The following is a 62948-nucleotide window of genomic DNA, read 5'->3' on the forward strand; positions in this document are numbered from 1 at the left end:
AAAAGTTTTGTACAGATGAAACAAGTTTTGAGTACACCACACTACAAAAATATAAGTATATATATACGTATGCACACGCCTTTAATAATAATGTATTTTTTTATGCATGAATAAAATTAAAAAAAAGTGATGTCAAACGAGACTGCAATCTAGCACAAAAACCAATAAATATATCCAGTGGCAAACACGAAGTCATAATTATAATTTAACAATAGACACGAGGAATATAATATATAGGTCCAAACCGCTTCAAGTTTTTACACACGTTGTGATTGAATCTAACAGAGAATGTCAAATATCTACCATGCAAATCAAATTCTCCGCTTGACAAAAACATTAAAATATGAAAAGCACAGACGAGGTTAATAAAAAAAAAGGTCAGACACATGCATACATGGCCGTCTTGAGCTCACCCTACCCCTTTTTGTCTCTTCATTTGACTATCAAAAGGTATACGAAAGAAAATAATAAATGCATTCTTTTGTTATAAAACATATATTGGTTCATATTTGAGTTTCTATGGTATGACACATTCCAATTGAAACCTTTTATTTACAGTAATCTTTATTTCAGCTTATCGATATATGTACATTGAAAGATTATAAAAATAGATAATACACTGCACAATTTTACATAATACAAATATGTATATATCATGGGTTATCAGAATATTGTTATATGTTTAAAATCGAATACGATGTCAGCAGATAATATTTGAAAAGAAAAATTTGGTAAGTTATTATAATATTATATATATATATATAAAGTAACGTATACCATAAACTATCGGCAAACATGCAGTAGGTGACTACACGCGGCATATGTAAAAATATGTGACAAGCTACATTAATCATTATCAAGCTGCAGACCAAATTTAAAATCATTTCCTTCCACAAAAACCCAGAAAAGTTTGACAACATTTCAAACTATCAGCAAACAGGAAGTGCCTGCATCATGTTACAACTGAACATGATCAAGCTGCAGACCAGATATATAAGCATTACGTTCCATAGAAAAATAAATGAAAAATTTCCTTGAAAATGAATGGTTTGAAATTTCAAAGTATCGGCAAACAGGAAGTGGTTCACGGCAGAAATATAAATTGCTAAAGCAGTACGACTCAATATTATCAAGCCGTTAAGCAAATATAGAATTATTCCCTTCCATAGACTCCAATAAAAAGTATGACAAAAATTTTCCTTAAACAATAAGTAGTGTAAAATATCAATCTATCGGCAAACAGGAAGTGGCTGCACGGCAGATGTAAAAATTGCTAACACGCTACAAATCATCACTATTCAGCTACAAACCAAAAATAAAATCATTCCCTTTCATAAAAGCCAAGAAAACATTGACGAACGTTTATTCTACCCAATGTTTTCCGGACGGACAGACTTACTGACAAATAGCCAATTAGACAGGCGGACAGACAGACAGACACAATATATCCATTGTTGACACCACAATGACATATCCAGACATCTGACGCCATGTCAAACGAAGCATTTTTAACAAGTGTGTCAATGTAGTCGGTTGGAAGTCTGTTAAAATGATATATATAGACAATCGGAAGAAGGTTAATAAACGTCCATTCCTTAAATACTAAGTCTAGTAAATAATATGATCGACACCATCTTTTATATAATTAAAGCTAGAACGCTTAATATATTTGTTAGAAATACATTTAAACATATTCGTTGTGCATACTGAATTAGTTGTTTACATCAACGTCAATTGGTCTTTGGTGTATAGTTGTCTCTTTGGCAATTATACTAAATCTACTTATTTTTTATTTAGGGGGGAGTATTTCTATCAAAAAGGCAGAAATCTTTTGATCATTCTACAGAAGCAGCTAGAAAGTGGGTAGATCTAGACATTTTCAGATTTAGATAATGTTCTCCATTTAACAGATGCTAAAATTTTCTTAGGACTTTTATCGATAAATAAATATTTGCTGCTTCCAGGTCATGTATTCTTTATAACCATATGATAACAGAAAAATTAATTAAGTAAACATTATTGTTTTTTTATTACTTTCACATGTAAGTATCTAATCTCAATTTTTATCTTATATTCAATACAGATATAATATTAGGAAGGTATATATACAAGGCTTACATATATTATATATATATAATTCGTCTCACATATTTAGCCCAACAATGTTAGATCTGTAAATTTATTTTCTTCCCTCAGCAGTATTTGAACCCTTGCTTCTGTGACATCGTGGCAACTCAGCCTGCACTGTGTTCAGCACCCAAGACCACTTAACCAAATAGGCTATATAAAATATAGTTTTCGTTAGTCGAGTAATGCCTTTCCTCGTCGGCTTCGTCTAGGGCTGTAATTAACACAGTACCTGATGTATAACGTATTACTATAATGGCTAGTAGGATGGTATGTCTTTCAGATCAGCTATGTTTTGTCCGTCGTAAAGGATTATAATGTAATTACCTTGCCGTCACATCAAATAATATATATTACCTGACCTCAGTTTACTGTATATTTATGACTATGGTTAGCATAATTATGATTTGTTGCATGTGGATATGCAATGATTTTTGTTCAGTCGAATAAAACTAGAGTTATTCCTCTTTATACAACTGGCTCACTCTTCCAACTAATGGTTTTATATTTAATGTTTTTTTTTCCAGTAATTAAAAATCATAACTATTTACTTGTTAATAGTTACAAAAAAAAGACAACTACATCAGAGACATATATATATAGTATATATGTCTCTGACTACATGTATTTGCATTTTATCATTATGTTCCTTCTTACACGTATAGCGTCCATCTTGGTTGGTCGGCTTTATAAACAAACTTCCAAATCAAACTCCCTTAAGTGTATATTTGCGTCCATTCACTTTTCGTTTTAAATTATCAAAAACAAAAAACGGAAAATGAAAGTGTTTTCTCCAAAACCAAAATGAAAAACAATGTTTTTCGTTTTTTATTTCTCAAAAACCAAAACGGAAAACGAAAGTGTTTTCATTTTTCGTTTTTGATTTCAAAAAAACCAAAATGAAAAACAAAAGTGTTTTCGTTTTTCGTTTTTAATTTCACTAAATAAGAAAAAAAATCGACATTTGGATTCAATTTATGTATTTTGTTCTATCTAATTCTCCTTTTACGTTGTACAATGTATATAATATATATATTATCAGAAGTCCATTACTGTTTAGTAATGGAGATCTGATATTATAATTTGCCAACGTAATTCGTTTTCATCCCTGTAATTACCGCCGGTGTATTTACTACTTAATGTAGACAGAACAGACCGCCTGGCTTATGAATTGAACTAAGGTGATTAATAAATCAAAGACTTTCAAATTTCCTTGTTTTTATCAATAATAAAAAAATAAAATTATTATATCTAAATAACAAATGAATCACAAATTTAAATAATACAATGAAATAGTATATAAAGATGATAAAAATAAAAAGATTGATTACAACATCAAATTAACAAGGGAGGTTACTACTTATCTGATAAGAAAACTAGCCTTGTCGCTAAAGTATGCACAGCGGTTATGAGGGGGTGGACAGTTTTTGAGGGAGGTGAGAGGGGCGGGAGATGGGAGGAAGTGGGGGGGGGGGCGGCGGGAGGTGGGAGAAAAGGGGGGCGGGGGAGGGAGAAGGGCACACCCCTGCCCATCCCCTCGGTTATCAGATCAGTAGTATTTAAATCGGAGATAATGTCGACGAATGGAAAGACTTTATCAATCTGAACAATAAGGATGCATGATCTTTACTTTTAAGTTTGAAAGGTTGGTTATCTAAGATTATTAGACTGATTGCATGATGACTGAGGCCAATCAGCCAATATTACACGAACATTCAAGACGGTAATATGTATACGCTATTTAGATAATTTAAAAAAAAAACACTTCACACTCCAAGTCAAGGATTAGTAGGCCATCTTATGAGTCACCAGGAAGCAGTCCAAAAGAAGATGTATATCACGATGCTCGGCACATTATTGTACTTTCCGCCTTACTTGATTTATACCAAAATATAAAATATGTGATAAGATTGCTACGACATTTTTTATTAAGTAGCAAATCACAAAACATAAGGTTGTGAGACTAATTGAGTTTGATCAGTTTCTTATTATTTTGCCTCAAAAATTGGTGGTTTATTTTGTTGGTTTCGACTTTGCGTGATGGCAATAAAGATATTTTGATAATCATTCATAACCGTGAACTTGTTGGACCATTTTTTTATTCAAGCAGTAAAGCATCGAAACTTAATTGTTGGCAGCATGTTGGGTCAACCAAAGAAATAGCCAAAAGCACAGGCACTTGAGAAACATGTGGCTTTCTTCCATTTTTTAGGAAAAAGGGGGGGGGGGGTCCTTTGAAAGCGACGAGGACAATTTTCCCTGGACTAATTTCCCTCATAGGGTCAAAATCTAAAATTGGTCAGCACATTGAAAATTGCTATACGTTTCTGTTGAAGGCATTGTAATACAAAATTGCAAAGGGTTAGAGCCTAATTCTCAATAACTTTTTTGTTTCACTCACAGGGTCCATAATGTGTTTTTCATATCTTTATCATTCTTGAAATGTAATATTAAAAAAGTTTGAATTATATGTTTGAAATATTTTTTTTGTAATTTTAGTTCATTGATATGTTTCGGAGTGTAGTGTGACGTCCATTTTTACTGAACTAGTACACATTTTTGTTTAGGTGCCAGTTGAAGCCCTCCTCCGGGTGCGGGATTTTCTCGCTGTGTTGAAGACCAATTGGTGGCCTTTGGGCTGTTTTCTGCTCTTTGATCGGGTTGTTGTCTCTTTGACACATTCCCAATTTCAATTCTTAATTTTATTTTAACAATTTTACACATAAATTTCCATAAACTCATAATGATATTCAGCGTTACATTTTGCATGCTGTTGAAGATACAAATTTGCTGTTACATGTTTTTGTCAAATTTTGCATCGAATGACGTCGATAGCGAAAATGAATTGGTGTCCGAAAGACAACACCTAGCTTTACTTCTAACACAATTTTGGTTTTGGTTAATGATGACCTTCTTATACGTGTTAGGAATAAATACTAAAAAGCCAAAATTTGCAAAAATCACGATTTTGAGCTATCTTTAGGCGTTTATAAGTTGGTGATACGTTTAAAATTAAGCGATTATATTGTAAAACCCTTAGAGTGTACACTTTGGGATGTGGTACTATGAATCTAAGTAAACTTTAAGATTGGTAGACTTTTTGTAAATGGCCCTGGCGTGAAATAAATCAAGGGGTAATCGGCTCTACCGTTTTTAAATGTTTTTGACTTTTACATCGGAAGGCGACGCTAACCAAAATGAATTAATTTGTATCCGAGAGACAATACTTATAATAGCTTCACTATGTTTATATTTATTTTAAAGAGTCTTGGTTTGGTTAACTATTTTTTTTTTATTCATTTTGACGATAAATACTTAAACGTTGCCAAAATCTTTCAAAATTTTTCCGGTTTGGACTATCTGCAGACTCTTTAGGCATTTATAGTTTTAGCATCTTATAATTACCCATTATATTGGTAGAACCTTAGAGAACATACATTGGGTTGCGATACAAGTACTAAGAATTTAGTTAAATATTGATATACTTTTTAACTAGAGGCTCTAAAGAGCCTGTGTTGCTCACCTCAGCCTACTACCTATAACAGTGAAATGTGACTTGTTAGTAGATCTTGCCTTATTGATCATTTTTGTGATTTAAAGTGTCTATTTATCTATTTTGATTTTTATCATGTAAGGCAAATCCCCCCCCCCCCCCCCCCCCACACCAAATGATAAAAATCGTCATTAAAGGGTAATAATTCCAAGGAGACGTCGGACGATTTCTTCAATATTGTCTTATTGTCTTAATTGTAGATCTTGTCTTGCTGATCATTTTTGCTTATTAAAGTTTTTATCTACATGTACCTATTATAATTATAAGATATAAGGCAAAAACGCAAACAAATGGTAAAAATCATCACCAAACGGCAACAACTCTAATAAGGAGTCGGCTGACGATGTCGACAATTGAACTTATCTGTAGAACTTGTCTTGCTGATATTTTTTGCGTTTTTATGTTTCTCTGTATCTATTATAGTTTTCAAGATAATAGGCAAAAATGAAAAAAACCAAATGGTGAAATTTGTCATTTAAGGGCAATAACTCCTATTAGAAGTCGTCTGACAATTTTGACATATATGGACAATTGGTAGAGCTCAACATTCTGAACAGTTTTGCTCATGTCAGATTTTCTCTATTCATAACGGTTTTCGAAATAATAGACAAAACTTGCATTTTTACCATATGTTCTATTTTTAGCCATGGCGGCCATGTTGGTTGGCAGGGCGGGTCATCGGACACAGTTTTTAAACTAGATACCCCAATAATGATTGTGGCCAAGTTAGTTTAAATTTGGCCAAGTAGTTTCAGAGGAGAAGATTTTTGTAAAAGTTAACGGACGACGACGGACGACAAGTGATGGGAAAAGCTCACTTGACCCATTGGGCCAGGTGAGCTAAAAATGGCCATGGTGTGAATAAAATTCAGGGGGAAATTGGCCATTAGTCTTCCTTTTTAAATTATTTAAAATTGTTTAATGCGTTCTTTTTGTACAGTAGATACGTGTTAAGAACATAGCGACAGCAAGTATATACGGAAGCGTATACGGACCTCGTCTTAGCTTACCATGTATCTCGGACAAGTTAAAAAATCAGTGCAGATCAACTAAGATTGAGTTGATGAGAGTAAATGCAAATTATATAAGTTAATTTAAAATGGAGGAAAAGAACGACAATAAAAATAGTAAAACTGTTGTGTTTAAACTAATTTAGCTAAAGTTAAGAATTAGAATTGTGTTTTTTCCTGTCCATGTTCTGATTTGTGACATGGATGAATACCCTATATTGTGAGAAAAAACGTCATTTACAATGAACGTAACGTTAAATGATGCATATGCTTTATTGGAGTTCATTTCTGTACTAGATTTAGAGTTTAAGTGTGCATTACAGATGAAATATTATTTAAAGTCTTTTGAATTAACGTAAAATTAATCATATTCAGCTACTTGACGGTGTGACATTCTGCACGTATTAGCTTTTTTAAAGCACCTTTTCTTCAGTGTTCTTTTCAAAAGTAAATTGTGCATGACATGTTCCCTTGGTGCCGCCTGGAGTCAAATTACAATGTATATTAACCCCTCTTCATCAGGTACGAGGTATGTTAATCAAAATATAAATACTAGTACGTATACAATGTGCGTCTAACTCCCACTTTCCCATGCAACACCGTCCCTTGGTGGCTTTACATTGTCATTTCGGGGCCTTTTATAGCTGACCATGCGGTATATGCTTTGCTCATTGTTGAAGGCCGTATGGTGACCTATAGTTGTTAATTTCGGTGTCATTTGGTCTCTTGTGGAGAGTTGTCTCATTGGCAATCGTACCACATCTTTTTTATATTTGCAGTAAAGTTACATATCCAATGAATTGCCAATATAAATAAAATGCTCAGCGGGGTACAGAATGATACGACCGCAGATGTCGAACCATGAACAGTTGGGACAAGTATGGACAATAAACTCAAGCTTGATACAGCTCTGAATTTGAATTTTGATTAAATACTAAAAGTTAACACAGCATAGGTTTCTGACACAGAAAAATGTGGTTAAAGACCTGATAATTTTGAAATTGGACTTTTATAAAATAAGGAGTTGAGGTATGATTGCCAATGAGACAACTATCCACCAAGGTTCAAATAAAGTGGATGTAAGCAATTAAAGGTAACCTTGATGCCTTCAACAATGAAAAAAACCATACCATATAGTTGGCTTTAAAAGGCCCCGACTTGAAAAATATGAAACAATTCGGTTGAGAAAACTAACGGCCTAATTTTTAACAAAACAATTAACAAAAAACAAATATGACAGACATGAACCAACGACAACCACTGGACTACAGGCACCTGACTTGGGACAGGCACAGAATGTGGTCCAATATCCAAGATCTAAATACATTTGTACAAGGTTAGATTCGACCAGTACCAAGAATTTAATCTAATAGTAATAAATTTTATCAATGGACAATAACAGCTAAGTTTATCGAGGGGTTAGCTTCATAAAAAAATTATATATATAGCATTCTGAAAATTAATGTATACAGAATAAAAACAAACCTACCACCAAGATTTTGGTCCGTAATTCTTGAACGTTTTGGACCATAACCCCCAAAATCAATCACAACATTCCTTATGAAGTATGAAACCTTGTGGTACAATTTCATAAAGATCCATATACTGACATGCATACTCAAGTTATTGTTTGGAAACCAAATGTCTTCGGACGACGACGACAAACGTCATACCATTATACGACCGCAAAAAGCACTCTTTTATGCAAGGTTGTGCCTGAGATGGTAATGATGGATGGCTTTTTAATGTCCAGTGGCAAATTAAATGCATATGCAGGACGAGAACATGTTATTGTAATATGAATTATTAACTCTGCTTTGTATTAGACCGACACACTGAGCCGGACGTGCTAGTTCGCGATGTTATAGTTCGCAGGAAGACATGTCATCCTACGCGAATTCATTATTTTGACTCCGAGCCCACCAGTCTCTGTTTCTACTTATTAATGCCGCGTGCTTGCAGAGAAGCAGCAAACACCAATTTTAAAATCTTTGGTTTAACCAGACCGAAGTTCCATCCCATAACCTCCGTAATTTCATGCACATCTTCACATTACAGGTTGCAACACTATGCAATGTCATTTGGTTCCAAAAACGTTTAGAAAATTATGCCAATGTGCTTTCCCATAGGGTTTAATGCAGAACAATAATTGGAAATCTATGGTGATTTGCAAAATAATTGTCAAAATCGAACTCTCAACTGAACAAAGTGGATACCCACATTAAAAGAGTTGAGGCATTGAAGGCCAAATCAATTTTCATATTTCACATTCTTGCGGGTCCAATTGTAATCAGACGGCCATTGTAGAGTTCCAAGAAGATTATAATTTAATTTAATATAATTACATTAGATGTATGTTTCATTATAATACGTTATTCTGATTGGCTACACTGCAATCTCGCGTTATTCCTTAATCAACTTCATTACACAATAAAATTTAGCATTCATGATGACACGAGGTCCCGAAATAAAGTGCACAGTTAAATTAAATAAAAACTTGATAAAAATCGTGTTTTCATGATCCTAGCTAAAAAATGTAATTATAAGTATTGAATGCTTCTTTTTGTAACTTCATAGGGTTGTAAAAGCGTTGACCGTGCGCACATTTTTAGAATGAAGCGCGGAAAAATGTACTTCGGTCCACGCTTTTACACCCCAATGAAGTTACAAAAAGAAGCATTCAATTCTTAAATAAAGATAACATTTAATGTAAAGTTTCATTGTTGAAATTAAGATGGCAATACAAATTATTATTATAATAATAACAACAAAAAAAGGATTCTCAAATGGTCATGACTTTCGTTCGGAGTTACATGAGCAAATTCCTTTTCAATCAATCAATCAATCAATCAACCAATCCAAGTTGTAGTTATGTAATTCTACATAAGAAAATGCCTTTACCAAGTCAGGAATATGACAGTCGTTATACATTCGTTTGATGTGTTTGAGCTTTTGATTTTGCCATTTGATTATGGACTTTCCGTTTTGAATCTTCCTCGGAGTTCGGTATTTTTGTGATTTTACTTTTTATTGCATGAATACTGTCTAAATTTTAATGATTGTTTTGATTTTTACCTTCTTAATTTCTCGATCATTTATACCGAAGAAAACTATTTACCAATGTTTTACGTTGTTCTTATGAACTGATTTTACACCACCCAGGTGTGAGTTGGGGGAGTATCACTGGAATATATTGGCCTGTTTGGAGTCAGGGGCCTTTAATTCTGTTGTTGTCATCGGTAGCTATATCCCATATATTTTTTTTATCATAAAGGGCCCACCATTAATAAAATGATTGTATTTTGCACGGGGGAGGAGGGGGGGGGGGGGGATAGACAGGTTTTGAAAATGAAAAGTCTAACCTGGTGTAAATAAAAAAAAACAGGCACAAGAAAATGAAAGAAGAGTGACGCTTCAGTACCAGGTGAAATGTACTGGTGTCTCTCCCCCCTTTTTGCCCTCCTGATAAAGATAAAACCAGGAACGTGCTTCGGACGCAATGAATTAATAAAATTTTCCCATTTTGTCGCCAGGAAGCAAAAGAAGTTAAGTAACCATATGCTGACAAATCATTGAAGCTCACGTCTTAATTGATAGGCATAAAAATAAAGAGAAAACGTATGATTACCAATTACAATCTACTGGAGCCAAAAAACGTTGGTATAGGCAACTAGTATGAGGGTCTGGATGGGGTCCTTCATTTCTGTATTCTTTAATGTTTTAGGCCATTTTTCTCTAATTATTATACTTTTTGCCAATTATTCTCTATTCTTTATATTTTAACACCGCATTATCCTCTTTTCTTTATTTTTTGGTCCATTTTCTCTATTCTTTATATTTTTTGCCCATTATTCTCTATTCCGTAAACCCTCGTCCACACCCTCTAGTATAGGTCACCATAATTATAGCCTTCACAAATGAGTAAAACTCATTACGATTAGGCCCCAAATGGCAAAATGATCGAATGCTAATCCCCGATTTGAATTGTGAACTTGCGGGAATTTGTTTTTCAATCAAACAATCTTAATAAAAAAAAATAGATTATCGTCGTGAATGTTCGTGTAATACTGGCAGAGGGACCTAGGTCATCAATTTTAATCATCTTAGATTACTAAACTTTCAAAACTTAAAAGTAAAGATCATGCATCCTTATTGTTCAGATTGATAAAGTCTTTTCCATTCGTCGAAATTATCTCCGATTTAAATACTATTGATCTGATAACCGCTGTGCATACTTTAACGACAGGGCTAGTTTTCTTATCAGATAAGTAGTAAACTCCCTTAATTGTTAATGTGATGTTGAAATCAATCGTTTACTTTTTACCATCTTTATATAATATTTCATTGTATTATTTAAATTTGTGATTCATTTGATATTTAAAAATAATAATTTGATATTTATTATAGATAAAAACAAGGACATTTGAAAGTCTTTGATTCATTAATCACCTTAGTTCAATTTATAATTAAGTCAGGCGGTCTATTCTGTCTACATTAAGTAGTAAATACACCGGGGTAATTACAGGGATGAAAACGAATTACGTTGGCATATTATAATATCAATGGCTATGAAAAAAGAAAGGAAAACATTGTACAATGTAAAACGAGAATTAAATAGAACAAAATACAGAAATTGAATCCAAATGTCGATTCTTTTCTTATTTAGTGAAACCAAAAACGAAAACACTTTTGTTTTTCATTTTGGTTTTTGAGAAATCAAAAACGAAAAATGAAAACACTTTCGTTTTTCGTTTTTTGTTTTTGATATCTCAAAACGAAAAATGAATGGACGCAAATATACACGGACCATTTTCTCCATTGTTCATAACTGCAAGATTCCTAAAAAAATCATTGGTTAAGACTTTTTATCTGAATGACTGCAAAAAGACCTCCTATTGATGACACGAGACAAACTCAGCCGATTCCTGGTCGCAAAAGAGGTACTACAGTACATAATGAATAATCATAAACATAATCAGTTCGAAGCAAATACATGTTTAATTCTACAGATTTATATAAGAAAGCTCAAGACATAAATACTGCAAAACAGTTATGGGAAACTGCTGTGATGTGGAATCAACAGACCAAAACAGGCCACCCCCATTGCCACCACGGAACAGACAACATGGCACAGTACATGTAAGTGGTATGAGAAACAAAACTTAAAAGTTGTTGCGTATGCATATAGTGCACTTTAAGATGGACTATTTCAATCAATTATACAAAACGTACATTGGAACATATAATATTAGTACACAATCTCATGAAAGAATACATCTTTTAACAAGGGATAAACCCCATAACACGTGCCTATCATGGATAGAGAACAATAAATTTTAGAATGATAAATATTCTATTTCGGAGATTAGTGGTCCCACCTTTAAAGAAACGGGGAAAATAAAGTTCTGAAATTTAAAAGAAAAGTATTATTGGAAACAAAGAATAATATACATATCAAAAATAGTTGCAGATGTACTAAACAAGGAAACTCCACAAATCTTTTAAATATATACACATATCTTGAAGTGTCCCGTGTTTGTCTTAATTAGATATAAGAAGATGTGGTATGAGTTAATGTTTGTATTGTTTCTGTATTTTATAATGCTATTGTCGGGCAATTTATGATGGTATTTGTTGAATTTGTTTGCCAGATATAATTTAAAATTTATTAGTATTACCCTTCGCTATGCTCTTCGATGCACTGATGTAGCGGGATTGACATCAGGAATCGATACACCATATCCTTTCATTTCCATTATAAATATAAAAATAAGGAGATGTGGTATGATCGATTGCCAATGAGACAACCATCCACCAAAGTTCAAATGAGGTGGATGTAAGCAATTATAGACAACCATACGGCCTTCAACAATGAGAAAAACCCATACCGTATAGTCGACTATAAAAGCCCCCGAAATGAAAAATATGAAACAACTCAATTTGGAAAACTAACGGCTCAATTTATAACAAAACTATTAACGAAAAACAAATATGACAGACATGAACAACGACAACTACTGAACTACAGGCTGACTTGGGACAGTCACATACAGAACGTGGCGGGGTTAAACATGATTGTTAGCGCTCAAACCTCCCCTAACCTGGGACAGGAGTGTTACAACACAATATAAGAACAAACTATAAAAATCAGTTGAAAAGGGCTTGTCTCATCATATCGATACAAAGAAGAAAAACATCTAACAAAAACACAGACAGGGCAGAGTATTTATACATCCCTAACAACAAAAGAGACACAAAATAAAGATCTAAGAGTACTCGCAGTTACTGAGCTAGTTCAAAGCAAATAACAACTAATAAAAATCATGTATCTAAGACTAAAATATCAACCAGAACAGACCTAACATCCAATAGATTTAGTTTAAAGACGTCATTAACAACTTCAGAGAAAAACATGACCTTGTGCAATGCCATAATACAGGTTTCAACAGATTGTAGTACCATGAAAGTGCATGTGTGTAACAATAATATTTAGCATGGTTTTTATTCACTGATAACAAAATCAATATTTATACCAATAAAAACAATATTTAAGGGATTGAAAGTTTAACCGGATCGTATCAAAATTTTCCGGGCTCGGTAAACAACATCAGTTTTCTACAGGTACGTCCAAACTTGCAAACCAAATCTTTGTATCTGGAAGAATTTAGTAAAGGTTTTAAGTAATTTGTGGTAACGAAATCACTGACTTGATAATTTTCCAGTAATACATTGATTACGCTCATTTAAATCCAAAAACGTCACAACAGACAAGGGCATATAGCGAACGAGTTGGGATATATAAACACCGTCAGACGGTGACAAAGGAACATCACCGTCCAAAAAAGGAAAATTAACAATAGGGAAAGAAAAATCATTCCTCTTGTTGTAATTTTTTGTGTAGAGTTTCTGGTATAAAACTGAAATATCTAAATCTAGGAAAGGACAGTTATTGCTGTTAATACTTGAATTAATTAAAATAAGTTACTATTAAGTAATATCTAATATTAATAATTAATATAATTTCAACGCTTCATTATTCTATTTATCTATTGGAAAAAAAAACGTGTAAAAACTAACAGATTTGGAGCTCACAGTTTTATCTTCATATATATTTAGGAAAACTCAAACATCACTTACTTTTAAATTAGTGTAAGACTTGAAAAAATTGTTAAAAATACGCCGCAAAGAGTGAAATAGAAGCAGCAAGTGAAAAGACATGCCTGAACTTAACAGCTACATATATATTTATTCTCGGCTTGGTCTTGATAGTTCATCAAACTACTTAATTGTGACATATCTATTTCGGTTATAATTCCCCGTTTTTTTACTTTTGAAACAATTATGACCAGCACATTTTGTAAAACAAATTCCTCTCTAGACAAATTAACTTATTTCACTCCAATCGCAGACCAATATCCCATTTGCAACTTGTAGAAACACTTTTGAATGAACGGATTAGGACTTGATAATTGAATGAATCAAATGAATTGTTATTAAAAATTGTCTGTTTTTTTTCATTCAATTTAAAACCTTACGTAAACTAATATCCTCATTTTATCTTCGATGAATGATTAATTTTATTTAGCAATATGAATACATACTGGAGCCACCTCAACAGCATATGTATTTAGACCTTGACCAGGTTACACTGCCATCGTCTCCACCGCCGTACACATTACATGACATAAATCTACCCAACAATACCCTGACATCAGGTAGAGGAAGGGTAAGTTTTACACCAAAATTGAGGTATGGAATAACAAATTGTGTCAAAGTCATACATTTACATGCTGAAATGAGCTTGAACGAAAACGCAATCACTATGGAATACTAACTTAAAATGTTTGTATAAAGTGAGGACTCTATGGATATTGAATACCAATTATATATCATATAGTCAATGTACAAATACACATGTAACATAATAAACGAAAAAAAACCCGAATTAGTCACCTTTCACAAGCAAGTTATATGTGTAAGTCATCTTCACAGTCACATGAAAGTTGGGTTATCTAACATGAGACGAGTACATCTATATGACTTGTGAAATGTGACTGATCTACCATTAATTTGGGGGAGAAAGCAGAGACACCGAAGTAAGCTAATTGACGAAATGTCTGAAAAATGGTTTTTACCCTACAATAACGTAACATATGTTTCCTTTCGGAATTTCTACACATTAGAACGTCGTTTTTCCTTTCCTTGGAAATATTCTAGATTATAGCAATAAACTTCCCATGCATCAAAGATATAAACAACAATTTTTAACAAGAATTAAAACAAAAATGTGGATATCTTGAAAAAGCAAACGGTATTCTTCACAGAAAAGTAAATAGACGGATATCATGAATACTATTCGCCAGGGAGAGCAATAAGAAAGATGAAGCTGAAATATTTGTACACGCAAAGTGACTGAATTTAAATTTAACATTTTCATGTATTCCAAATTATATTTGCAGGACAATGATGGGCATAGAACAATAAGAGGGGTTCAAACGCAGCGTCCTTCCATGTTCACACCAGAGAATTTCACAGTATGTACAAAACGAATTACTTGCTGAAGTATGTAAAGTAAATCCGAAAAGCGATACAAAAGGAAATTATTATTCAAATAAACAGCTGCGCCATGAGCGCATGATACGCCCGTCGTCTTGTGTGTGAATTTTTATGCAATAAGCATAAATAGTTTCTGACATACGGCGTGACATGCGAAAACCCCCTTTTTTTTACAAAAAACTCAATATCTCTAAATTTAAATGTTGAATCAAAACTAAAAAGTATACAGATCTTTAGATTAATATAACTAAGAAGTGTGTAAAATTTTAAGCAATAATCATAAATCGTTTTTGAGATACGGCGCGACATGTGAAAACCCCCCTTTTAAAAAAAAATCAATATCTCAAAAATAAAATTTTGAATCAAAACCAAAAAGTATACAGATCTTAAGATTAATATAACTAAGAAGTGTGTAAAATTTTAAGCAATAATCAAAAATCGTTTTTGAGATACGGCGCGACATGTGAAAACCCCCCTTTTAAAAAAAAAAATCAATATCTCAAAAATAAAATTTTGAATCAAAACCAAAAAGTATACAGATCTTAAGATTAATATAACTAAGAAGTGTGTAAAGTTTTAAGCAATAATCATAAATCGTTTTTGAGATACGGCGCGACATGTGAAAAACCCCTCCCCCTTTTTTTACAAAATACTCAATAACTCAAAAATAAAATTTTGAATAATCACCAAAAAGTATACAGATCTTAAGGTTAATATAGCTAAGAAGTGTGTAAAGTTTTAAGCAATAATCATAAATTGTTTTTGAGATACGGCGCGACATGTGAAAAAAACACACACCTGTTTTAGTTACTAAGTCCCGTAACTCAAAAATTGTTAATCTTATTTTCACCAAAAAGTATACAGATCGTTTGACCATCATAAGAAACAACTATGTTAAGTTTCATAAAATTTGGATAAGTCATTCTCAAGTTACGGTGCGACATGTTTACGCCGGACAGACAGACGGACGGACGGACGGACACCGGACATTTGTATACCATAATACGTCCGTCAAAAATTGACGGGCGTATAAAAAATGTGTCCCAAAGATAAATCGGTAGTCTCGGAGGCCTAACATAATACTTCAACATGTTTTGATATTTGCAGCTACTTTGATAGCTGCTTTATTAAACAAGTTATGTTTCTGCTTTAAGATTGGTGGAGAGAATTGTATTTTAAAAAGCGCATGCAAAATGCATTTAATACGCGGAATATTTAAAAGTGTGCACCACATTTTTTAGGTTATTTCGAATAGACAGAAAAAATATTACAGTCATTCCTTATAATTTAATTCTAAATTCCATTTTAAAGGAGTAAATTTTGAAAAAAACGTTGTTGACGTCACGGTCACATGACAAAATTATGTCTATGAGCTGATAGACAAAACACTTTCAACCAATCAGAAGACGTGTTACATCCACAATTAAATTATTTGTAAATAAACACACAACGGTTTGTGTTTGTACGAGTAGAAATGCTAATGTAAAGAAAAACCTGCACCATCTAAAATATTTTATTTCTTTAAGTTTGAGCCAAGCGTTTTCCAGAAAATCTAGCAATTATGTTATCTGAATTAGAAGTTTGTATTGCATATATATATATATTTATTCAATATACATACATTTAAAGTCAGTTTATCCAAATATCATATTTTCAGCGGTCAACACCAGAAAGAATTTTTGTAGCAGCAATAGACATTGGAACAACTTTTTCTGGATATGCGTTTTCTTTTCGTCATGATTATATGGTTGACAAGCTTAAGATATCCACCAACATGTGGGCGCATAATAGTGGTCTATCTGCAAAGGCTCCATCTGCTATTTTGATCGGCCCAGGAAAACAGGTCGTAGCCTTTGGATATGAAGCCCAGCTAATGTATGCCAATCTGGTTGAAAATTCGCGGGAAAGTGATTACTTCTACTTCAATAAGTTTAAACTTATCTTATATAATAAACAGGTAGGTAAGATGTAAGTTTTTATCATATATAGAAAGACACTAATGTACAAATCTAAGAATCTACTGATTGAGACTAAAAAAGGGGGAAGGTTGAGATCTAAAAACAAACTAATTAACCCCGCCACATTTGCATGTGCATATCCCAAATCATGATTCTCGTCTGGTGTAGTCGTTTGTCATAACATTTTAAAATAGCTTTCGCTTTTTGGTGACTTGAGCGGTAGATCTTAGATAAGCTATGTTAAATTTATTGACAAATTTGATAGACAAGGGTTGAAAAGGGTAATCTGAAAAGTGTTAAACTGTTCTTCGAAAATAAGTCCAACTCCATCAGACAAAATTTCCAACATTATGTATGTGTCTGTCCCACGTCAATAGCCTGTTATTCGGTGGTTGTCTTTTGTTGCTGTATATAATATTTGTTTTCCGTTTATTGTTTTGAACATTTATCGTTGGTCTTCTCGTTTGAATTGTTCAATATTTTGTCATGTCGTGGCCTATAATAGCTTGCTTTGCAGTATTCCATTTTATATGTATAAGAAAAAACTACATATTTAAACTACCTTAACAACAATTGCGTGCAGATACATTGCTGTCATTTTTATGCCTCATTTAATAATCATATAATCTTAATGTATATAAATCTTAGAAGATACCGGGATATATTATTCAAATGAAATCTACATCTATATAATTCGATGTTTCTTGCTATTTCAATACGGACACTGACATTATTTGTATTTTTCCCTGTACAGAATCTTAACTACAAAACAAGAATACAAGACATACACGGGAAAGATATGTATGCCATTGACGTTTTTGGTCTGGTTATCAGTTACCTAAAGAACCACCTTCTTGATCGATTGAAAGGCAATGACAGTTCGTCCATTGTGGGAGAAGAAATGATTCATTGGGTTTTAACAGTGCCTGCAATATGGAGTGACAAAGCAAAGCAGTTTATGAGGAAAGCAGCCGCAGAAGTAATATCACTTTTCAGTTTAGCTTGTCGATATTTATTATAGGAACTTGATATCACTTGAAAAGCTGTACCTTTCAAAAGCAAATTTGTCAATCAAAGAAAAGTATCAGTACTTGAATTTAGTGTTAATATCTATAAAAACTCATTAAAGATACCAGGTTCATAGTTAGGTTGGCCAGACGAGCGGGTTTTGACTCCATATGATTTATCAGTGTAAACCCAGATTAATGTAGTATATTTAGGCGCCCTGAATATACAAGTACAAAGATTATGGCAACAAATATTGCAACGCTAGTGAGAACATTACGTTCTTAGTGGCATATCATATTCCAAAATTCTTAATTTCTTTGCACTACTTTTTTCTTTGCTCCCTTAGGATCCGTTCGTTAAGGCTTTTTCATTGCAATTCATCGATCAGCTCACTATTACGACCACAATGCACTGGGGCTATTTTAAAGACAATATGTTGGAAATAACTAAAGGTTTGGGACTAGGGCTACCCTGAAAATATATAAATACGAACCTGCAGTACAGTATCTATTATAAAGATACATTATTATTTCCCTTCTTATATTGTATCATCTGCCATTTATAATATCTTTTATCTTTTTTTACTATTTCTCAGTATAAAAAGTTGATGATTTTGTCTAGTTAATTTCATTGTAGGCTAGTATTCCAAGTAAAAGTCTTACTCTGGCCCTGGAACCAGAAGCAGCTTCTTTATTCTGTAAAACATTTCAGCATGCCGTACACGGAAATTCACAAGCCGCAATAAGAAAAGGAAGCAAATACCTGTTGATTGATCTTGGAGGTATAATTAGTCATTTTACATCAAAATGAAGGTCTTTGGGAAAAAAAACATGCACGAATTATACAGTATTTTAATCAATTGGTACTCTAAACGTGATTATTGTTTTCCCGGAAGCAGTCGTGTTTACTTTCAATAGTTTATTGTGTAGATTTGAAATATTACGGGACTTATTATCAGATATGTTGGATCGTGTTTATTTCAAAAGTGCCCTTTCAGTCTAAAACTCATTTACTAGTTCTCAAAATGACTTTATGGAGTCAGTACCTTTTTACATTGTATTGTCATTTTTACGATTTTAAGACTTGTTGTAGATTGAGATAACTTCTTCGAAAACTAATAAATTGAAACTTAGAGTGGGATATTTTGTAATGTTGTTGAAATCTTCTTTCACCTTTCAGATTTAAAAAAAAATGATGTGTTTAGTAATAGAATTAGTCAACATGGTCAAGTTATTTTTATCAAAAACTATGATAAATGTGAATAAACGAAAATTACAATTACATGTCAGCAGTGCTGTTTCATTTCAAAACTTTAGTGAACTTTCGTTTACAAAATGTTGAAATAAGTTCAATTTGCAGACCCTTATTCAGCACTTTTACAAGTTTTTTGTACTCAGATTTGTACTTTGTGTCTTTTGTTGTTAGGGATAAATGCCCTGCCACGTCCAGTATGTGTTTTTGTTAGATGTATTTTCTGCTTTGTACCGATTTGACGAGTTAAGTCCTTTTCAACTGATTTTTATAGTTTGTTCTTATGTTGTGCTGTAACACCATTGTCCCAGATTAGGGGAGGGTTGAGCGCTCACAAACATGTTTAACCCTGCCATATTCTAGGTGTGCCTGTCCCAAGTCAGGAGCCTGAAGTTCAGTGGTTGTCTGTCATATATGTTTTCCGTTAATTGTTTTGTTATAAATTAAGCTGTTAGTTTTCTCAATTGAATTGTTTTATACTTTTCATGTCGAGGCCTTTTATAGTCGACTATACGGTATGGATTTTCTCATTATTGAAGGACGTACGGTTGCCTATAATTGCTTACATACACTTCATTTCAACTTAGGTGGATAGTTGTCTCATTGGCAATCATACCACATCTCCTTATTTTTGTTTTGAAATAAATACATGAAAATATGTGTTCCCGTGCTTATTTTAGAGAACACTTTAAAAATTGCTCCTAAAAGTGTTTTTCCAAAATTGTCACCTTTTTTTTATAAGAAATATTATAATGTTATACGCTTTCGGTGTTTTTCGGGATTAACATTGGTTTGCTAATTTATAATTTGAAGGCAACCTTAGCCATAAGCTACTTTCCCTGCAATGAGAGTCTGTACTGATTTAATCTTTGATACTAGTATTGCAAAATATCGTATCTTCCTCAGTATTCTTTTTATGACATTCCCTATTGAAATCTAATTGTCGTACAGGCGTTGATACTAAATCAAAGTTAGTACAATAATACAACATTTATGACATAAAAGGATAAGTATAATTCTAACCTTTTTCTGTTTAGATAAGGAGAAAGTTCCAAAATGAAGCTATTAACATTGTTGGATTTAATAACGGCGAGAAATTGTTTTAAACTCATACAAGTTAAATCATAATATTATGCAAGCCTTTCTATTGTTTTTCTATGAAAACAATTAGTACATAATGTAAGTTTTAAGTGTATATACGGTGGGAACATCTTAATTGGGGAAAAGTGTCGTTTTTAAATCTTATCTAATCGGCGAGGGCAAAATAAAGTAATTACAACAAGAACTAAATACGATGTTACATTGTTGTATTTATAAACTTAAAACATAAGCATTTCTTTTCAGGTGGAACTGTGGACATAACGGCACATAAAGTACACATTGATGGCACACTGCAAGAACTTTATCAAGCCACCGGAGGTAGATGGGGCGGCACAACTGTTGATAGTGAGTTCCAGCTTTTTTTGTTCAGAATTTTTGGTCAACAAGTAATGGAAAAAGCATATAGAAAGTATCCTAATGAGATGTTGGAACTATCTTTGGACTTTGAAGTGAAAAAGCGAGTCTTTGAACCAAAACAGTCATTAGCAGTTGCGATTAAAATTCCAGTTTGTTTGCATGAATTGTTTTATGAAATTAATTCACTGACAATTGCGGAAAGTGTTCAGAGTTCAACTATGAAACATACAGTGGAACTCAAAAGAGACAAAATGATGATAGCACCAAAACAATTTTACAACTTCTTTGATAGTTCATTATCATGTATTGTAAATCATGTCAATGGTCTTCTTCAAAAACAGGATCTTTCAAGCATTAATACCATCTTGTTAGTAGGAGGGTTTGCTGAATCCCATGTTGTCAAAGAGGTTATGCGGTTGAATTTTCCAGATATGCGTATAGTGAATCCGGATGATTGTTCTCTGAGTGTCTTAAAAGGTGCAGTATTATTTGGCCATGATCCGCAAGCTATATCATCAAGAATATGTAGGTATACATATGGTATTGCGATTACTGTACCGTTCGTTCCTGGTGTTCATCCGGTAAGAAAAAGACAAATAATTAAAGGAAATGCTATATGTGATGATGTATTTGATATTCATTTGAGAATTGGAGAAAAGGCGGCAATAGGAAAACCACGAAAAGAAGCAGTGTATCAAGCTGTTCAAGGGGAGAGTTTGGCGATTCTGGAGGTTTTTGCATCAACTGATCTCAAACCTCACTTTGTTACTGAAGACACTTGTTTTGAATTAGGATCATTAGTTATTATTCTGACAGATTTTAACAGAAATGAAAACAAAGTAAACGTAACTCTTCATTACAATGGAACTGAATTAGATGTTGTTGCGAGGGAAGTGAGTACCGGCAAATACATGACGGCAACGCTTGATTTTTTAGGCTAGGCAATTCTAAAGTGATTGATTTATAGTACCATGTTGATTTGTGATTCCAAAGTACCAATGCAAAAAACGTGTCTTTGACATATTTGTTGTTAACACGAAAACAAAATGATCAGCTGTTAAAAATCTACGCTGAAAACAGAGATATTGTGCTAAGATTTTATTTATAATAAAAATTTGTAACAATTGAGCAGAATTGAATTAACAAATTTGGGTAATTAGTTATAACAACCAATTTTATCATTCGATTTGTTTTTCAATATATATATATATATGCATAAAATATACTATATTTTACTTAAACTTAACCATACATTCATTCATAACTTGTATGCTCCTTATTTAAATAACACAGTGCAGGGGTTATTAGATTTATCATATTCTATATAGTATATGTACCATCGATGACTTTCATGTAAATCAATCAGTAAACAATGGTAGAATAAGGCAAAAGTAGTTAACCGATGTTCAAATCTCATTCATTTATTAAGAAGACAAAACATGGTAACCCAAAAACATTGGGGATCGCATGACCTCTCGAAACATTCATTTATTAAGAAGAAAAAACATTGTAACCCAAAAACCTAGGGGATCGCATGACCTCCAGAAAGAAAGAGAGACTGGGTGCGTCGACCGGGTAAACGTCTCCTGGTATGCTTGCACCACCCGCCATGTGAGTCCACATTGTCAAGCTTTTAAAATCGGGGAATAGGACACAATCGGTAAGATCCAATTAAACAAGGATTGATTTCAATTATATCGTATACTTGTTCCTCTATTTATTAGTAGCAGAAAACTTTAGAATTTCTATAGACCAATTGCAATTTTATGATATCGAAATAATTCACATTTGTAGTATACAGATTTCATTGGTTTCGACATATTTCATGAAGAATTTTAACAAAACTTATGAAAATTGCAACTTCTTTTGATTTGGTCTAATTAATTAAATGTAAAACTTTATTAATACAATAAAACTCATATTGTTCAAAAGACTATTTTTTCATCTTGTTCCTGAATAATGATTTATTTAACCTAAATCCGACTATTATTTTGGGGCTTCATTCAATATATTTTATCAATTAAATCGTATTGACATTACAGCTATTCTAGGGAACGTAAACGATATCAGTGAAGAAAATAGAGCAGTATTATCGTTCTTGCGTTTTCTATTTACATGGGAAACAGTTGTCAAATTGTCGGCTCATGTTTACAAACTAAATTATGTAAGAAGTACATACGTGTGATTATGCATAATCGCATATAACTTTATCGTTTTATAGTAAGTAGTTTAAAACGGAAATGCATTAGTTCTTTTGGACACAATTACATTTTAATCATTTAAAAAACAATGATCAATTAATTGAATTTTTCTAGCCCCCTCAAACAAATGCTAATCAGTGGCTTGAAGGGCATAATCAAAGGATTTGATTTTACCACAAAATTACCAAAATCTATACAAGCTAAAGTTGGATATGCCAATACACAATAAATAGAACATTCAAAATTACGAAGTATAAATAACTAAATCATGTCAAATACACTTCTAAACAGATAATACTGATAAAAAAGTATGCAAAAATCATTCGTCTGTTGACATTTTCATTATATATATATATATATCATATAGCATGAATAAACAGTTCATTGAAATAAAATTTGAAATTCAAAACATTAATATGTTTTCTTTCTTTTTTAATTTAATTTGTTCATAAAAACTATAATATGAAATGTATTAAACGGAATGACTTTAGTCTACTGTGTGTCAATTAATTATCAATTAAGATTATTTTTGGCTTTCTCTTGTTACATTCAGGGCAATTCGTAATCTAACAGCTTCTCTTAGCTGCTCCAGTTTGTCAAATCCTTTGAAAAATTTCCTATCAGTCTTTGACTTCATTTTCAATTTTGTGATACGTCTCTGATACTCCTTATGCTTTATAGTCAATTCCCTATAACAAAGAAGTAAAATTGTCTTATTTCAGACAACGATAAGAACTGACGAATAAAATGTAATCATTTAAAACATATTTTATAGTTTTGCTTTGTGAACGAACTACGCATGATTGTGCTAAAATCACAGCATTCTGGTATTTTCAAATAAATATTTGATATGTTTTTAATTTTATTGTTGTCTCTGTTTAAAAATTACTGTCAGCTTTTCCTACGTTAACAGTATAATATTTTGTTACAATTCAAAACACAAATCATTGTAGTCACACTGACCTAATTTTAATATCTATTTCTTAACAGTTTATCCCGTTTTGAGAGGCACACGTGTTGATCAATCTGGTTTTTTGTTGGTTTTTTTTTGTAATGTTTGTCTCTTTGACTGACCATTGTGGATTTGTGTTTCAAATTACGTTTTTTGATTAAAACTTGATATTTTCTCATATCTTACACAGATGTCGACAATTAGTTGTAAAATGTATTAAAGTACCTCTTTTAGAATTCAAACATTGTCTTATAGTGAGAGAAAAATATGGCAAGTGGAAAAAGGCTCTCATCAGCACAAGCTAATTGATATCTAAATATAGTTACTAGTAAATTATGTTATTCATATATTTAAAACTGTAACTTAATTTCATATACATAGAATGCAGTAAATTATATTGCAAAGCAAAGTATTTAATTCGAACAACTTCATCTCATCGCTTCAGTTATATTATAATGATCACTGAACATTCTATATAACAGTTGTTTTGATATCATGTCCTCTTTTCAGCGACAATATTATCTGTCTCAGAATGTTTTTCCATAGCAGACAATTTACTAATGATCCAAGAATAATATGAGAAAAGTAACAACAAAAGTATCAAACTCCAAAATAAATTCATAACTAAAGGCTCTAAAGAGCCTGTGTCACTCACCTAGGTATATGGGCTTAATCAACAATGGACTCTCTCCAACATTGTAGACAAGAATAGAATTCATAACAAAAAAAAATTGTTTGTTGATCTTGTATTGATGCTCATTTTGTCTGTTTAGTTTCTCTCTAACTTCTTTAGCTTTTCTCAAATCACAAAAAAGGGTAAAACAAAATCCCCATTTAAGGGCAATCACTCCTATGAAGAGTGACAGTCTACTAACTATATCCGCAAAATTTAACTTGTTAGTGGATCTTACCTTGCTGGTTATTTTTGTTATTTGACAAATGAAAACAACACGGTATAAATTTCATGCGTCCGAAGCGCTTTTCTGGAATTTCTATTTATATATTATGATTCTTATCACATAAGGCAAAATGCAAAACAAATAGTGAAAATCGTCATTAAAGGGCAATAATTCTAATAAGAAGTCGTTGGAAAATTTTCTCCATAATGCCTTAAATGTAGATCTTGTCTTGCTGATCCTTTTTTCTTATTTAAGTTTCAAAACATTGGTAAAAATCGTCATTAAAGGGCAATAACTCTAATAAGAAGTCGACTGAAGCTTTCGACCATGCATACTTATTCGTAGATCTTGTCTTGTTGATTATTTATGCTACTTAAAGTTTCTCTCTATCTGTTATAGTTTTCAAGAGGAAGGGCAAAAATGAAAAAAGAAATTGTGAAATTTGTCATTTAGGGCAATAACTTATATAAGAAATTGCCTGACAGTTTTGACGTCACTAAACAATTAGTAGCGTTCAACATTCTGAATATTTTTGCCCTTATCATATTTTCTCTATTAATAACGGTTTTCAAAATAAAATACAAAACTTGCAGTTTACCCCTATGTTCTTTTTTTAGCCATGTCGGTCATCTTGGTTGGCATGCGGGGCCATCAGACACATTTTTAAAACTAGATACCATACCCTAATGATGATTGTGGCCAAATTGATTAAATATGGTCCTGTAGTTTCAGAGGAGAAGATTTTTGTAAAAGTTAACGGACGACGACGGACGCCAAGTGATGAGAAAATCTCACTTAGCCCTGTGGGCCAGGTGAGCTAAAAATGAACGGCTCGACTATATCAACCAACGGACGATTGGAAAACAACTGTCATATTCCTGACTTGGCACAGACTTTTTGTTTCGAAGAAAATAGTCGTTAAAACCTTGTTTTATAGCTAGCTTAACCTTCCACTTGTATGAAAGGTGTGTATGTGCCGTCATATTGACAAAATTGTGTGAGCAACCCCAAAAAAACATACTTGATTTACTGGATAATTATTGGGATCCAGCAGCCAAAATTGTGTAAATATACATTATAGATGAATATAACGCATTTGTATTTTCCTAGGACATACGTCAAACTTACGAGAACCAACCTCACAAGTGTTACTATGGACGAAATAAAAGACCAAGGAATACTTCTGAAACCGATATTTGTGCGCACGACGCCAGTTTCAGGAAAAGATGTAACAAGGTCAAAAACCTAAATCGTTTGTGTGCATTTAATCCACCAATTTAAACAAATCTTGAAAACATCTGGCCCATGTTGTCCCCTTTGCAACACGGTCTGGCAGACACAGACATTCCGGACGTCCAATCGATTATTTTTACCGGTGTAATGTCCTTTGGAATGGTAAAATCTATAGCTAATTGCATTATGAGCGCTCTCACGTATACAATGCTTGTTAGATATATATGAAATGGATATCAAAGGTTATATTAGCAATGTCTCGGACGAAATAGTATATAGAGCTGATGAAATTATCATCAAGGAACCCCTTGGAGATTTACATTATTTGGAAAATTGCATTGTAAGCTTTCTCACATCTACATTTTTGGTAGGATTATTGTGAATTTCACATGAAAGTTTTATATCAGAAATGTCTGGGATAAGGTCGAAAATCAGCGCTGATCAATTATTTTTATGGGAGGTTTCAATGTGATTAAAATGCTCCGTTCTTCTTCTGTTTTTAAGATCTTTCGGGGTCATCTAGGGTTTTGTTTGGAACGATACACACCTTCAAAACTTGATGGTTGAAATTTCCTTGGCTGCATCTTATAAATGCCAGATCAGAGAGAAGAACGGAATGTTGTCAGACCCGTGTAAGCTTAGCTTGGCCACCAGACCAGCATTTTAGTCAGATTGGGGATTTTCGTTTCTTCGAAATATAATTTATTTTTGAATGTTGCAATGTGAGCACACACACACACACATCTACGTTTCTTGTTAGACTTTTATGAAATTTATATCAAAAGTTTATACCACCAAGATCATGGAACATTGACAAATAATTAGTTGTTCCTGAATTATGCTCCTTTGAAATAGAACTTGTTTGGAAGATAACATTGTTAGCAGTCTACATGTTTGTAGGAATTTATTAAGAAGTTCAAAAGAACCAAAAGAGTTAGTTTTGCCCTTAGTCAGATAAAATGAGTGCGACAACTAGGGATATTGTAACGCTGTTCTTTTATTAATGATGAGTTTGGTCCCGTTATTTATATGGTTGCCTTCATATTTTAAGTATTATATTTAAACCGTGTATACCGATCATTTACATTGTTTCGAATTGCATTAATTACTATAACTTCGATTATTCTGTTGAAAACTGTTGCCCCTGATTCCTTATCTTAGAATTAATTCTTCTAACAGTGTATCAATACAGAGCTTTCAATATATCTTCATAAAAATATATTTATGGCTATCTCATGATAGTCTCATTATACGAAATTCATGAAATTATACTTTCGACAAAAAATGAAGCATTGAAAAACTTCAACAAGTAAGAAAGCGACTTAACCGAACATAGGGTCGCTGGATTTCACATATTTTATAAAACAATATATGTTGTACCTGATGCTTTCACTTTGCTATAATTGTTCATATTCAAAATATTGGAATATAAATACTGAATATGAATTAAATGTTCAAATTTTATTGTTTTGTTGGTCACATGATTTTAGACAATTAATTTGTATAGGTTACCTTTCTAAAAATATCTTTTTCTCCAATAAATAAAATGTTGTTAATGGCTTCTTAAAGATTTGTTTAATATTCCTCAATAAACACCTAAAAAGGTTTTTAAATTCTATATTGGTACATTTATTTTTCATATTGCATGTTGTACTTACTCAAAATCTACCTGTCCGTCCTGATTTATATCAAGTTTTTTCATTAATATGTCCAGTGCTCTACTACTTAGAGGAAGATCTATGCTCTGAAAACCAAAAGATTAAATTAAATCAAACTCTTATATGCTGTATTGAATATAAAAGTATCATACCAATGCCAGTTAATGAGTCCATGTAGAAAACAAATAGAAATTAAAGTAAAAATAATAGGAATTGCGTGAACTTCAAACGAAGTGAGACCATGTGTTTCGAAAAAGTAGGTATCGGCCGTTACAGATTTCAAGGTCATGCAAAGTATACAAATACGAATCAACACTGAACAACTGAAAACATTTTTAATTCAGGTTTCTTTTACCATTAAAACTGTTCTGTTAGGTACCCAAATTACGAAAGTAGTTAAAATTACGCTAGATGCATACTGATGCTTTGTGTTTTTGAATAAGAACATTTTTGCCTTTTGTGATACCTTTTACTGATATTAATGATAAACTAACGACAATTAACGTTCCTTCGATTTACCTATTTTGCATGGTTACAGTACACTCATGATTGAAAGTATTCTTGTTTCATTATTATACCGAAGAAGTACACTATTCATCATTGTAGTACTTTTTATACACATTGCATGGTTTTCTTGTTTATATCACATTTCACAATGTGAATGAAAATTGCATTTTAGATTTCAGTATATATCATCATCTTGTAAGATTGTCAACAACAGGTACAAGTTGAATCAGTTGTCGATTCAGACGCAAATAAAATGATCGAGAATGCAGCATAAGAACTGAATTAAACATAAACCGCGTTACCGTCATTCCTCTCTGAAATTCATCTCTCGTCAGTGTATCGCTGTGGTCTCTATCAAGATTGTGCAATAAGTCAATTAATCTAAGATTCTTCTGCTTCATATACTCAAACAGTATAGTCATTGGATCATCTGTATCCAGGACACTCCTATGTTGACCTTTCGTGATTTCATCATGACGTAATACAATGCCGTGTTTGACACGTATCTTTCTCTTTTCTTTCACTTCATTTAACAATTTCATAAAACTTTCATCAACTAAAACATCCTGTAACATATTTTCATCAACAAGTAAAATAATTTTGTTAAAAAAATCTTTTTATATTATAACCAATGCAAGAAAATAGTTAAGATATTTTACTAATAATTTAGATTCAATCTAAATAGTAATACAAATACATGTATTGTAATTGCTGTCAGTCTTCAATATAACCGCTGAATGTAGTATTTTCACAAAATGCCACAATTTTAAAGGGGTTTCTACAAAAACCCTTACCTGCTGAAAAGATCAAATTGGTTGTATTTTCTAACAATGATATTTTTAAATTGCAATAGTACTAGTGTACTTACAGATAAGTCTAATTCTTCAATTGACGATTCGGAAATAAATATAGAACGTAGGACATCTATTGCACCATCTGTTGTTAATGGGTTGAACCCAATCTGAAAAAAATAAAACCAATGATAAAAATATCTCTTCCACAACTTGAATTGTGGAGGCTCAAACACGTTTTGAAATAAAAGTTATAATTATATCTGATAAAAGTATTTGTTCTTTCGGCTAAGATTAATGTAGGATAAGAAAACTTGCTGAGAATTTACCCCAAACTTTTCAACTTGTCTATGTGAATCAACTTTGCAGATTTGACTTTAGATTGATGTGGTTATTCTTTTAGGCCTCCTTACATTGTATTAGCTCTTCACGTGGTAAGGTAGTTATACATCTTCAGCTTTAATTTTTGGGTTCCTAACAAAGGTAAATCCAGAAAAGGACGCCAAAAAATATAAAGTGTAATTTTTCTTGCACTGGGTCAATACTGCTGCTGATTGACTGTTAGTTCCCGAAGGTATAAACGGCTCAGTATTCGGTGCTTCGGTACTGACATAATTTATAACATTCTTTTGCAATTAAATTTTGCGTTGATAGATTGCTAAATTATAAAAGAGCTCAATTTTCAATTCATTTAAGCAAAATTGACCTTAGATGGATTTTGTTATTCATTTAGCACCCTTTTGATCTTAATAGCCCTTCGCGTGTTACAATAGTTATTAAACTTTTTATTTTTGAATACAAACATTGCCGATAAGGGTAAATCTAGAAAAGCGCTTCGAAACAAATTTATAATTTTTTTTTAATTACTTATTTGTAAACTGTTATTGAATTACGGCTATAAAACTGAGCAAATTTCTTATCAACAAAGAAAAGACAGCGATGTAGATTTTCAATCGTTTAATCAATATCACCAAGACTTTTCGTGTCATAACTTCTTACTAAACGTTTCATGTGCACATCGTTATTCACCACATGTTATTATATCAAAAAATCACGCGTTGTCGTATTCAAAAAACTTAAATCACCTAGTTTAGTGAGAATTGTTGGGATAGAATTCTCAGCAAGTTTTCTTAATATCTTGTATCGATCTTTTTGATTACATGAATACGTTTTTCAGATCTTACTACCAGAAACTCTTTCTAAAAATGTACATGTGCATCCTTATTTTAGGATTAGAAATATTATTCAGTGGGACTGTTGAATATGTACATCTAAATCTTATGGTGATTTGACTAGCCAACTAGACTTTGATTATCGACACAGATATATAATTATATATATATATTTTCGATTTCAATAATAAAACAATAAATTGTTGGATTGCCAATGACTTACCCTGAGTATCTTGAGAGTTTTATTTTTGCCTACTCCTGGGAGCAGTTGTCTAAATGCATCTAGGGAAATTCTGTTCGAAGTCAAATCTAGTTCTGTGATTTTCCTATTGTTTAACAGTGTTTTGCCCATTTCGTAACAGCCTTCCATACCAAAACCGTTCCATGCTAAGTTTATAGACTCGAGTGTGTTGTTTATCTGAAACATTGATCAAGTACTTTGTTAATATTGAAAACATTGTTACATACATAAAATGATAAAGGAGCAATCGAGAATATCAGATTAAGGAAATATACATGAGTTAGTAATGATGAAACAAGTGATTATTCAACACGTCCAGTTTTGCACATCTCTTTGTTTTAACAGATTTGATAGTTATCATGAACACGATTTTAAACAGATAGAATGGAATATAATATCTAAACATAATTATTTCATTTTGTATTTGTATTTTAAAATTGATAAGAATACGTTATAATAATTATATTAATAACGTGAAGTTTTAAGAAATAAATTTTGAACTACAATCTTCACAAATAACTTCTAAAGAATATGTTTAGTGTTCGAAGTCATTTGTCAAAAAGTAAATGTTGTTGTATATGAATTGTCTTGTTTCCAGGTAATGATTTGTTTGCGTTTATAATTTTTGTATTCGTTAGAACACTTTACCTGTAAACAATAGCATACAGAAACGGCTCCTCTTTGTCGAAGATGATTCCAGCTTAGGTCCAGATATGTTATTGTGTTATTGCACTCTGAAATAAAGGAAATATTTTTAAAGATCTAAAGTGTGTGTGCAAAATTAGACAAATTATGATATTAAAAACATAAAAAAACTAGCGGTACTTACCAAACAGCAATCAGGAAACCAAGAGCTAAAACTTTTCAACTATTACCATCATATGCACTAAGTAAAAATACAGCCACAACGACCATGCAACAAGCCGAAATAACATGACTTCGAACGGGAGACGAATATAATGGATAAAACCAGCTCTCTCATTTTATGAAAAAGTTTCAGTAATATCGGTTGTTACACGCAACAGTAAAAACATACCGAAAACAATTGACGAAGAAAATCCGTAGTCAAAGCACGTTCCGACTTTAATTCTTAATTTAGAACGCTGAACAAAGGTTCTGTCAGCTTACAAAGGCTAAAGAATACAGGGTTTTTGAATGTACAAACCTTCGTGAGTAAACATAGCAGAAATGATCTCTATGAGACAGAAAAATTATCATACCATTACACACCTATACAGGTCAATGTTGATATGATGATGATAATTATGGTAGATGTCTGTTTTACGTCCAGTGGCAAATCACATACATATTTAGAAGTGCGGTATGTATATGAACCCTGTTTTGTACTAAACAGACACGCTGAGTTGGATGTTTAAAGTGCTAGTTCACTAGATAACAGGCCTAAGGAAGACATGTCACCCTACCCGGACACATTATTCCAACTCAGGACCGACAAGGTTTTGTTCTCAAACCTAAATGCCGCGTATATATCAGAGCAGATACCAATTTCCAGTCTTCGGGTGCGGGGTCGGAGGTGCCACGAGAACACCATGGCAGTTAACTGAAAAGGAACTCTTGCGATTATCATATATGCAAAATCCCGTTGATAGACAAGTTGTCAATTTCTATAAATCGTATTTAATCAGTCATGAACGCATCGGCAAGAGACTGTAAAATTTTTTTTCTAAATATCAATTTCTTGAATAGTCAAAATGCAGTAAGAAGCAACGACAACAACTCTTTGATAATTTCCTCCTGACTTTAAGAGGTTTTGGAGCTTTTCCAGTAAATACCACAACAGAGAAGTAAACAAAGTTAGTTAGATTTAGCGTGGCCCATTTAATCAAATTGACAATTTAATAGCGAACTAAGAGCCCATTGGCAGTTTTACGGCGTTTGTAGCGCTTTTCTTTATTATGAATCTTCGTCCGGAAAGACGAATATGCCAAAGGGAATTGGAAAGCTTAAGAACTCGTCGACTTCATATGCTGTGATTGCTGAAAGATTAAAATCGGTGTTTTACGTTTGTAAGGTCATTGTTTTTTCTAAATGTTTTAATGTTTTCGCACCAAACGGAGTAATGTTATTTCATAGCTAGCTGTTGTGTGGAAATCGCCATGTTATCTGCTACTTTCCAAACTTCACATCATGCATGGGATTTTGACTTTTCATTATACGTACATTAAATCAAGGCGACAGTAGTCATTTCAAATATGGTTAATGGATATAAAAAAACCAACGTAACAAACGAAAACTGAGTGAATCGAAAAAGGACCAAGACCGGGTGTGTCGATAGGGTCAACCTCTCTTGCTATGCCATCGTCAACCGCCATGTGAATGCACACTAATTATATAAGTTAAAACGTCAAAAGCGAGAATAATAAACAATCGGTTTAATTAAAGATTATACGGCTATTTGGTATCTAAAGATCCAAGACCGCGACAAAATGTTGGAAGTGAGTTGAGACACCGACACATCATATCCAATTTGTGATGGTGACTGTCAAAAAAGGTGTAGTGTCGATTTCAGTCGTTTCTATCTCATAGTTGAAGTAGTTTTTGTGTAAGGAGCAAACCCCCTGCTAGGGTGTAACGTATTAACTGTGATATGTAAACGCCATACGATAGAGCAGAGGTTATGTTACTGCTGAAAAAAGGGAAGTTGACAATTGGAAAGTTGAAATCATCATGTTTGTCATATATTCCAGTTTGAGGTAGTTCATCTGTGCCAATTTCGAGAAAAAGATCGAGAAATGAACCAGACGTTCTATTTCCGGTAGTACCATGTGTCGCTGGGATATATGATTTGTAAGCACTCGTTGAAATTTTGTTGATGAAGACTTTGTAGTAGATCTTTACAATCATTAGGAATTCACATCTAATTAACACCGCTAGTTGCATGTACCTCATCGCAATATTATATGACATTTTTTTTACAGTAGAAAAAATTATGGTAAGAGCTTTAGTCAAATAACTTGACGACCCAGCTATATATCGTTCTTTATAAGGATTTGTCTATCAAAACAGGAGAAAAGTTGCATGGGCCTTGTATTTTCTGACAGTGGATGTATCGAACATGAAATAAGTATGTATCAAACGTGTGATTATCACCGTATTGCTTCTTACTATACAATTGCAGATTTAAAGAAAATAAAACCCAAACGATATTTATATATCAGGCCTATACTTTATTGTTTTGTAAAGTGTAATTTATTCGGCATATAATACTCACTGACCATGTATGAATAAGAAGTCTACTTACCTAAAGCTTTACCTAGAACAATTCCTCCTTCCTCCCGAAAACTATTTTTACTTAAAGATAAAGTTCGTATAGACTGGTTTTTCTGCAAATATTAATAAATAAATGATTTTTGCGATGCAACTTATGAAAACAATGACTTGAATAATACTAAAAGAGGAACGAAAGATAGCAGAGGGACAGTAAAACTCATAGATCGAAAACAAACTGACAACGCCATGGCCAAAAATAAAAAGACAAATAGAGAAATAATAGTACAGATGACACAACATAGAAAACTAAAGACTAAGCAACACGAACCCCACCAAAACCTGGGGGTGATCTCAGGTGCTCCGGAAGGGTTAGCAAATCCTGCTCCACATGTGGCACCCGTCGTGTTGCCTATGTTATTACAAATCCGGTAAATAGTCTTATTCGGTAGGTCACATTCTTGAAAAGGGAAGGGTATTGTAGTTACGACATATGGGACATATCCGATATCATCTGTGAAACGGTTATTCCATAACGGTCAACTAGCTCGTGATGGCGTCCGTAAAATTTACGAAGGGATGATTTCAACTTCACCATTTGGAACTCTTGGTTTAATAGCTTCCTTGTAAGCAGCAATCCTCTATCAAGGAAATCATGATAGGAAAAACAAGCCCGGGAATATCGTATTAATTGGGAGATATATACTCCATATGCAGGCGCTGCTGGAATGTTGCTACATAGAAATGGAAAGTTCACAAAATGTTATTGTTATTACTATTACAATTATCATTATAATTTTTATTATTAATCATTTATAAACATATATATGTAGCTTTTTCCTGGTTGAAACCATATACAACTAGAAATTAAAATCACAAAATTGCAAATAAAAATTGACAGTTTTTGCAAACATAAAATAGTAGAATACCCATGCGACATGACTAAATTATTGTGTATAACATTTGTTTCTTCAAAAAATGTCGTTAGATAAGAAGATAAGTTTTCTGTACTTACTTTTACTAAATTTGAAAGATGTACAGCATCGCCTTCAGTAAATCCATTCGCTTGAAATATACATTTAAAGACATATGTGATTTATGAAAAAGTGTAAGTGCAAAAGGTCTTTACACTAAATATGTTGGATGTGAACTGATTGATACTTAAGTCTGGGAGAACATGATTTTTTCGTTAGTTGTAATTGGCTTTGAACTAGCTTTCAGTAACTGTGAAAATCCTTATACCGTTGATTTGTGTCTATTGTTTCAGGTTGTTGTTATATTAGTTTTTTGTGAATTGTATTGTTATAAGTCAGGCCATCAGTTTCTCGTTTGAATTGTTTTCACTTTTTTTAAAGCGGACTATATGGTATGGGCTGTTCCTTATTGTTGAAGGCCGTAAGGTGACCTATAAATGCTTAAATCCACGTCATTCGAATTCTGTTGAATAGTTGTCTAATGGACAATCATACCACATCTTCTTATTCTCATAGGAGAGAAAGTATCAATTACTTTTTTTACATAGAAGTCATTCAAGGATTTGAAATTATTTCCCCTTTTTTTTAATTTCAAAGGGTGTTGTTCATTATTAACATGTACAGACAAGGGTTTTGCCCGTCATGAGATTTAATGGGTTTCGTTTTGCCCAGTCTGAACATTTGTTACTGCTTGAATGTGTTTTTTTTTAGGTTGGAAACAAAAACCAGGTCACTATTTGCATATGAAAAGTGCAATCTAATGACGTTCATTATTTTACACCATTTAACAATCACTTTTAGCTAATTACAATGCCTTTCTAAGAGTTACAATAAAAGCAACAAAGTGGATTTATTATATGTTATAAACAATTTCCAATGTCTATTTTTCTTTCAAGTGTGCCATGGAATATCACTTTAGTACGATGATAATGGTGCCGTTTTATTTCCAATGTGTCTTTTTGTATTAATATATTGATAAAACATTATAGTTTGGTTACGAAATCAAACGCCTGTTCAATCATCAAAGGTATAATCCATTGTAGCTAAGAAACAAATATTTTGGTCGTTATATCAGTTCATACCTAACACGCTTGTACTTTAATACAGTCGATACAGTAAAACATGTTATCTGATTTTTGTATGTAAATGTATAAACTATGAGAGCAGTCTTATAAATTGGGAACGAATTCAAATGAGTGAATGTAAACGACATAAAAACATATGAAATACTAGAAAATAATCAGCATATCAAAGAAACGGCAGTTTTGTGGTCTTTGCCATCTTTTTAGTTTATTTGTATATCAGAATTACATATTTGTTCTTTTCGGTGGCCAATATAGGAAAAATGGAACATTCTTTAACTGCAACTATATTGTTAATTTCAAGAAAATCTCCATATATCATACTGAACCCAACTGAGTTATGTTTTGTCATGTGGTCTACTACAACTTTTAAACAAATAATGTGTCTGTCACAAGAATATAAAGGTTATGTTTGTATTACAGAAATAAATATATATCAAGCTATATGAGAGTAATTTTTCAAACTTAGAAGAGCCTGTTAGTGTAGTACATGTAATGTAAGTACATCATATTGGTATATAATTTTCTGCTGATAACATCAACAAAAAAACACAATCTCTTGAATGAAATAACATACATGTATAGACCACAGATATTAACTGAAGTTGTTTAATAGATTTTGCCGGTCTTCACTTGGTTTAGCCTCTGCTAATTCCAGTTGAAATGTCGCAAAATTATATTAATAATTTATTTACATTGTCAATGGTCAATCTTATGCAATTTTTCTTTTTCCTTTCATTCTTTGATTTACCTTGGAATTTGATACAGTTGTCATTTTAAAATGAAAGGATTTAGATATAACAATAATTATCAGAGAATATAATAAATATTTTACAAGTACTAGAAATTGGATCTTTTATTTTGTTTAGATGTATGTTAATTTTGGTACGTGATTTAGGATTGCATATACAAAGTTATTAGAAGCTTATGTGCGAAACTTTAAAATAGACTGTTTTAACTGCTGAGGTGATTGATAGCGTCACTCCCTATGGGTTTCATTTTTATTATACATAAACTTAAGTGAAATTAATGCAGGAATATAATAATGGTTTTCATTTTAATTATGCATGCCCTTAAATGATTAAAACAAAGCAGCCAAGTAAACATGGTTTGATAATATGTAACGCTCTAGTCCTATGCTGGTGTAATAATGGTCGTACATATCCATCAACCCGCCTTGAAATCAGTAGCGCTCCTTCTTTAGACTGAACATTATGCATAACTATTTGTTACAATTGATTGCCTGTAACATATGATTGATTAAAAGAATTAGATAAAACATCACTGATATGTAAATTAACCAAATTGCCTTATCACTATACGAAATTAATAAAGGATGGTCTTTTATTTTTGGTCAATCAACCAGACATGAGAAAGTATTGTTATTATAGTTATATCACATTTTGCATACGATTATTTTGACTAATATTATGCAAAATGAATTGATTTGAACTAACATTCTGTGTTTTACCTTGTTTGTGTTGGATACCTAAGCTTCACAAAATTCCATGCAAACAATGGTACAATGCCGGCTTATTTGCATGTTCTACAAAGGAATTGTTCGTTAGATATACGAAGATTCTGTCCGCAGTTAAAGAGGGTCTTCAGAAATACTGTGAAACTGTTTACTTGCGTAGTGGTATTAACCATATGTGGATTCTAAAAAACTCTAAAGAACATCTTGATAATTTCACACCTCGATCTTTCTCTGAAATTAATTCTATTAAAACTTTTGATTTTCTCCAACCTGTATACCACCATTCCCCATGTGAAATTGAAAAATCGTCTTAAACAAATAATCTACAATGCTTTTCAATATACAAATGGCAGCATACGTTATAAATTTATTACTTTGCGAATTAATTGGGATTCCATACGGCATATTTTGTTAATAGTGAACAAAAAGGTAAAACATGATACACAGAGGAACAAGTGATCAGTATGCTGGAGTTTCTTATTGACAACATATTTGTGGAATTTGGAGGTAGACTTTTTCAACAAATCAACAAATTGTCGGCCTTCCTATGGGAACGAACTGTGCGCCTCTCCTTGCCAACCTCTTCTTATTTTCATATGAGTCGGAGTTCCTTCAGGCACTTGTCAAAAACAAGAAGATCAAAGAAGCCAGAACATTTGATTTCACTTTCAGATATATTGATGATGCTCTTTCCATTAACAATCCAAACTTTTCTGATTGGGTTCCATTAATATATCCTCCAGAACTAGAAACATCAAACACGCTTCCTCTGCCTCATTTTTAGACTTATACCTCGAATTTGACATACATCTCAGTTCCAGAATCTATGGCAAACGAGACGATTTCAATTTTGAAATTATCAATTTCTCCCACCTTAGTAGCAATATACCAACTTCACCTGCATATGGGATATATATTTCCCAACTCATTCGGTATTCAAGATCTTGCAGCTGCTACTCAGACTTCATAAACGTCACAAGTGTCTGAGCTGAAGGTTGAAGAACCAGGGTTATGTCAAAAAACGTCTCGTCCTTTTTATAAAAAATGTCATCGGAAGATACAAAGACCTTGTTGGTAAATATTCCGTAGTATCAACTTCACAAATAATACTTGATGGTCTTGAAGTATAGATTATAGGTACTGTCTTTGTTTATCATCTTGATTACGTGTCATAGTGTTCTTTTATTTGTTTTTGTAAAGTATTAACCTTCACTGTTTGGTCCATTTTTGGTAATATCCTTTTGGCGTGGCTCGGTACTTATGCATCCCGCCATTGTGGTGTTGTGCTGTCGTAATTTTTTGTATTCTTGTCCTTCAATTTTGCTTCTGTGCTTTGTCTATATGCCATTTGTCTTTGTTGACATATTTGTTTGTTTCTTATAGTGATTAAGATTATAAAACAATGTTGACTGCTGTACCCCTATTTTTGAAATTTTTACCTATTATATCTGTTTGTTTTGTTCACACATTGTTGTCAATATAATGGACTGTCATACAAGTGAGAGGTTTAGCTAGCTATAAAACCAGGTTTAATCAACCATTTTCTAAATAAGAAAATGCCTGTATCAAGTCAGGAATATGACAGTCGTTTTCCATTCGTTTGATGTGTATGAGCTTTTGATTTTGCCATTTGCTAAGGGACTTTACGAATTGAATTTTCCTTGGAGTTCGGTATTTTTGTTATTTTACTTTTTATGGTGGCTTCATCACACAAAGAAAACAGATACGCACCTCTTGGTGTATTGAATTATAGCATTTTACCATGAATCTAATTTAAATGCAAACATTGTTTGTAACAAGACCATTGTTCCATTAAAAAGATGTGATCATACAGGTGTGACCGATAATATAGATATTGAGCTATCCACTCCCATGCAATATCCTAAATTGAGTATTTCCGCGCTTCTAATTTGTGTATTTAAGTCCGGCTATTTGAACAAATGTATTCCATGTGCACATGGTACGAAGACGAACATCGGAGGCTAAAATGTGCAAATTATCGGCATGTGGTCAACAGGGATGTCCATTAAAGCTATTAGACGCCAGAGAAAATATCCAAACCAACTCCATGAAAGATTTGCCAAGATCTGGTAGACCACCGGTAATCTCGCAGCATGAAGTCAGGGCATTGCATCGGCTGGTCATTTGAATGCCAGTTGCAACTAGTTCTGTTCTATAGGGCAAGACAAGATAAGAGCATGTTTGGAACATTTTAGGCTGTCGTCTACAGAAACTTACGTCAGTTGGAAGCGGCGGTCCGTAATCTCATGACACTAATCGTATCATTTGTCATTTCAAAAAATCTTGGGGTTGCTATCTTTTTTCTTTGTGTACATATATGTATGTACGGCGATGTAAGGTATTTGTCAGTGGAACAACATAATTTTGAATCAAACAACATTGACATGTCAATATGCAATCGTCGACAACGATCACTTGTCCATTCTACCTACAACGTACTCTTAGAGAATATCAACCCGAGTGTATCCAAGATGTATTCGAATTTTCAAGACTGCAAATGCATGATCAAGTAGCAATGCTACTACGGGAGTGTTTAACGACCTTGACTACCCATGCGTGATTCGCACGGTCGGTTATTAACACTGAGCAATGAAATAAACAAAATAAAACGACATGTATAAATGTAATAAGGAAGTGTCGCCGTATCCGTAATAAAATTCTAATTTTAAAAGAAAGTTGTAGATGCACGAAGGGTTGAGCCCTCATAAACATGTTTAACCCCGCCATACTCTTTATGTGCCGGTTCCAATTCGAGGGCCAGTTATTCAGTTGTTGCCGTTGGTTCATGTCTGTCATATTTTCTTTTCGTAATTGTATTTTATAAATGAGGCAGTTAGTTTTCTCGTTTGAATTGGTTCACATTTCATGACGGAGCTTTATATAGCGGACTATACTGTATGAGTTTTTTCTCGTTGTTAAGGGTCGTACAGTAACCTATAATTGCTTTTATCTTCGTCATTAGAACTCAGAGGGATAGTTGTCTCATTTACAAGCATTCCACATCTCTTAATTTTTTTAAAGAAATATAATTTTCAAGATACACCATATTTGTTCAATTATTACATATACTGGTTTTGCGTTTGTTGCCAGACGATTATGCATTTATGTTTCCAACTTATTGGATTTTGGTGAAGTGCGACTGGTGGCCGGGCGGTAGACTGCCAAACATGGCTGGGCGGTAGACTGCCAAACAATGTCCGTGCAATAACTTGAAAAAACTTTGATGAAATCTTTTCAAATTCAGATAAATAAAGGTCAAGTTTGATTTTCACGATTTTAGCTTTTATCGTTGTTGAGTTATAGACCTTTAAGTAGCGAAAAGTGCATGCAATAACTTGAAAAAGCTAAGATGAAAATCGTGTGATACTTTGAAGAAAAAAGACAACAACCGTTTGAAAGTAGGTTTCTGGAAAGCTATTGGGTGACCACAGGATTCTATGGTTTCATATTAAATAAGGTTATAATCTCATAAACATATCTCTTCCATTATTGACTTCATGATTTCTGCCTAACCACCCCTGCTGAACAAATGTGTTTGTACTTATATACTGTCTTAAACTCCAATATTATGTCACTTATCTTAAATAAGTAAAGATTGATGTTGGCCTTTTCATTTCTGAACCCTCAAAAAATTCATTTTTTTTTTTACTTGATCCTGTTTTGGGGTTCTGATTTGCAAATATCATGTTCATGCTGGAAAATCCGGTTTGCTGTCCATCTGAAAGCCTCTTGTTGTGTTTGGTATGGAGATGAATTTTACCACCAAGTGATTTGTATTCTTGGACTAAATTTGTCCTCTTCTAGTTTTTCTCAGCTCTATTCATTGACTTTAACGATTCACGGTTTATGAAGAAAGTTCATTAAGATTCAACAAAACAATACTTGAATGAACACAATATTTTCATTAACCAAGTAATGGATTCCCGATAACAGTTTCAACATAGTAAATAGTATAAAATCTACTAACAGAAAAATACATGCGTCACCTCAATCACTGTCCTACAATCTTCACCATATAACTACTGTATTGACAAAGTCAAAGAAAGGTCATTGATGGTCACCTATTTGCTTACAGTGGTCAACAAAAAATGTGAAATTTACTAAAGGAAAGGAATTAATAAAAGTTTTAGAGGTGTGTAATTTTTTAATAAATCTCTATGTCGAAAATGCGAGGAAATTTTTTGACTTAATTAACAAACTTTTTTTTTGTGTTATTTATAAAGTAATAGTTGATTTCATTCTCTATATGTTGTAACTATAGTAGACTAAGTGCTGTGAACAGTTCTTCCATTCGGGAAACAGATTATGTTTAACTATTAGGAATGAATTAGGAATAACCCATATAAATCTTGGGCAAGAGAAATCTATCAATTACTTTAATTCTAAAATTGAAAATACCAATTATCATGCATCAATTTAGTGCGATAACTTTATAGTTTAAATGAATTTCTCATTATTATAAATAATGAATAAGTCTTCCATATTACAAAGGGTGTTAATGGAAAATATCAATTTGAAATAACATTCCATTTTAAGGTATGACACAAGAATATTAAATATTATACTTATACAGTAATAATCCCACGGAAATAAAATTTCGTATAGCAAAAGGGAACATTTCCATAGAAATATTATACTGAAAAGAGTGTCAAATTATGTTAGAAATCATTTGATTTGATTACCAGTATTAAACAATAAAATCGATGTACTATAAATTCAGAAATATTTTCGATGTTTATGTTATTGTGTAATTTTGCGACGGGATGGATTTTCACCAAATTTAAAACTAGCATCTAACATTCGACAGAATTATTTGAATACAACATTTGTAAAAGAATGATTAATATTTCATATCTGTCCATGGTTCAACATCACGATAATAAATATATGCCCAAATTTCTGTATTTACAAAAAATGTCTGTTCTTTTGTCCTTTTTTGAAATTTTAGCATAACAAAAATCTTAAAAGTCAAATCTCATCAATGATTTCTGACCTTGACTTTATGGATATACTTTATCTCACATCAGATGAATGATGGATGTCTCATGGCTATACTATTGACAGTTTCCACTAATTTGACCGAGCTAAACATTTTGGCGGAAAGTACCCTAAATTTCAACAGAGATCAATCCAACAAGGCAGTAAACGTTATGTGCAATAAATGTTAAGCAAAACCCTTTTTACGAGAACCTGCACCTAAATGTGAATTAAATTCTATGATGAACATTCCCTCACACAAATACTTTAGTGTATATAAAAAAATAAAATAACAAGAATACCGAACTCTAAGGAAAATTCAAAACGGAAAATCCCTTATCAAATGGCAAAATCAAAAGCTCAAACACATCAAACGAATGGAAAACAACTGTCATATTCCTGACTTGGTACAGGCATTTCCTTGTATGTATGTTCTTATTATCGATATACTGGTAGTATGTTCCATCTAATCAACGAGTTATTAAGTACAGACAGCGACAACATGTATTACCGTAATCAGCGTAATCAGGTCATCATAACCATCTTTTAAATCGGGTTTCTATTTCTATTAGAAGTTACTGTTATATAGTTTAAATGATTTGGACTTGTATACACCATATCGATTTATTAAAAACTCTATTATTCGAAATTTACAAAACATTGTTTGCATATACATTGCTAAATCATGTATGCCAGCAAACCTTTCAATATCACGGCAAAATCAATAAAAGACTGGTTCGTTTACAAACAAATGTTATGTTTTTAGATTTTGAAACTAATTAAATAAGACAGGCTTCATTAAATAAGATGTAAACATTTCTCTACATCTTTGGTTTACAAATCTAATTAATACTGCAACTAGTTTCAAATGAATTTTATTCATTAGGTTCCAGGAACTGTTTAATCATTAGTAAATTGAAAGAAATCACGGCTTGCGATTTTACACGAAATTTGTCAACTGAAAATAAAACTGGAAAAATTATATTCAGAACAAAATTTCATTTCATTCTTTTCATTAATACAATGTTTAAACAAAATGAAACGTAACTCCCTTTTTTCTTAACTTGGACCGGCTTTACAATGTACTATACACAGTGAACGAGGACATGTCGCTGAACTCCGTTACTCGACGAAATAAAACTTTCAATATCTACAGGATACCTGTTGATTTTGGACTGTACTAGTCTTAATTGTTGTCTCACGAGCGACGCGTTGCGGGGTCATAGAAATACCGTGCGTTCGTCCTATAACGTGTACATTTTATATCAGCACTGTCTCGGACAAGTTTGAATATCAGTGCTAAACAGCTATTTTAAAAGGAGTTAATAGGCTACTTTGAAATATAATTCTATAGAAAATTGTATCGTAAGGGCTCTTAAGTGTACAATTATTATCAGATAATTATGAAATTTATATCAAAGGATTATATCAGCATTGTCCAGGACAAATACGAAAATCAAATATTTTTCAATAAAGTAATGTCCCTTTGAAAAAAATATTTCAAAGAAAGTTGCATTGTAAGCATTATCACACCTTTCTTGTAGGATTGTTATGAATTTTGTATCATAAGTTTAAGTCATCAATGTTTTGGCTTAGTTCGAAAATCAGCGCTGATCTATTACTTTTACAACAGTTATATCTCTTTGAAATGTTATATATATTGAACATTGCAAAGAAAGCATTCACACACCTACATTTGTTGTCGAATTTTTATGAAGTTATATTACTAAGGTACTAGAAGAGTGGCGACCAACTATAATACAGGAGTTATTCCCCTTGGAAATAGAAATATATGGAAAATAACATTGAAAGTGATCTCATTCTATTAAAATGTTAAACGAATTTTGTTTTATTTATTGCAAGTGGACAGATAAAATATGTGCAACGCGGGGTACATTGGATTGCTGTTCTTTCAGTCAGACTTGTTTGCTATTTGTTTTACATATACAGGAAACAAATTGAACATATATGTTCAGAAAGCAACAATGTGCATTTGATCTACACATACCTCCTTTCCCTATAAGGATTAGTTAGATACCGCTGCCGTTGGACTGCTAATTCCCGAGGGTATCATTAGCTCATTAGTCAGTTCTACGGCACTGACTTGATGAATAGAATACCTTTTTTAAATTCTCCATCAATGAATTTTGAAATTATTAACAAACAAAGGTTTCAACTCCATCAGGGAAAATTGACCTTAGATGTCTTTGTCTATTCTTTCTATGTTCCTTTAGCCTAAAAAGATCCTAAAGTTTTCAAGTATTCATACATGACTTTCAGTAGTTTTAGGTTTGAGTGTTCCCGATGAAGGTAAATCCAGAAAAAAAAACGTTTCAGACGCACATATTTTACTAACTTGATGTTATCGTTTCTTTTAAATGAAAAGAAAGTTATAACACGATTTTTTGTTGTTGTTCATATTATTACTATATTCTAGAAACGGTTGTCTAATTAACATTAATGAAATTTTGTTTTCATCAAGCTTTTTATCTTTATTACAAACAGAATACAGCTAAAATAAAAGAGTCATCGCAAACTATAAAAAAGTAGTTCAATTTTCTCTTACAACATTTCTATGTGATGCAGTGGCCTCATTTATATTTTATTATGTTTTCAATTTAATTTTCAGAGCATTTTTTTTAATTTCTTTTTTTAAATGAGAAATATAATTCATTAGTCCTTAAAAAAAATAATAAAAAAATACATAATCCTCTGTCTTGATTTTTCTGATATTGAACTTGAAATTTCGAATCTCTGATTTGGTATTGAATTTAAAATTTCAAACACAAGACATTGAATCTAAAATAATCTGTCTAGGATTTTGTGTTTTATTCCCATTGTGTATGTTTGAATTTGACAAAATATATGTTTAGGCATCATATACTAGTTAAATCATGAAATGATAAATAATTGAGTAATGACGTCGAACAAAGGAAAACCTCCAAATTACAATTAAATTGTTTTAAATGCTTGTAATCACAGCTACATAAAGAAACATATATTACTGAATGTAATATCCTGCATATGTATTGAATAACACTTCAAATTCATAACTAAATCAATATCACTATGTACATTCAACAATAAAATCATGTTCATTAAATGTAAATTTTCATGCCAAATAAGATTTCATTAAAACTGGAAACATGTATCACCACTTCCCTCGAAGTTCGTTCTTTATACAAGTCTAACCAGCATGAAATGTATTGTAACTTACATACTGCGGTCTTCTGACCGAGAAAACAACAGTTTTGAAAAGTCGGGTGGATTTTAATGATAATTTCTAATGTCAACAGATAAAAACGATAGTGATCTGAGGATTAAAAAATATATTTGCTAAAATCAAAGATAATCGATCTTTTTCCTTTTAAATAGATACAAAGGTACAAACCCCCTGATGAGAAACGTATGCTTTGAAATATTGTTTTAACTACGAATAAAATTGAGAATGAAAATGGGGAATGTGTCAAAGAGACAACAACCCGACCATAGAGCAGACAACAGCCGAAGGCCACCAATGGGTCTTCAATACAGCGAGAAACTCCCGCACCCGGAGGCGTCCTACAGCTGGCCCCTAAACAAATATGTATACTAGTTCAGTGATAATGGACGTCATACTAAACTCCAAATTATACACAAGAAACTAAAATTAAAAATGATACAAGACTAACAAAGGCCAGAGGCTCCTGACTTGGGACAGGCGCAAAAATGCGGCGGGGTTAAACATGTTTTTTGAGATCTCAACCCTCCCCCTATACCTCTAGCCAATGTAGAAAAAACAAACGTACAACAGTACGCACAGTAAAACTCAGTTTAAGAGAAGTCCGAGTCCGATGTCAGAATAGGAAACAAACGAAAATAAACAAAATGACAATAATACATAAATAACACAGACTACTAGCAGTTACTGACATGCCAGCTCCAGACCTCAATTAAACTGATTGAAAGATTATGTCTTCATCATATGAATACTCTATATTTAGGGGCTGTTGTCTTTTGCAAAGCTTCAAAGAAAAATAGAGAGAAACCGAAATCCTGTACAAAATTGAAGACGTACAATTAATACAGAAAACTTAACGGAATTCAATAAAATCAACCCATAGTATACACAATCTTGCATATGCAAAATAGCGACATAAAGCGTACAGAAAAAATTAACACAGAGGTTAAGCCGTTTTCTATTATGTAATATCTTTGGATTTTAGTAAAAAAAAACTACTATACGAAAATATAAAGCATGCATGTGATAAGGGTTGAATACATTTCCGTAAATAGAGATACAGACATCATAAATGTTACTTACTTGTGAATGTATGAATTTACTCAAAAGCGTAATTCACAATGTCCTTTATACTCATGTTTATAGACTTACTGCTAACGGTCATATGAATGTATTCGCATTTTGCCATGTTGTATTTTATAGTTAAAAAAACTTACATGTTCTAGATGTTTTATACATTTGATAATGTCTTAGGTTTTGCCTACTAGATACTTCTACCTATCCGCAATGGTACGATAAACACAGTTTTAACACGGGCAATGCGACTTATGTCACTTAAAAAGCAGAAACTGCTAATTATTATACTAAACCACTTGAAACATTGGGTGTACCCTCGGTATTTGTTGGGCTTCGAATTTCGTAATATTTAGTTTTTCTGTGAACTGTTTAGTTGACTGGTGTATTTTCGTCTTCTTCTTTTTGGTGATTTTTTTTATTTAACGCAATAAGTGTTGAATTAAATCGACAGTAGTTTACAGATGTTCAAATCTCTCGCAAATCGACAAGGAAGAGACAAATCAAGGTAACAAACAGAAACTGAGGAAACTGCATGCACTCTAAAAGGAGCGAGATCGGGTGTGTCGACAGGGTAAGAGTCACCTGATATGTGTGCATTACCCGCGATGAAAATTCAAACTCAAAAATAATGTCAAAATAGGACACAATGAGTAGAATTATAGATCATACGACTTTACTGGTATCTAAAGATCTAAGACCGTTAAAACCTGCTGCTAGTTAGTTATACACTGACACATCGTATCGGTCAACCAATTCATGATTGTGGCCGTGAATCTTATGTAGTGTCGATTTCAGTCGTTCTTCCTCATAACTATGTTGGAGCAGTTTTTGTGTAAGGAACACACCACTGTTTATGAAGTTTTTGTAGTGTGAACATGCACGAGCGTAACGTAGTATCTGTAGTACGTAAACGCCATGTGATGAAGCAGAGGATTTGTTACTGCTGAGAAATGGAAAGTTGGCAATTTGAAAGTTGAAATCATTACGTTTGTCATAGATTCTAGTTTGAAGATGTCCGTCTGTGTCAATAGTGAAAAGATCACGATATGGATCAGACCTTCTCGATAGTATCCTTAATTTCAAGTTCACTAAGATATATGAGATGTTTGCACTGTTGGTTGTTGAGTGACAGAACATATCAGTATATTTGAAAGAAAAGAACTTTGCAAGAGTATTTTTTTTTACATTGAGAATGTTCTGAGCTTCATAATATCCTCTTCTCTCTCTCTCTCTCTCTCTCTCTCTCTCTCTCTCTCTCTCTCTCTCTCTCTGTCTCTCTCTCTCTCTCTCCTTATTTTCCGTTCTTGTCTTATTCCTTACATTGAACTTACCAGATATATCTAGTTTGGTTATTATTCTGTTACTTGATAAGGATTCGTCGAGTAACACAGCACCTCCTGACGATAGGTTATTGTTACTTAAATTCTACAATTAAAAATCATCTTTATACCTATTATAAAAATTAGTTTCCAAGACATGACATAACTGTCTGCTGACGGAGAGAGATCAACTGTTTCTACACTTAATTTGTTCACAGAGTGTAACTGAATAAAGGTAAGTAGATGAACCATGATTTTAATAAAGATTCGGTGAGAATATATAAAGAAACCATACCGGTTTCGTTTGAAATTGGTAGAAAACATCATTATGTCCCAAATCCCGGGAACGCATTGACCAAAGCCAAATTTTGCCATTTCTTCTGAACCCTCCATTGCGAACACTGGAATGTATATTGGTTCAACAGTTTTACGAAATAAACTTTGTGTATCTATTCTAAAGAGATCATGAAATAATCTTCAAATTAATGATTTACAAAACATACATTTTTTTCCAATTAAATATTTCCTCTTATAATAAATATCCAAAAAATTCAATCTTGGATGAATAAAGAAAGGTCGGTGTACTTTTTCTAGGTAAATGATTTTCCAAAATCAGATATTTTTAGAATTTCAAAAAAGCAATGCGTGTGGTTGTTTCCTATGAGAAAGAATGGCGATTAAAAAGAATAAAATTGCGACTTACCAAATCAGTAATAATAATATTTTCTTGCAAGGTTTCTAAAATATGCGCCAGCCCCTCACTGGCTATGTCGTTATTAGATAAGTTCAGTCGCTGTACCGTTGTATTACTCTGTAAAAATTGAAGTAAATGCTCAATAGCTACAAAAACGGTCAACAGTCAATATTTTTTTTTCTTTTTGAAATTTTACTTTTCTGTCTTCATTTTTATGTATAATGATTTTATCTTTTCAATACTGTTGGTGCATCTTATGAGGATCTGAATGGTGCTGGGGTCAATAATTTCTGTATTCTTTATCTTTAAAAATAACTCTTATTCTGTAAAATTCTAAGAAAATGATTTTAAAATTAATATTTTCTGTAATTGGATGATTTTTTTGTTCTGTACATTTTTCATTTCTGTAATCAGTATTGTATTACATAATTCTTTTATTTTCCACAGTTTATACTTTTGCACCCTCTATTTCTCTCTTCTTAATTTTTTTGCTGATTTTTCTCTTTTTATTATTTTTTTGCACCTTATTGTGTATTCTTCAAATCCCATCAAGGCCTTCCCTTATTATTTCTGCTTATTATTTACTTTTTCGTTTAAACTGTAAAACCGCCACCAAAGAGAATCTGGATGGGGTCCTTAATTTCTGTATTCTTTAAATTTAAGGGCATTTTTCTTTATCTTTTAAAATGATTCGTTTTCTGTAAAATTTTAAGGTAAATGATTTTACTTATGACATTTTTTTGTAATTAAATGATTACTTTATTCTGTACATAGTTCATTTCTGAAATCAGTATTTTATAACTAATTCTTTTATTTTGCACTGTTATTCATTATACTTTTGCACAACATTATTCTTTATTCTTTATATTTTTTGCTCATTTTTCCTTATTCATTATCTATTTTTGACATTATTCTTTATTCTGTCAACCCCATCCAGACCCTGATGTAGATTTGTCGAGTACTGTGTTGTATTTTTTTTTTACCATAAAACTTTTAGAAATAAAAAAAAAATTAGCAAATGAAATAAATAATAACGATTGGTTTCAAATTGATTAATAATATCAATGTATAAGATATATGATGCAGTGACTGATTTGTTGGGTTATTGCGGTACAAATTGCATAATACAGGCAGTCGATTAAAAAATGTCCAATGAAAAAGATGATTTATTGTTTAATATTTTAAAAAGTCTTTTACCATATCTTTTTAGAAATTGAAAAATAACATTTGACATTCGATTTTTGATACTGTGATTATAGTGTTCAGTGTATGCATGAAATCCACACAGACAGTCGTGAAGTCTTATCAATATTAAATCTGTAATAATTCATTCTCTGCAAATTGTTTCGGGTTAAAAACCCGGCTCGTTTAGTTGTAACAAGCTAGTTAAACGCAACATTTGTATTCATAAAACGGTGCTTGATTTAATGATTGATTGATTGATTGATTAATTGTTTAGTGTCACTTTCAGCACTATTGTGCTATTTCGTGGCGGTCAGTTTTTATTGGAGGAGGAAGCCGATTTAAGTAATAATTATTATGTTTTCGGTTGAAGGAACACGATGAATAATTTTAAGCAGTACATTTACCTACCCCTAGTGCTATTGCTACTGACTTCACACCATCGTGTACCTACCCCTAGAGTTCACACCATCGTGTACCTACCACTAGTGCTATTCCTACTGACTTCATACCATCGTGTACCTACCCCTTGTGACATTGCTACTGACTTCACACCATCGTGTACCTACCACTAGTGCTATTGCTACTGACTTCATACCATCGTGTACCTACCCCTAGAGTTCACACCATCGTGTACCTACCCCTAGTGCTATTGCTACTGACTTACACCATCGTGTACCTACCCCTAGTGCTATTGCTACTGACTTCATACCATCGTGTACCTACCCATAGAGTTCACACCATCGTGTACCTACCCCTAGTGCTATTGCTACTGACTTCACACGATCGTGTACCTACCCCTAGTGCTATTGCTACTGACTTCACACCATCGTGTACCTACCAGTAGTGCTATTGCTACTGACTTCACATCATCGTGTACCTATTACTAGTGCTATTGCTACTGACTTCACACCATCGTATACGTATCCCTAGTGCTATTGCTACTGACATCACACCATCATGTACCTACCCCTAGTGATATTATTGCTACTGAATTCACACCATCGTGTACCTACCACTAGTGCTATTGCTATTGACTTCACATCATCGTGTTCCTCCCCCTAGTGCTATTTCTACTGACTTCACTCCATCGTGTACCTACCACTAGTGCTATTGCTACTGACTTCACACCATCGATGCCCAATCCGTGATGCGATAAATCTATGTGTGTTCTTTTAAGTCGGCGAAAAAAGTAGGTAGACGGTACTTTGTCGAAATAGCGACATGATTTGACATAAACCTGCTGACATAGTACGGTAGTATGTTTAACGGAATGATTTCCGGGGAAGGATAAAGATTGGTTCTCATCTGCAAAAGAAAAGTAGTAAATTCAATATGATAAAGTAGAATTGTCAAATTAGAATAAAATAACATGTTCCTTTTTTATTTGGAGGAGTATCTGAGTCTTGATATTGTAATATTTTCTAAATGAATAAGTCTGTAATCTAAATTTGAAGGGGTTAAGAAGGGTGACGATTTTCAATTTAACATAACTATGCTGATTTCATCAACATGTCGAAATTGAACATTCTTTTATCAAATTCGTTTTAAGTGCTTTAAAATTTATAACCCATTGTGGACTTCGAGGTTAATCTGATTGTATTTCATTATAGGTGTGAACATTTTAAATTCTATTTTGACAATAATTCTGTAAATCATACAATTCAATCACTTAAATGAACATCACTCCAAAATTTGATGATTGAACTGTTTCAAGTGTTATGGGACCTCCATTATTGATAAAAGTTTATAGTTAGCATGACCTCACATAAATGTCGTTAGTAATCAACAAATTAAACCATTGACTGTATAGCTATTATGTACTTTTAACCTGAAAAGTTCGGATATTTTATGTTGTAAAAAAAATGCGAAAATTATGTAATTCTCATGTAAAACTACGTTACGTACAAATTTATAAAATGATATATTATTATCATCATGAATTGGCAATCCATTTTCAACATGTGTTACTATTTTCGACTATATACCAGTGCTAGTTTTGTATTCATTTGTAAACGATTTGTTTAAATATGAATTTGAAATAAATTATCGTTGTTGTTGTTGAAAACTTTCTCCATTAATACAAACTATAAAATATACATTCACTTTTATATGCAACATTTGAAAACATATCCAAATAAAATGTTCATAAATGGTTACAAGAATAAAAAGAATGCAGAAAGCAGTGGCGGATCCAAAGTGGGAGGGGGGAGGGTAAAAATGGCTTGATACGCGCCTGAGAAAGAGTCAAAGGTACTACTAGTATGTACAAAAGTAAAACACCTTGAATTCCGAAAAAAACAAAACAATGTATATGATAAACATGATAAACTGGCGCCAACATTTTTCAATCTGAAAGATCTTTAATTGTCAAGGGTTCTTAAAACAGAAGATAAACAATTGAATAAAATGTATATGTGCTGATTTATTTCCCATATCTATGATTAAAAAGACGAGGAAAGATTTGTGTTTAAAGTCCAGTCGCAACCGTTACAGACGTATTAACACGAAAGCATCTAACTGTGATATGAATATGTCTGTACTAGACCTACACGCTTAGGCGGTGATTTAACCTGCAAGTCCATATGAAGATCTGAACATGTACACATGTAGCTATTCCCTTGCACATTAATCGGATATGAAAATCTGGTCATATTTACAAATCCAGACAGAAGTAGTTACCAAACAACTCACCATCGGAGGATGTAGAATCAGAAGACGAGTAATCAGAGTCCCCTAGATCATGAAATTCATCATTAATTTCATCCTTTTGTGGAGGCTTTGCTGGCTCAGACTTTGGGCGTGTGTAAGATTTGAACCGAATACGTCTATTCCTGAAACAGCAATGATAAATTATAACTTGTGTTATGGATTTAGTCAATGCCAGTATACAATATCACTTACATAGTGTATTTAAAAAATGCAATATCGATGATTGTGTTACATGTCCATTTAATATCTTTCTCCTCTCTTTTCTATTCACACATAAAAGTTTTGTTTATTACTTCAGGGTGGGATGTATGCTTAACCCAAAGGGTTACACGGGGTATATAAATATGGTTAAACATTGACTTCTCATCCGGTAGTCAATCTCACGCTTAAGTGAATCATCTGTTCTGTTTTGCGGGATGTATACATACCCGGACACGTCCTGTCGGAATATGGACTTAATACCTGACGACTCGTGTGGGAATGAAAAGTCATGCTCTATTTTCGTTAAAGAACCCTTACTACAACTCGGTTAAAGGTCTGTAAATGGCCTTTTGCAAGGGAAATGTCTGGATGGTACCTGATCAATTTTATCTTAAAAACGCGCGTCTTGCAAATTGATACTGGTCTCCTACGTTTATTTAACGCACAATAAACGAGTTGGCTTGAGTAAAACCATTTGATATTGATCCATACGTCTGTGAAAGGATATATGCAAAAGTGAAAATAATGTACAAATGAAACTGAATATTGTGCATATTCACACATGATATATCATTTCTCAAGTTCTCAGACTACACAATAATGAATATTACTTTTTTGTTATCACGCATTTACTTTAATATATACATTGTGTTGCACACAAATCTCTACAAATCTATTATAACGCTAGAGTTACCATCTATATATAATATCTTTCGTAGGGCGACATGACATGAACGTGGTTTAGTTTACAATATATGGATTAACACAGTCTTAATATAATATGATAACAAGAAGCTAGTTAATTGAGGCATGAACAGTAATTTTTCAGAATGTTCAATTTTATTGAGTCGATGTTGACAGAAGCTGCTTGATATAAATTTTTTTTTTACAATGAAATCATGGTTCTTAAATTGATGGAATTAATCTCTAAAACTTAAATTTGTCAGAAATCAGGGTTAGTTAGTTAAGGAGTGAATCATACTGACTAGATCCGCTTCGTCAAGCATAGCTGCATTGCGGAGGTACAGCGGCCGATATTAGAGTGAACAATTTCTAAATCGGTACTTCGAGTTAGCTATCAGTAACTGCGTGCAATCCTTTACATATTGTTTCGTATTGGTTTACTGGTTTATTGTCCTTTTATATAGATAATTGACTTTTTAACCGTTTTTATAGAGTATGTTCTGAATATTTTGATTGTCTAGTGAGTTTTAAATGTTAGAAAATTGAATAAGCAAGAATCCAGTTTACCTGAGCTACAATGAGGATTGATAGAAGAGAATCCCATAAAAAGTAGTCAGTATTAGAACATTGATTGTTTTCAAAGAATATAGCCTGAAGAATATAACATTAGTTATTTCCTACATTATACACAATATAACTAGGAATTAACATTTTGAAACAATACCCGTGGATAATTGGTGCCAATTTTCATCACAATAATAGTTATAACACTAAAACAAAAATCAAATTAATAGAAATACAACGAACAAGTACCAAACAAATCATCACTTCCATTGCAAAGATAAATTGCATTGACTAGAGGTATACATGATGTAAGAAATATATTAACTCGAACAATGCTCATATATGACATATCTATTTACTATTGGAAATAAAATGTACAAACACCTTACATACGACTATTTTTCAAGAAAGATCTTTATCAAGGCAATATAACAGAACATGATGAAATGAACGAAAGCACAACTCTATTGTCAGATTAAGTGCTTAAGGCCTTTTAGCTTTCTGTTCGGTGTGAGCCAAGGCTCCGTGTTGAAGGCCGTACTTTGACCTATAATGGTTTAACTTTTACAAATTGTGACTTGGGTGGAGAGTTGTCTCATTGGCACTCATACCACATCTTCTTATATCTATCAACACAGTGAGCTGTCCTCTTACTATAAGACTTAGTGTTTCTATTGTAATGATATATTTAGCTTAATTTCGCTGATTGAGGAGGTTGGACAAATTTAGTATTAAGGATAATACCCCCCCCCCCCCCTTTATGTTTTTCATGAAAAAGTTGATAACACACACTCACACACAACCATTCGTATGTTTTTGGCGCATGACTATCGTTGATGGCACTCACTGGTCACTTAAAGATATTTTTTTTTGTGTTGTGGGTTGTCGTCTTAATTTAAATTTCTCCTGCATTTATTTTGGCTCATCATTTTTTTCCTTAACTTAAGAGTTGAAAATTATAATTATTTACACAAAATGAGATGTGGGATGATTGTCAATGATTAAATCTATTAATGAATATATAAACACCATTAAGGTATACAATTCAAACAACATGTAAACAAGAGTCAATATTTAAAATAGAATAGTATTTCCTTTCAAAATTAATAATTTGATCTTTGAAGGTTATAAAAACAATCAAATCAAAACTAACCTTGATGCTGCTTCCATTAAAATATCCACTTTTACAACATTTTTAAAAATACTAGTTTCTTTGGCTACGAATGATCCGCCTGGTTTTATTTAAATTGTCTCGGCATATTACACATAGAATGTTATTTGCATCCTGTGATCAATACACCATCATTTAAAGTAGACTTAAAACATTGTGTTTGTGGTAATCTATTGAATTTTAAACAGCCCTGTAGGTTTTACACTTTCCTGTCGATAATCACATCAAGCCAATATTTATATAACATTCCATTAGAAAAGATTGTTCAGTATTTTTCTTTTATGAAGATCTGGAATATTCATAATGATTATGAATATTTTTCTTCATTTTTTTGTTTTCTGAGCGAAGGTTTTTACATAAGTACAATGTTCAAAGCTACCAGTTTCTTTTAAATTAATTCGTAACAACTTTATTGAATTTCATCTATTCCTCCTCGCACCATTAGGACCGGTGGGGGGGGGGGGGGTCTTTTAGTTTATTGAGGATTCGTGTTAGTATAATGTTATAGAACTCTGTCGTAGATTCCAACATTTTGTACTTAAATTCTGGAATTGTCTGTAGAACTGCACAAAGTATATGCCTTAGGGCAAAGAAAGTAAAAGATATACATAATTAACAGGTAGGAAATAGCCAATTCATTTTATTAAAAGGGGTTCAATACCTCAATGCAGAGGAAAATACAAGAATGCTACTCCATACTACTAGTATACGAAACAAATTTACGGACAAGCAAGAAAGTATGTCTGCTGATCACTAGATACGTTGTACAGCATTGAGTAATGCAAACTCTGACTAGTTAAACACTGCATGGGATACAGGTGATAACCTAGAACAGTAGGGAATCTGAGGTTGTCGATGATTTTTATGAATTGTTTTAATATAATCAGAAAGTGTTACTATTCCCGGTATATTATGTGATATGATTTTAGACTCGGTTTACCATGTTTACTGAATTCAAATGAAATTAAAAAAAAAACTTTGTGTAATCCGTTTTATTGACATGTGAACATTTTTTATCAGCATGAGCAGTCACCAATATAACAATGATGTGTTGATTTAGTCAAATTATCTTTTATCATTAGGAATTTATTTAATATGATTTTTATAAGACCACAAATAATGTGTTCCAATATCGTATTCTACAGTAGATAAGGAAAATATATTATTACGCTGTGTGAACCATCATAATTGTAGACGCTTTATATTCACAAAAATATATTTAATTGAGAAGAAGGTGATAATTATAAATCACAATATTGAATATAAAAAGCTTTTGCAGGACGGCTTACAAAACGAATGGAATGATGCTGTTTAATCGCGATGAACTATAGATGTTCAATACAGATTAAAATATCCAGATTCAGATACTAAGAAATGGAAATCTAGAGAAAAAAAGAACGTTATTTTAACTTTCTCTTTACTTCAATTTCATTTTTTTGAAACAATTTGATATCTTATTGTTTAGTATCAAGATTTTATTAGCATGGTTTATTCAATATATAAAATTACATTGCCATAAATTGTTTTCGTTTGCTAATGCTTCGTAATAACCATAAAGCGCACAAGCTAGAAGGGCTCATAACATAAGATCTATGTCTTGTAAAAGCTACGTATATATAAATTTATACTCATATCATATAATTTTTATTCATCGCTGACCTTTTTGAAAGTTTAAATGAACTTATCATTAATCTTTGTATGAAACAGTGAACATCTTCAACATGAGGGTTTTGTTTACTATAAATACACGTTATTGCTATCATAAAAATAAAAGTGCAGCACTTCATGGACTACATGGAAACCAAAATATAAAATCGAGAATATTGATATTTTTAACAATTCAAATATTTAATCAGGATAATTTCAACAGCAGACCAAATGCAAACATATATCTCTGTGTACTTGAAACGGAATAATCATCAAGAAGGTTCCTTTTACAGTTTTCTTGTGTACATGTATGATTTGAAGTACATTTGTGACCAAAAATAATTTCAATGCAGGAAAACAAAGAAGCATTCAAGTCTTGTGTCCAAGCCATAAATAAGCACTTTGATACCATTACCTCAATACATGTAGCAGAGATTTAATAGCAGTATAATTAATACCTTTATCAATTGTTTACTTTATAAATGATACTGCCATACAAAAGTGTGAAATAACCTTTTCTATGAAATCTTAAAAGGGAAATTATTCTTTTATAATAAATAGTTATGATATCATATGTATACGCCTATTTATGGTAGTATTTAGTAAAAGATTTGCCGGTCAATTTATGATAACCTATTTGTACAGTGGTCAAAATTATACGTGCATTAAAATCTGAGATGTCATTGTAAACACGCGCATATATCGACCCATTTGAAAATCGCCTTCAAGAAATGGAAATCAGCAGTAGGAAAAAACGTCGTCCGGTTTGCCATGAATGTTGGTTTAAAGATTACCATTCGGAGAAATTTTAGTATTGAGGTTGAACAAAGACAATTAACGATCACTTTAGTAAGGATATGTTGTGGGTTGATTTTTCAATTTGTTTATTTAAAACAAATATGGATTGTTTACATATAATATGCCGTCTACCGATCTGCAGGTACTATACAAATATATTTATCAAGAGGTGTGTCAATGGGTCTTAATGTTATTTAACAATTTAACAATAAACTGTGAATTAAGCAGTTATTTTTACTGTAGATGAATCGCACAGATAATTCCCGCTGGAAAACCAATCACTAGACGGTAGTCTTATATACAGTTATCTCCAAAACGAGTCATGTCTGTCCAAAGTCAGGAGCCTGTAATTCGGTGGTGGTTGTCGTTTGTTGCTGTATATCATGTTTGTTTTTCATTTATTGTTTTGTACATAAATCAGGCTGTTAGTATTCTTGTTTGAATTGTATTACATTTTTTATTTCGGGGCTTTTTATAGCTGACTATACGGTATGGGTTTTGCTAATTGTTGAAGGCCGTAGGGTGATCTATAATTATTAACATATGCTTCTACATCTCTTGGTTTCTGGTGGAGAGTTGTCTGTTTGGCAATAATACCACATCTTCTTATTTTTATGAACAAATGTATTATCGAACAAAAATATAGTATCGTCAAATTAGTGTATTGAGTGTAAGAAAACATTTGCTGTGTGTTTGTTTATTCCACATTGGCTAGAGGTATAGGGGGAGGGTTGAAATCTCACAAAACATGGTTAACCCCGCCGCATTTTTGCGCCTGTCCCAAGTCAAAAATATCTAGCCTTTGTTAGTCTTGTGTGTGTTTTTTTTTATATTTTGGTTCATTTGTATGTTTCGGAGTTTAGTGTGGCGTCCATTTCGCTGTATTAGTATGCATTATTGTTTAGGGGTCAGCTGATGCACGCCTCCGGGTGCGGGATTTTCTGGCTGCGTTGAAGACCCATTGGTGGCCTTGTGCTCTTTGGTCGGGTTATTATCTCTTTGACACATTTCCCGTTTCAATTCACTATTAAAAGAAAAGATATAATAACGAATACAAAAGATATATTCCAATTGTGTTTTATCAAAAGACTATTTCATTATACAAATGTACATATATACCAAACATTTCTGTTCGATATTACTATGTAAAAGTGGTGTGTGTATAGTGTATAGAAATCGTGACTGGGAAGAATACTACCCCCCAAAGGAACATATTAACATATGCTTTATCCGAAGAGGCTCCGAACGATTTTAAGAAGGAAAACAAAATTAAGACAGAAGATAAAAACAATCATGAATCAAAGAAAACCAGACGATACCATGACCAAAAAGAAAACAACGAATAGATAAACAACAGTCTTCGTCTCATTTACGTATGTATATGACATCAAAGTTCCACTTGCTAATACTCATGTGTAATACAAAAAATAATCACTGCAAAAAAGGATAGAAACAATTGATATAGATTCAAGAATGATTGGTTGTTACGATAGTATAAGATAAATAGATTATCGTTATTATTTATAAGTTAGAGTAAAAATCTGAAATGTACTAGTCTACTAGCAACATATAGACAATGCATATAACACAATTAATCATTAGAGTTGTCTGGCCTGACGTATATTTTATCATGTTAATATGTAAAGTGCATTAAGAATTCCTTTTTAATATTCAATTAAAGACCAATTTATTCATCATTTAAATTTTGAAGTAAAACAGGTATAAGTAAATACTGCTTAATCAGTCTAATCAATATTCACAAAGTATAGCTTCTAAGTTTAAGATATCTTAAAATGCAATTGTTTGATGGCACACTTTGTAATTATACATTACTGGGTGCTCAAAATGGATGTATGATGTAAAATATAGGATGATAACAATGCTATTGTTCGATCGTGGGGGTTCACATGAGGCATACATCAAAGTAAAATAGTAATTGGATGCATACACTGTATTAATGAATTATAAAAAAAATGAATGAATAATAATTCATTTAAAGCAGATATATTTTGTAATATATTGAATTCTTTACAAAAGACTCTTTTGGTGCCTATCTAAACAGATTGTTCATGTACCGTATAAAAAATGCTACATTGACAATACTAGTACTAATGCCGTCATGAAAGGCCGTCTTGAACTTGCAGTAATGCGAACTGATGATGATGTTATTGCTCCATGTTCAATGCCCCAATGTGACTTTGCGATGAAGAAATCGCAATAAAAGCACTGTTCCTGTGCTTTTTGTGCTTTTTGCTGTACATGCACTGATTTTTCGTCATGAATGGATACCCCATATATCCTTTCTTAAGTCTTCTATTTGCTAAAGCCTACCAAATAACAGACAGCGGAATTCAAATTAAGGTAGATACAAAAAGGTAGACATTATATTCTAGCATTGTATACATGTAGATTTGTATGTGAATTAAATAATAAAACGAATAGCTAGGACGAGTGCTTATAACAGTACACCAACTCTTTAAATATGAAGAGTCATTATGATTCATCCTGTACAAAAAGTGTTGCAAAAACACAGAAGACATAATTTGGTTCTTAAAGGTTCATCTCAAGTAAAACATAGTGTACAGTACATACTATTGAAATAGAGCTTATTTGTCGTTTATTAAAAGTAGCAAGGAATCATCTAAGCCGTCATTGTGTCTACAAAACATTGACAACTATGATGAAACCAGCGAACATGTCACAAAGATTGTATACATTTAACTCTCTCAGGCAAAGATGACTTCAGATTGCTCTTTATTCTGATTAAAACTTTTTGTTTGTTTTTTTGTTTTGTTTTAAATGCTCCTTGGACTTGTACAAATTTTGGCTTTTAAATTAATTGATGTGCAACAATGTAGTGTGATTAGCACCTGATGTCGGATTTATTCCAGATATATCTGTCATGCATACTTTATATCGATATATTGTAGGTTCTAAAGTGTATGTTAATGTTATTATAAACCAGTTGTAAACTTGTAGCAGGAGAGCTGCAAATACCAAATGTTTTAAGTATTCGTCTAGTCGGTGTTAGCTGAGGTATGATATGCCTTTTATACCGAACTCAAACACAAAATTTTGCCAAACCGATGATAATAATTTATGAATAACTTCTTAGATACATTATCTGTACATAAACACAATAGCAAGAACAAAATTTAAGGCCTTGATGCTTAAATTGCATCAAATCCGGCGCGGCATACCGAATAATATTCAGGATTATCTTGCAGACATTATAGTAATATTGTGGAATGTTATAATGAGACCAAAACCCGTTGTAGCTTATGTAGAACGGTCTTTTTTGTCATATACTGCTGGTTTTATATGCCAGTTGCTCAGTAGGAAACTGAGCTATTCCGATGATGTTTCATCCAACCCATATAATTGTCAAACATATCCCCTGAAAATATGCCTTCCAGTCACAGGCAGTTGTCCCCGAAAAAATACCTATATACCTTATTATAGCACTGGCACTTGTTTGAAACAAGTGCCTGTGTATTATATGTATTTGTTTCCGAGAGAAAAGTGCCTGTACTCCTAATCTAATTTCTGCTACTTACTTTTCATGCAATTCTTTTATTGATGTTTATGTTTTATTGACGAAAAAAGCTCTTTCAAAGAGCACGTGTTTTATATCTTTGTTTGTGCATATATCGATTTTATTAAAATTATCTTATCTATCTTATTTAGATATACACTTGTTTTGTAGATCTAAGAAAAGCGTTTGACACAATCAATAGGGATGGCCTTTTTCATAAGTTACTAAAATATAATATAAAAGGGTCTTTTTTTAATATTTTAAAAGATATGTACAAAGATGTCTCTTTCTCTGTAAAATTAAAATAGGGACTAACACAAACATTTCCCTCGTGTGTAGGATTAAAACAGGGTTGTATATTAAGCCCTACATTATTTTCATTGTATATAAATGAACTGGTTGAAACGTTTGACCACAAATGTGATCCAGCATGCCTAGATGATACATGTAAACAAGTGTCTTGTCTTCTTTATGCAGACGATTTAGTAGTAATATCAGAATCTGCATCTGGCCTGCAAAATGCTTTAGATTAATTAAATATGTTTTGTGATAAATGGAATCTATCTGTTAATCTTAATAAAACAAAGATTATAATATTCAATAAATCAGGAAAAATTATTAAAAAACACAATTTCTATTATAATGGAAAACTACTAGAGCTGACTGATGAATACAAGTATCTAGGTATAATTTTTAAACCATCTAGATCTTTTAGTACAGCAATTGATCAGTTATCTAAAAAGGCTAGCAAAGCTATTTTTGTATTAGAAAATTATTATATTCTGAAAAGATGAATTTACTACCACATTTAAAGCTTTTTGATTCATGTGTTAAACCTATTTTATTATATAGCAGTGAAGTTTGGGCTACTGTTAGTTTAGTGAAACAAAATACTACCATCGAGTCAAACTATGCAAACTTTAAATTAGTCCAAATAAGATTCAAATCAAATTTGCTAAATTTTTATTGGTGGGTGTAAATAAAGATGCTGTGAATAATGCTGTACTTGCTGAATTAGGTTTATTCCCACTTTCATTGACAGCCCTTAAAAATACAATTAATTTCTGGATTCATATCATTAATATGAATAGCGAGAGTATGGTAAAGAAAGCATACAGTGAAAACTTAAACATGTCTAATGGTTTTTGTAGTAAAATAAAAGTGTTATTAGGTAAACTTGGTTTTCAGCATGTTTGGGAAAATCAAAATACTATGTCAAGGACAAAATTACCTTTTTCAGTTCAAAAAAAATTAGAGGAGGAATTCATAAAATCCTGGAAACAAGCTTTTTTTTGTGACTCTAATAAAGATAGTCATGGTAATAAACTAAGAACGTATCGCAAAGTTAAAAATAATTACGAATTAGAAAAATATCTCATACTGGACCTTAACAAAAATGTTATTTCTAAAATGGTAAAAATTAGAATTAGTAATAGCAAATTACTAATAGATGTTGGTAGATATACTAGAACACCTTTAGAACAGAGAATTTGTCCACTTTGCAAGGATGGAATTGAAGATGAATTCCATTTCCTCATTAAATGTAAAGCGTTAGAATTTAATAGAAATATACTCTTTTGTAATTTAAGTGATATAGTCCATCTTTTGTTAATATGTCTGAGTGACAAGATAAATTTAGTTTCATTTTGAAAAGTAATGATACTGACATTTGCACTGTATATGTAGCTGGAATAAGCGATATGTATGATTAGAACATTCATTTAAAGCAAACATAATGTTGTTAAGAACTGTTGTAGTATTAAAGCTTATGGTAATAGCTTGAAGTGATAATATAGTATGAATAACACCT

General features: G+C 32.4%; 2 protein-coding genes across 2 annotated transcripts; one reads left to right on the forward strand and one right to left on the reverse strand.

The window, feature by feature from the left end:
* Positions 1-18003: 18003 nt before the first annotated feature.
* LOC127715808 (heat shock 70 kDa protein 12A-like) lies at positions 18004-22064 on the forward strand. The gene is made up of 4 exons (XM_052221946.1): positions 18004-18183; positions 18849-18993; positions 20808-21461; positions 22054-22064. The coding sequence occupies exons 1-4, from the start codon at positions 18004-18006 to the stop codon at positions 22062-22064; spliced, it is 990 nt and encodes a 329-aa protein (XP_052077906.1).
* Positions 22005-55270, reverse strand: LOC127714397 (leucine-rich repeat-containing protein 74A-like). The gene is made up of 13 exons (XM_052220450.1): positions 55141-55270; positions 52521-52660; positions 50929-51134; positions 48654-48761; positions 47963-48056; positions 34819-34868; positions 33838-33919; positions 31224-31309; positions 30558-30752; positions 29240-29332; positions 28674-28937; positions 27865-27950; positions 22005-23811 (listed from the first exon to the last, which is right to left on the reverse strand). Exons 1-13 carry the CDS (start codon positions 55155-55157, stop codon positions 23646-23648), a joined length of 1587 nt encoding a protein of 528 aa, XP_052076410.1. The 5' UTR covers positions 55158-55270; the 3' UTR covers positions 22005-23645.
* Between the last annotated feature and the right edge of the window lie 7678 nt (positions 55271-62948).

Source organism: Mytilus californianus, unplaced genomic scaffold (assembly GCF_021869535.1).
Source record: "Mytilus californianus isolate M0D057914Y unplaced genomic scaffold, xbMytCali1.0.p SCAF_9, whole genome shotgun sequence".
Taxonomy (NCBI): Eukaryota; Metazoa; Mollusca; class Bivalvia; order Mytilida; family Mytilidae; genus Mytilus; species Mytilus californianus.

Excerpts from the sequence above, each read along its gene's own strand:
- LOC127714397 (XM_052220450.1), bottom strand. Across the intron at positions 51,135-52,520 it reads TGATTCTACATCCTCCGATG|ATGAGAACCAATCTTTATCC; the intron begins GTGAGTTGTTTG and ends TTTCTTTTGCAG. Across the intron at positions 48,057-48,653 it reads ATATTATTATTACTGATTTG|AATTTAAGTAACAATAACCT; the intron begins GTAAGTCGCAAT and ends TTTTAATTGTAG.
- LOC127715808 (XM_052221946.1), top strand. The coding sequence starts at position 18,004 with ATGTATGCCATTGACGTTTTTGGTCTGGTTATCAGTTACCTAAAGAAC. Across the intron at positions 18,184-18,848 it reads TGAGGAAAGCAGCCGCAGAA|GCTAGTATTCCAAGTAAAAG; the intron begins GTAATATCACTT and ends ATTTCATTGTAG. Across the intron at positions 18,994-20,807 it reads CCTGTTGATTGATCTTGGAG|GTGGAACTGTGGACATAACG; the intron begins GTATAATTAGTC and ends ATTTCTTTTCAG.